At 41.8% G+C, this 60,948-nt stretch overlaps 2 protein-coding genes across 3 annotated transcripts in view; both read left to right on the top strand.

The window, feature by feature from the left end:
- The first annotated feature begins 2,450 nt into the window (after nt 1–2,450).
- On the top strand, nt 2,451–35,859 carry foxp3b (forkhead box P3b). 2 transcript variants are annotated; one of them, XM_072367489.1, is made up of 12 exons: nt 2,451–2,546; nt 2,885–2,948; nt 12,624–12,717; nt 12,985–13,159; nt 20,069–20,158; nt 25,673–25,760; nt 29,223–29,291; nt 29,464–29,617; nt 34,881–34,957; nt 35,101–35,202; nt 35,353–35,474; nt 35,642–35,859. In XM_072367489.1, the coding sequence occupies exons 1-12, from the start codon at nt 2,458–2,460 to the stop codon at nt 35,697–35,699; spliced, it is 1,182 nt and encodes a 393-aa protein (XP_072223590.1). In that variant the 5' UTR covers nt 2,451–2,457; the 3' UTR covers nt 35,700–35,859. The 2 variants fall into 2 exon arrangements, with proteins under 2 accessions (XP_072223590.1, XP_072223589.1); XM_072367488.1 differs by having other exon boundaries at nt 20,066–20,158.
- A 4,822-nt stretch (nt 35,860–40,681) lies between these two features.
- The window catches only part of trappc6b (trafficking protein particle complex subunit 6B), a 21,723-nt gene continuing 1,456 nt past the window's right edge, over nt 40,682–60,948 (top strand). Inside the window, exons 1-5 of the mRNA XM_072366738.1 lie at nt 40,682–40,867; nt 49,191–49,258; nt 54,473–54,590; nt 57,492–57,575; nt 58,090–58,183. Coding sequence (XP_072222839.1) covers nt 40,787–40,867; nt 49,191–49,258; nt 54,473–54,590; nt 57,492–57,575; nt 58,090–58,183 — 445 coding nt within the window. The 5' untranslated portion in view covers nt 40,682–40,786. The remainder of the gene's footprint in view (nt 40,868–49,190; nt 49,259–54,472; nt 54,591–57,491; nt 57,576–58,089; nt 58,184–60,948) is intronic.

Genomic DNA, 60,948 nt, shown 5'->3' with positions numbered 1-60,948 from the left:
CATATTCTGATTCAGTCTCTCCAGCTGCCTGTTCATCTGATTGTTGGAGACACATGACCGGAGAGGGAGGCAGAGGAGGTCCTGGTGTGTCCTGATGTGTGTGTACGTGTTTGTGAGGAGTTTGGTGAGGTGGACTTTATGGAGGTGTGACAGGGAGGATGTGGGGACAGGTAGGGTGTGAGGTCTGTGCTGCTGGAGGTAGGGATGGACCATGCTGAGCTCTAAACTGAGCTGAACCTACTGAAATATATGTTCATGTTTAGGTTTTTAAGTGGCTTTATTGTTTTGGACCTGGCGTTGCAGGTAGAGTGCAATGAGTCTTGTTTTCAACAATTATTTTTGTGCTTTCATAGAAAATGTGTCTTCTGTTCTTTTTTCTCTTTTTTTGTACACTTTATGCAAACTATTCAATTTCATGCATGAATTACTTGGTTTAAGAGGGTTTTTTCTTGGTTCAAGAAAGTTCCTAAACCTAACCATATCTGGACTAAAAGAGGATTTTGTGACTTTGTGACAAAATCTACGAAGAAGCCTTTGCAAACACAAAAGATCAACCATTCAAGCTCCAGGCCAAATTGCTTTAAAGACCTTTGGAACCTTAAGAATAGATTTGGCTTTGAACAAACAGCAGAGGCTGAAGATCAGCATTCACAATGCTGAGGTAAAGGAAAACTGAGAGATTTGTAAAGATCTCATTAATGCAACTTGCTTCCTTGCTCAGGAGGAATTAACATTCCATGGTAACAACGAGGAGGACTTTTACAACAAAGTCACAGAGATTTTTGTCCAGAAAGATATGCGAATAGACTTTTAGACTATGTATTAGTGAGAGCATACATACAGAGCTTGCATACACTGGAGTATTTAGCAAGGAGTATGAATTGTGGTATTGTCAGGGCAAAATAAAAAGACATGGAGGATGAAAAGGAAACGCGCTCTTTCTCTGAGCCACTATGATACGATATACACTATATTGCCAAATGTATTCACTCATACATCCAAATAATCAAATTCAGGTGTCCCAGTCCCTTCCATGGCCACATGTGTATATATCCAAGCACCTCTGCATGCCAACTGCTTCTACAAACATCTGTGAAAGAATGGGTCGCTCTCAGGAGCTCAGTGAATTCCAGTGTGGTACCGTGATAGGATGCCACCTGTGACACAAGTCCAGTCCTGAAATTTACTCACAACTAAATATTCCACAGTCAGCTGTCAGCAGTATTATAACGAAGTGGAAGGGTTAGGGAATGACAGCAGCTCACCCACAGAGTGGTCGGCCAAGTAAATGACAGAGCGGGGTCAGCGGATACTGAGACACATAGTGAGCAGAGGTCGCCAACTTTCTGCTGAGTCAATCGCTACAGACCTCCAAACTTCATGTGGCCTTCAGATTAGCTCAAGAATAGTGCGTAGAGAGCTTCATGAATTGGGTTTCCATGGCAGAGCACCTGCATCCAAGCCATACATCACCAAGTGCAATGCAAAGCGTCGGATGCAGTGGTGTAAAGCACGCCGCCACTGGACTCTAGAGCAGTGGAGATGCTTTCTTTGGAGTGACCCATCACGCTTCTCCATCTGGCAATCTGATGGATGAGTCAGGGTTTGGTGGTTGCCAGGGGAACAGTACTTGTCTGACTGCATTGTGCCAAGTGGTGGACGGGGGATTATGGTGTGGGGTTGTTTCTCAGGGGCTTGGCTTGGCCCCTTAGTTCCAGCGAAAGGAACTCTGAATGCTTCAGCATACCAAGAGATTTTGGACCATTTCATGGTCCCAACTTTGTGGAAACAGTTTGGGGATGGCCCCTTCCTGTTCCAACATGACTGCGCACCAGTGCACAAAGCAAGGTCCATAAAGACATGGATGAGCCAGTTTGGTGTGGAAGAACCTGACTGACCTCAACCCGATAGAACACCTTTGGGATGAATTAGAGCAGAGACTGAGAGCCAGGCCTTCTTGTCCAACATCAGTGTCTGACCTCACAAATGCTACGCTTCTGGAAGAATGGTGAAAAACTCCCATAAACACTCCTAAAACTCCTAAACCTTGTGGAAAGCTTTCCCAGAAGAGTTGAAGCAGTTATAGCTGCAAGGGGGGGGGGGGGGGGGGGGGGCGACATCATTTTAAACCCTATGGATTAAGAATGGGATGAATTTGAGCGAATACTTTTGGCAATATAGTGTACATTATTGTATGTATAGTGTATGTGTGTGTGTGTGTGTGTGTATCTGCATATTTATTTTAAGCTCTTAGCTTCCGAATTGTGTTTGACGTGTTTTTAGAGAACGTTCTTATTACACTTGCTAACCCACAGAATTTACTTGGCATAATTTTGCTTTTGTTAGAAAAGTAATAATTTTTCTTGTTTGAGTGTAAAATACATTCTACTTTTGTTATCAGAGTGGCATGTGGAAAGTGTAAATGTTTTTGTAAGTGTGTTTTGATTTGATAAAGAGATGAGCTTGAACGTTCCTTCATCTCCGGCTGTTGGTATATATACTGGTGTATTTTTCACAGCCGCCTCTTCCTCTGAGGCTCCTGTCAGGTGTGTATCTTTACTACCTTCCTTGTTGTGTCAGCACTAGAACAGCAAAGTACAAGAAATATTTTACAGTTAAGCTGGTAAATTTTGTTGATATTTGGATATGAAAATGTTTTTCTTATAAGCAACTTTGATAAAACTATATTTGAAAATAAACTAGAAATGAATAAATTATATAACGTTAACTTCATAAAATAAAAGCTGCATCAATTATTTGATATTTTCTTGTAATTTCAATCAAATTTTCAGTCTCGTTCAAAGTGAGATTTGTCTGACACACTTGCTAAACTTGCCGAAAACCATATTTCCTGTGGAATAACTCCCCCTCTGAATTATTTCAGAATATCTCTCTCGAAGAATCTCAGAAAAGGAAGACTGAGGCAAACAGGAGGTTCTGCTGCTACGGTTCTGCTTCTACGGTAAGAAAAAATCTTGTTGTCTGACTCCAAAACTTCAGATCATCTAACTGAGCTCAATACAGGGTTATTTGCTTCCAACAGTTGAGAAAAAAATGTGTGTAGAATCATGACTGCATCACAGTCAGTGCGCTGACAGTCAGGACATGTGCAAATAGTTAAAATTATCAGCGTTTCAACAGAACACAAAAGTAGTATCACAAACACACATAAAGAGAAATAAAATGAGAAAATAATAAATGTTCTAAATAGTTTGGTAAAAGGTTCTCAGCTTAATCTCAGATGTGTGACTGAAATATTGTACTTTTACCATTTTTAATAAATTGTAGCTACAGAGATTGAAATAATGTTGTACAGATCCAAAAGAAAAAGAGCTGTTTTTAAATAAACTGACTGAATAATCTGTTATAGAGCAGACCCAAACGCTCAGTACAGTGAAATTAAAGTTCCATGCATTACTTTTGATGTTTGCATATATATTTATAGGGTCTGCTTTAATACATTTCTTGTCTACTGTTAAATACAGATTTCTCAGCGTAGAACAGCTGTTGTAATGTTAGGAGAAGAAATCCTGCTTATCTTTCACAATCTCTAGTTTTCTCAGTACTTACTTGGTCAGATAAACATCAATTTTAAGATTCCAACAAAGAGCTAATTATTGTGCATCAAAGGTAAAATGTCAGATTATGCAGACTTTCCATACAACCACAAACACACGCACACACACACACAAAGCTTCCATTTTAACGATGACACATATCAGCATTTAGAAACATACCTTTTTCAGCCTAAAGCAAAGATTTGCTGCTGTGCCGTGGACTCCAGTCAAATGTGATGAGGACACTTTATTTTATGTGTGTGTCGTGTGGAACTGGGGAGCGTGAACAAACTACTGGAAAGATGGATGGATGGAAATTCCTTGTGTTTATAGAATAGAATAGAATAGAAAAATACTTGTACTTATATCGGCGATTCTTTTCTTTTTAAGCTGTGCAGTGTCACAGAGTAAATAAAATTCACTCAGTAGGTGCTCATGGTTGTAATACCTATATTCCTCTATGTTCAGCTCATTTGTATTGGATGTAAGTATATTTTGTATGAAACAGAAAGACGTATTTGGAGTTAAATTTGTGATGTGACAAAAGCAGATGTGATGTGACAATATTGGCCTTTTACAAAAAAAAATACCCTATGAACAGAAAAAATTAAAGCAAGAGTCTCCTACTCAAAATGTGTCATTATGATTTGGAAGAGGAATTTTAAATATGAAAGTTGTAAACCCACAACTTTTTAGTAGTACCAGTATGTGGTACTGCAACTTTCCAAGCAGTAATGTGGGTGACTGCAACATCACATCAGGAAACACTTCCTCAAACCCATTCATTGTAGGCAGACACAAATTTGAACCAAATATTAACCTCTTTTAGGATGTAAAGTTATGACTAAAGCTCTGCTCCCGAAGACCAAAGAGACACAAACTGACAGGTTTCCTCTGGTTGAGATAAAGCTGAGAAGGAAAACCAGAATTAGAAATGACATAGAAAACATTTGGGGTGCTTTCACTTTCTATTGAATTCCTGATTCTGTGGCTGATTTTGAATGGGACATGTATCTACTGTTTGGTTAATTGTATAGATGCATGCGACATATGGTGTGAACTGAAAGAAAGAGCCTGCCATTTACTGATTCACCTCACTGAGCAGGATGAATGACTGTGGCATGTTTTAAAATGACAAACGGCAAGCCAAGACATGAGACTAGATGTCGGAGGGGATGGTTACATGCTGTATGTGAAAGTACATATTTGGGTGCTCAGTGGTTGAGTGGTTAGAGCACATCGCCTGTTTGAATCCCGACCATGTCGATCTTTCCTGTATGTCAGTCCCCAGACTCTCTCTCTCTCTGCTGTCCTGTCTGTGAAAGGCAAAAATGCTCATTCAAAATGACCGTCCCATATAATTAACATTTATAAATGTATCATATAGATATGAAATAATAAAACAAAGACATCTCCATTTACAGGCTTTGCTGCCTCTCTGAACAGTTCCTTAAATAAACAACATTTCTCGCGTCAGAAGTGAATTTCTTATCTCTCAGGCTTGCTTCATTCCCGTAATGTATCATCCAGTCTTTTCTCTTTGTTGTGTCAGAAAATGCAACAAAAGGTTTTCAGTCAGCCACGGAGGCAGCCAGGTTACCGTGAAGCTGAACATCAGGGGTGCAGTTTCTGAAACAGTCGAAACAATGTGAATGAGCAGTGATGACACAAAGATGTCAGTATTTGAACAGAAATTCTGATAACAGGTAGAGTGGCATCAAACTGCTGACTGTACACTGTCAGTAGTCTTTGATTATCTGTTTCAAAAAGCATAAAAAAAACACTTCAAAGACCATGTAGAAAATGAGCTGGATGTTCTTCAACTAAAAAGTCCTCTTCAAAACAAACTATGCAGAATTATTTTTTGGATTCTTGTTAGGTTTTGAGAAGGAACTGTCTTTGAGGCTTGCTAATATTTAAGATTTGAAAGATTGATTGGTATGTTGGCAGTCGTGCATTCACCAAAAAACACACTTCATTTGTTCATCCTTGATGTGGCTGCACAGCTTTTCGGCACCACAGGACTAAAGTCCCCGCAATAAGCAAAACAGGGACATTTTGCCTTTATGTGAACAACAGCTGGTGTACCAATTTAAAAGTGGTGGCCAGCCACTGTTCCTGGAATCTGTGACTGTTAAATGCAGGCCCATATTTCATCACATACTGTTATACTGCTAACTGCTGTGTACGTACAACCTGAAGCAAATGCTACCTTGAATCTTGGACACTTGCTTTTTTACTATAAAAATTCAATAAAATATGTATCCTGAGGCCATCAACATCCATCAGTACATAAAATGCACAACCAGGTGAGCAAATACACAAGGTCTACACTGAAATCAAGAATGGCTACAGGGCTAACACTTCTTGCTCTAAAATGCACCAGACCACGATTGGCAGCAAGTTGCAGGGACTCTGATCATATCATATGGGAGTGATACTTTTCAGTAAAACTTCTTGAGAGATTTTTTCTGAGCTAGTTTGAAGTTGTGCTAATTGAGAGGATTCTCTTTTCATTTTTAACACTTTTCAATATCTGTCATGATGAGTTACCATGCCATCCGAAGACTCATTCTCAGACAGAAGCAGCTACCTCTCAACTAAAGCCTGAGAAAAGACTCGAAATCCTCCATGATTTGAAGAGAAAAAGCTTTGGACGTTGGGCATGAGCAAGGCCTGGAGTGGTCACAAGGACATAGAAATAATACTGAGAATGCATTATTGTGTCTTTTGCTGAGACATGGCTTTAGGACAATATATCTTGAACTCCAAAGCCCCTCTACCTGGCTTCAAGGTAATATGAGTTGACAAAGACATAAGGAGCAGTGGCAAAAACAAAACTGGAAGTGTTGAAGGAGAGAATCTGTAACTGGGACAAAGAACAACTGCTAGCTGCGAGTTTACGTCCATATTTTCTACCAAAAACATTGACTTGTGTTAATCTGGTAGCTTTGTATATATTGAGGAAGCTATGGTCATTTATTGTCTGCATATCTTTAACAAGTCTGTGGTGGAGAGTACATTCTGCTTAGCAGCATCTGTTGGGGCAGCAGCATCAGAGCCAGAAACTCAAATAAACTGATAAAGAAGGCTGGCTCTGTGCTGGGGACTGCTCTTGGGCCCTTGGAGCTGATTGTTAAAAGACGAATACTGCACAAGTTGATGAACATAAAGGAAAACGCTGACCATCCTCTTCATGACACTGATTTAAAACAACAGTGTAATCAGTGCAAGTCTTCTTCAGATATAAGATGGAGACATACACTATATTGATGAAAGTATTCACTCATCTGCCATTACACACATAGGAACTTAAGTGACATCCCATTCTTAATCCATAGGGTTTAATATGACGTCGGCCCACCCTTTGCAGCTATAACTGCTTCAACTCTTCTGGGAAAGCTTTCCACAAGGTTTAGGAGTGTGTTTATGGGAGTTTTTCACCATTCTTCCAGAAGCACATTTATGAGGTCAGACACTGATGTTGGACAAGAAGGCCTGGCTCTCAGTCTCTGCTCTAATTCATCCCAAAGGTGTTCTATCGGGTTGAGGTCAGGACTCTGTGCAGGCCAGTCAGGTTCTTCCACACCAAACTGGCTCATCCATGTCTTTATGGACCTTGCTTTGTGCACCGGTGCGCAGTCATGTTGGAACAGGAAGGGTCTATCTCCAAACTGTTTCCACAAAGTTGGGAGCATGAAATGGTCCAAAATCTCTTGGTGTGCTGAAGCATTCAGAGTTCCTTTCAGTGGAACTAAGGGGCCAAGCCCAGCTACTGAGAAACAACTCCACACCATAATCCCCCCTCCACCAAACTTTACACTCTGCACAATGAAGTCAGACAATTACCGTTCCCCTGGCAACCGCCAAACCCAGACTCCTCCATCAGATTGCCAGATGGAGAAGCGTGATTCATCACTCCAGAGAATGCGTCTCCACTGCTCTAGAGTGCAGTGGCGGCGTTACACCACTGCATCCAACGCTTTGCATTGCATCTGGTGATGTATGGCTTGGATGCAGTTACCATGGAAACCCATTCCATGAAGCTCTCTACGCACGGTTCTTGAGCTAATCTGAAGGCCACATGAAGTTTGGAGGTCTGTAGCGATTGACTCTGCAGAAAGTTGGTGACCTCTGTCCCCCATGCACCTCAGCCTCTGCTGACCCCGCTCTGTCATTTTACGTGGCCTACCACTTCGTGGCTGAGCTGCTGTCGGTTCCAATCGCTTTCACTTTGTTTTAATACCACTGACAGCTGACTGTGGAATATTTAGTTGTGAGTAAATTTCAGGATTGGACTTGTTGCACAGGTGGCATCCTATCACGGTACCACACTGGAATTCACTGAGCTCCTGAGAGCGAGCCATTCTTTCACAGATGTTTGTAGAAGCAGTCTGCATGCCTATGTGCTTGGATTTATACACATGTGGCCATGGAAGGGACTGGGACACCTGAATTTGATTATTTGGATGTATGAGTGAATACTTTTGGCAATATAGTGTATATCGTATCATAGTGGCTCAGAAAAAGAGCGCGTTTCCTTTTCATCCTCCATTTCTTTTTATTTTGCCCTGACAATACCACAATTCATACTCCTTGCTAAATACTCCAGTGTATGCAAGCTCTGTATGTATGCTCTCACTAATAAATAAAGTCTATTCCATATCTTTCTGGACAAAATTCTCGGTGACTTTGGTGTAAAAGTCCTCCTCATTGTTACCATGGAATGTTAATTCCTCCTGAGCAAGGAAGCAAGTTGCATTAATGAGATCTTTACAAATCTCTCAGTTTTCCTTTACCTCAGCATTGTGAATGCTGATCTTCAGCCTCTGCTGTTTGTTCAAAGCCAAATCTATTCTTAAGGTTCCAAAGGTCTTTAAAGCAATTTGGCCTGGAGCTTGAATGGTTGATCTTTTGTGTTTGCAAAGGCTTCTTCGTAGATTTTGTCACAAAGTCACAAAATCCTCTTTTAGTCCAGATATGGTTAGGTTTAGGAACTTTCTTGAACCAAGAAAAAACCCTCTTAAACCAAGTAATTCATGCATGAAATTGAATAGTTTGCATAAAGTGTACAAAAAAAGAGAAAAAAGAACAGAAGACACATTTTCTATGAAAGCACAAAAATAATTGTTGAAAACAAGACTCATTGCACTCTACCTGCAACGCCAGGTCCAAAACAATAAAGCCACTTAAAAACCTAAACATGAACATATATTTCAGTAGGTTCAGCTCAGTTCAGCGCTCAGCATGGTCCATCCCTACCTCCAGCAGCACAGACCTCACACCCTACCTGTCCCCACATCCTCCCTGTCACACCTCCATAAAGTCCACCTCACCAAACTCCTCACAAACACGTACACACACATCAGGACACACCAGGACCTCTTCTGCCTCCCTGTCCGGTCATGTGTCTCCAACAGTCAGATGAAGAGGCAGCTGGAGAGACTGAATCAGAATATGGCTGCAGGTCCAGATGGTGTCAGCTCCTGAAGACCTCTGTGAAATGGCTACATGGGATTCTACAGCATCTCTTCAACCTTAGCCTGAGTCAAACAAATGTGCCAGTGCTGTGCAAGACATCCTGTCTTCTTCTAATACATAAAATATCTCATGCATCTGCTCGAAGTGACTACAACAATCAATATAAGCTGTCGTTGTGTATAGTTCTTGCCGCTTGCAGGAATGACCTGTATCACTCTGTGTTGCAGCTGAGCTGAAGAAACCTCTTCCTAAACACACTTTTATCACTGTGTTATGCAGAGGCTGGTCAGTGCTGCTCATTAACTTATGCAGCATTCTTTTTCTTACAATCAGAGCTGTACCCAGCACAGAGCCAGCTTTCTTTATCAGTTTGTTTGAGTCTATGCCTCTGATGCTGCGTCCTAACAGATGACTGAAAGCAGACTGCACACTCCACCACAGACTTCTACATGATATGCGACACCTTAGCTTCCTTCAGAAGTACAGCCTGTTTTGTCCCTTCTTGTAGACAGTCTGCTGTACAGGTAAACTCACAGGTATCTGTATTCCTCAACCATCTCCACCTGCAATGACTTCCACAACAAAAAGTTCCATCCATCCATATTTCTGGAGATGACAGGACCCTGTGTTGTACTGGAAGTGTGAGTTGTACAGAAAGAAGAGAAACAGTGAGAGTACAGTCCCCTGTGGTGCTCCTGTGCTGCTGACCACCTTGTCAGACACACTACTCCTTTTTAGAAGCTTTTTCTTCGGCTTTTCTCTGTATCCCTCCCTGAAGGCTTTATTTTTCATGTTCAACAGCCTTTTTAGGTCACTGATCATCCAAGGTTTACTAGCTGTGGGAATAATACTCTCTTCACAGAAGTTAACATAATCTGTCACACAGTCAGTCATGGTATTGATATCATCTCCGTGTGGCTCACAGAATGGATTCTTGTCTGTGGCCTCAAAGCATCCCTCAGATTGTCCTCAGCTTCATGAAACCACTTTTCCAAAGTGTATACGCTTACAGGTTACAGGTCAATGGATGTTTAGTTGGAGGTGAAGAGAACCTGTGCTCATCCAGCCAGTTCCTCTCAGATCATTTGTATTTGTATCTTCCTGTGCCTGTATCTCATTTTCTATTTCTCTTTGGTTTCTGTTTATTTTACTGATATAATCTTTATATTTTATTACATCTCAATAAACTGTTATTGGCTGTCCATTTTACTGACTGACTTCCGCTGTTTATAAATTTGCTAAATGAATAAATTTGACTTTTTTAGATGTATTTTTTGTTAAAACTAAGAATAGTTTAGGACACATTGAGGTTTGTATTTTACTCTATATGTGGATATGTGGACTGGGAGGGGGGTGGAATAGTTGCACTTGCTTCTAATCATAACTGAAGTTTGGTGTTTGAGTGTAGATACTAGTTGAATCTGTTCACAGAAGAAAACAGATGGTGATGCACAGAGAGCAGCGCTCCTTTGTTTTTTGTACTTGGCTGAGCAACATGTACACCGTCTGCCAGGGAAGTGGTGTCACCACACGCCTCAGGAAGTCAGGTGCACAATACGTAACATCACACAATGCAGGAACAAACTTTACCACTTCCTAAATACAAATATGAAATATCATACTGGTTTGGAGTAGTGGAAGAAGTTTGTTGCACAGTCTCTTTAAAAGTGTAATTCTATTGAGTTATACGTATATTAACATCTATTAAATTTATCATGAAACAGATGCCACAAAACAAAACATTTAGTTTCTCTGTTGCTTTTGCAGGAAGTTACACTTCAGTGACTTTTTTTCTCATTTTGGTTCTGTACGTTACCACAGCGAATTTTAAATCAAACAACTCAGATGCAGTTGAAGTGCAGACTTTCAGCTTTACTTCAGTCGGTTGAACAAAAAGCTGCATAAAAATGTGAGGACTGAAGAACTGAAAATGAAATGTTCATTTCTAATACTTGGTTGGAAACCCTTTGCTGGCAGTGACAGCCTGAAGTCTTGAACTCATGGACATCACCAGATGCTGGGTTTCCTCCTTTTTAAGGCTCTGCCAGAACTTCACTGCAGCGGCTTTCAGTTGCTGTTTGTTTGGGGGGGTGCTTTAATAAACTCCTGGGTTGCTTTGACTGTATGTTCTGGGTCGCTGTCCATCTGTATTATGAAACGCCGCCCAGTCAATTTGACTGCATTTAGCTGGATTTGAGCAGACAGTATGTCTCTGAGAAACGCAGAATTCATTGGGCTGCTTCTGTCATGTGTCACATCATCAATAAACACCAGTGTCCCGGTGCCACTGGCAGCCATCACGATGCTCCGCTGGGTTTTACAGATGATGTGGTATGCTTTGGATCATGAGCTGTTGGCAGGTTGTCATGTTGGCATCACACCAACAGTGCTGTTGTCACTCAACTGATTCCACTATGCTGGCTTGATGTTTGTAAGAGTACATTAATACAGGACTGAGTCTCTTCTGTTCGGCGAATTATGAGCAGAATGTACAGAATGTCTGTTTGTCTGGCAGCGAGGTCAGCTGACATAGCAGAGAAAAGAAAATACATCTTACACCAAAACCCTAAGTAAGTAAACTGTCTCAAGTGGTATCAAAGGCAGTGTGAGAAATTTTGATAAAGATGTTTCATAATGGTTTGATCAAGAGAGATAACAGAGAAAACAGAGCTGGACAGATGTGAGGAAATATGGACAACTTTTACTTCAAGAGCTGTAAAAGCATAAAGACGGCAGTGTTAGAGCTGCTCTGAATAATATGCTGGTAGTTCTGGGTCTGAAGGCAAGCTTTTGTCTCTTTGAAGATGACACTGTTCAGATTCTGTGAGCGGTGGAAGAGACTTCAGCAGACAGGAGCTCGTGAATGATGGTAAAACCACTGAAGCAACAGTGTCCCCCTCAACATCTGCTTTTGCTTTTTTTTTCTGTTTATTGTTCCCAGAGTATTGACATTGAATATCTGCCAGGGCTCTTGCAGGTCGTGTGGTAGAGGATATCCCAGTAACATAAACTCTAGAGCAATCATATTTCTATTAGATCATTGATAAAGTCTACAATTTGCTCGACTACATGGGTTTTAATGTTCATTTGTAACCATGATAATCAGTAAAGTACTCTATATGGCATACTGTTTCTGTTATCAGCTTGCAGAGTTTTCAATATTAAATCATATTACAGACTCTGTAATGATGTAGAGCCAATACACTCAATGCTAGATGGGTTCTGACACCATAACCAAAGTGCACAAGGAATTGAAGAGAGGGGTTCATATTTGGTAAAAAAATGTGAAAATACAAATAAAAAATCTTATGTGAGGAAAGTTTTTAGAATGGTTTGACACACAGTAAGATATTGATAACTATATACTGACTGGTGTTGAATCGTGTGAAAATGAGAATTCTCATATTTTTATGACCTGAATATTAGACTCATAAGACCTTGAATAAGGGCAACTGGACTTCTTGGATTTTGAAGACCGTCCAAATTGTGCCAACAGTCTGTGTGAATGTGCATGTGTGCTGCTTCACATACCTTTTTCCACCCAGTACACAGTATGTACGAGCTGACAGTGTATTTCTCTTCCAGTGTTCAAACAGTATGGAAGACACAACAAGGCAAAAGCAGAAGAGACCGTCTGTGCTGCGTCAAGTTTTCCAAACTGCTTCCAGACAACATCACAGTATGCAGATACTTCACTCTCTTCAGCCCTACATCAACAACATTAATACTTTTTCTCTCTGATAAGATAATAATCTGCTGATAAGTATAGATAAGCTCAATTCTATATTTTGACAGGGTTGCTTACCTGAATATCAAGGGTACTTGATATAATTTCAGTTCTAAGGATTTTAAGACTATTCTTGCTGTAGAGCAACAGTAGTATGCAGTCTTTTGTTTCACAATGTCCCGTCAGATCCTAACCTGAATCAACGTTTTCTTCCCCCAGTGCATCCAGAGAGTAGCAGAGCAATCCCTGTTTGCAAGGAAGAGGTGGATACAGGCCATCATTCCCAGTCAACTTCTCCCCACATCGGCTTACCCCCAGGACCAGATGTTGACCTCCTTCCGCTGAAAGGAGATGATTCAAAGCACACTTCATTTGAGACCAGCCTTCATGAAGGGTAACTGTCTTACATTAACACTGAATGACAAATAAATTGAATTACTAATAAATCATGAAATAGCAAAATCATTTGCTGTCTACTTAATGGATTGGCTAAAAATATGCTGCAATCAAGACCTGAATTTTTTCCACTTATGTTTTTTTAAGTTTAAGTTAATGGGATTAAAGGTATATATATGACTGGGTTAAAATAATGCAGATTCCGTAGTGGAACATTAGACTTGTAGGACTGACTCCATCTAGTCAGCTCCCCTTGGTTGGGTTTTGTCACTAATTTAATGATTTCTATGGGTAGACTAAAGATGCAGCACAGATGCCTGTGTGGAAACCACAGGATCATGGTGTCACCACATTTCCTTAGCACTGGTGCAGCAGAGGTAACAGACAGCAGGTGCGCTGTACAGGAGGGTGGTTTCACCTTTTCTCTTGGTGTCATAAGGTCACAATCACAGCTGGTTTACCCCTGGAACTTGCAATTTATTCAAGATTTAAGATCAGATTCATTTGTCATGCATACACACAAAATTTGTCCTCCGCTTTTAACCCATCCAGGTCGGCACCTGTTGACACACACATGCACATGCACAGGGCCACACACTCATGGAGACAGATGCCATACACTGGAGCAGTGGGCTCGGCTCCCGGGGAGTATCTGGTACGGTGCTATGCTCACGGTCCTCAGCCGTGACAATCTTTTGAGCGGTGAGCGTGGGGATCCAACTGCCAACCTTCAGGTTACTGGACGACCCACTCTCACCACGGCCCCCCATTGGCCCCCTCAAGTTGCTATACATCAGATCAAGTAGATATTGGTTAGAATGTTTGCTCCAACAATCTGGTGTCATGTCTCCTGATTGATGAGCATTAACCCGTTTACCTGTTCAGGTTCAGATGGTTCACTGAAAAAAAAAAAACAACTAGACAAATAAAGTACTCCATGAGTGTCATCAGACTTCATACCAACACCAATGGAACATTGTTTCTTTGCATTTTTTCCAATAACAGCAGAAGTAAAAAAATTTGTTTAAATGTCACTTTTTTTTCTTTCAAAAGTGTCAAAATGTAACAATAGTAAGCATATAATATTTTGTTTCCCTTATTGAAGCCAGATAGAAATAAGGAAAACCTATTGGACTTACCTGGCAGCAGCTGGCACCACCCCTGATATCCGTACACACCTCTTATTCCAGAAAATATAGGCATGTGAATGGTAACCTGCTAGTTCTTCACTGCACTGTCAACATTTGGTAACGTTACCTTCCTGTGCACTCAGGGACATGGCTGGTGAAAAAATTGTAAGCTATAATGACATCCCAGCTGCACAGGTTATGGTGAGCCTATGAAAACAAAACAAAACATCAATCCATCCATCCATTTTTTTATACCAACTTAATCTAATTCAGGTTTGTGGGGGAGCTGGAGTCTATCGTAGCTACCACTGGGCAAAAGGCATGGTACACCCGTATAAACTGCCAGTCCATCACCGGACCAGAGAGAGAAAAATGATACTAACATCCATGCACATTCACAGTCACTCTTATGGTCACTTTAGAATCAGGAATTAACACAACATAGATGTTTCTGGATGGTGGGAGGAAGCCGTAGTACTCATAGAGAACCCAAGCATGATCAGGTAGAACATGCAAACTTCACAGAGAGAAAGAACCTAGTTGGGATTAGAACCAGGAACCTCCTGCTGTGAGGCAACAGTGCTAACCACCACACCACCATGCAGCCTGAAACAAATTAACATGAATAAAACAAAAAAATAACAAAGTACAAAAACATGACTCCTTGATGTTAAAAATTCCTGGGTTGTCTTTTTCATCCAGCCAAGGAGCGTGTTTTGGTCTTAGGATCCAAAGTGTGAATGGTTGTGAAACCTTTGAAAAAGAGGAGGTAGTCTCAGGTATCACCTTATATACACAATACAACATTGTCTCTCTTCCTCAGGCAATTTCACAACAATTCACACTTTGGATCCTTGACCAAAACATGTTTGTTCAGACAGGTAAGCAGATATAGGTGAGAATGACTTAAACCACCAACACATTGGTCCGGTTCAGCGACACATACAATCGCAACAATCTGCCATGTGTAAATTGCCCCCTCTACTACTTAAAATCTGATACTTTCTACCAACTAGTTTAGAACTGAAGAAGCCTTTTAGATAAGAGGTGAAATGTCCTCGAGAACCAATAAGAAGTCCAGTTGCTGTTCTTCAAGCTCTTTGAGACAGAATGTCCCTAATTTTGGCAATATTACAAAGGTGAAAGAAGGCAGTCCTGTTTTATATGTGAGTCAAAGGACAGATCCTGGTCAAAACTCCAAGGATCCTCACTTTACAACTAGAAGTCAAGGAAATACCATCTAGAGTAACTATATAACTAGACAGTTAGTGTTAAGGGCGATAGCTTCTCCCTGAAGCGCTCAGGTCCAAAGATAACAACTTGAATTTTGTTTGTAGTCTGACCAACCTATTGGTTTCATCTGGTTTCATAGATAAGTACAGCTGAGTATCATCAGCATAGCAATGGAAATTTATGCCATGCTGTCTAATAATGTTACCTAATGGAAGCATGTATAAAGTAAAAAGAATCGGTCCAAGCACAGAACCCTGAGGAACTCCATGACTTACTCCAATGTGTTAGAAAGATTCTTTATTTACAAGAACAAACTGGAATCTATCAGACAAATATGACTTAAACCAGCCTAATGCAGTTCCTTTAATCCCAATAACACGTTCAAGTCTCTGTAACAGAATGCTGTGATTGATCGTATCAAATGCAGCACTGAGATCCAACAGGACAAGCACAGAAACAAGTCTGCTATCAGAGGCTAAGAGGAGATCATTGGTAACTTACACCAGTGCTGTTTCTGTGCTATGATGCACTCTGAATCCTGACTGAAACTCTTCAAACAGATTATTTCTATGTAAATGATCACAAAGTTCAGCTGGAACTATTTTTTCAAGAACTTCAGACAAAAAAGGGAGATTGGATATAGGTCGATAATTAGCCAACACTTCTGAATCAAGAGTAGGTTTTTTAAGTAAAGGTTTAACATGGAAAAGTTGGTTAAGGGGAAAACCTCCTAGAATAGTCTGATTCGGATTGGGTCTAAAGTACAAGAATATGGTTTAAATGAAACTACTGTATAATTGTTGTTAGCTCAGACAGCTCGATTGGACATAAACAGTCTACATACAAACAGGTTTTAAAGATACTTCTAGAAGCAGCTGTGCCAGGAAAATATCAGGAACTCACAATGTCATGCCCACTGACACAAACACAGAGACTGGGGGGAATCCCCCCTCAGCAGAAGCCTCTAGGCGTCCCACCAGGCCTCCTAGGCGTTGAAAAATCATAGACCGGGGAGGAATCCGTAATTATCAAAGGGTTTTTCTCTGGGCTGCAGCCTTTCCTGTGCACCAGTTAGTGTTAGCCACAGCACCCAGCAGGTGCCATACCCCTACTGCCCAATTCCCTGACATCCAATCAGATTTTGTCCCTACTCTTTCCATGTTTGTCACCTCCATGTTGCAGTTTGTGAAAGTGTAGCATTGATTTCTGAGGAAGTGTACAAACAACACTCCAAACATACACCGGATATGTGACGCTGCCACGATAAACACAAGTATCTATAACAGAAAGAAGTTATATTCCTGGTCTTAATTTTGGCAGTTGTTTGTTACTGACGCTTTCTTTTATTCCCTGTGTATTTAAGGCAGTTACCGTGCCGCAACAAAGACACTGGTGGTGAGGATACCCTACACACCTGCAGTTGTGCACACACAGCGCACACACACCTTGTTTCCGGTGTAAAGCTGGTCCCAATCCAATTGAAATCATGCAAAACTGAGCTGCTCAAACCCAGACTCAAACACGCGGATGATGTTGTGGTGTATTGGGGATGGTCGCTTCAAACAGCCTGTGTGTAGATGATGCAGGAAGAACTCTGCTGACACAGACTTGGTCGAACATACAAATTTTTATTGTCAACCAGATCCGTATAGAGGATCCCTCAAGCCTGAATCAGTGACCTTAAAGATGTTGAATGTTCCCATCAACAGGCACAAAACCGGATATGGTGTGTGCGTATCTATTGAGCCTCTTCTGGACACACTAACTGGGGAGTGTGTTATTCTGAAAATATCCTAATCTAACCCGAAACTCCCCTACACAGCTGGTAGTTATCGGACTACATATTTCTTATCATTTCCCAAAACTTATTTGCACAGTTGGTATCAGACACTTCAATGTGTTAAGGGTTTAACTCACTCCTGAATGTATGAGTTCAACTAGACTCAGATGGGTTTAGGTGCTCTGCATATGCTCCAAAGTTCCATCTTTCAGTAAAAACAGTAAAGTGTTTATTAATCCAGCTGAATTCCCCATAAAGCTGCTCTCATTCCCATATTTTTCTGTTTCCTTTGTCAGAAACTAGGACTAAAAATCAGCTCATTAAGACTACGTATCAACTGGTGGTCACTAAAGCATTTCCAGACTGTCGCTCTGCTCTAATAAAATCCTCATTTTATAACCACAGCCTCATCTGACAGAATCACCGTTAAAGTAGCTTAAAGACAGAGTCTGGTGGTGCTGGTGTGCCAACAGATTTCCCTTCCTAATCTAGCATAAGCATTCAAATGAACTGTCGAAAAATTACTGCAGTTCCACAATAATAATTTAATTTCAGTTTCCAGTTTCACAGAAAGAGTAACAATTTTACAGCTATATTAGACTTTATGCTATCAAATACTATACAATACAAGGGATAAATTCACAACAAGGGAATCATGCCCGTGTTGTGTCTAAGTGTCTAATGTGAGTGTGGGTTGAGAAGAGAGAATGAAACAGAACTTTTCAAAAGCACCACAAAATTCAACACAATCTGTGATCTTAGATAAAACATTAGGGTTTTTATCTATCTCTTCATTGCGCCTTCTTACAGTACTGCGGTGCCCATCATCTAGCACCGATGCTATGCTAATCCCGAACACAGCTAGCTTTATGCAATTTTCCATTTGAACTTTGGATCCATCGTGCTTCTTGATCCAGTCGGAGAGGCGCTTTAAGTCAGTTAGTCTAGTCTTTCTCCAAGTCGAATCACATCTGTAACTTCTAAAGAGGATACAGGGGAAACAGAAAAGTGCACTGCACCGCCACTGCATGATCTCCCACAGAGGACTTTAGAGGCAGCAGGACGTATCGAACATTTTCACACAGTGCACAGTGTCGCAGCATCAAACATATTCAGTCAATAATTTTGCAGGTTGGAATGTTCTCTCCGGGTCGGGAATGAGATCCTTCCCCAAGTGGAGGAGTTCAAGTATCTTGGGGTCTTCTTCACGAGTGAGGGACGAATTTAGCGTGAGATTGACGGGCAGATCGGTGCGGCGTCTGCAGTGTTGCGGGCTCTGCACCGACCCGTTGTTGTGACGTTGTCGTTCGCCTTCTGGCTCAGCTCTCTATTTACTGGTCAATCTACGTTCCCATCCTCACCTATGGTCACGAGCTGTGGGTAGTGACCGAAAGAACGAGATCGCGAATACAAGCGGCCGAAATGGGTTTCCTCCGCATTGTGTCTGGGCTCTCCCTTAGAGATAGGGTGAGAAGCTCAGTCATCCGGGAGGGGCTCGGAGTAGAACCACTGCTCCTCCGCATTGAGAGGAGTCAGATGAGGTGGCTCAGGCATCTAGTTAGGATGCACCATGGTCCTGGTGAGGTGTTCCGGGCACGTCCCACTGGGAGGAGACCCCGAGGCGTTCCCAGGCCAGCAGAGAGACATAGTCTCTCTAGCGTGTCCTGGGTCTCGCCTCCAGAAGAGTTGGAGGAAGTGGCCGGGGACAGGGACATCTCGGTTTCTCTGCTCAAGCTGCTGCCCCCGCGACCCGACCCCCGGAGAAGAGGCAGATACTTGACATTGGATGATAACTTTTTGGAGGTTCTTGTGATTGATGACAGTTTGCGGCAATAGCTCAGATATTTATTTGTTGTTGTGGTAACTGGAATATGTTGTAGTGCCTGCTGACAGGATCATATGTGTCAGCAGGTTGCCCAGTACCATGGACTGGATTAGGTTTATGATTAGACAGATCAGATCACGTATGCCGTCCTTCGCTATGCTGAGCTTTAGGGTTCCGAGCTTTCCTCCTACCAGTCCTAACCACATGAGGGAGTCAGTAGATCTGAATTTCTAGGCTCCATACCTGTGGAGATGTGGATACCTGTGGAGGTAATGTACCTGTGGAGGTAATGTACCTGTGGAGGTAATGTATGTGCACCTGCTGTATTTTTGGCTGACTGGGCTTGTAAGGAGTGAACCCTACATCTACTTGTTGGTCTGACTGTAGAGAGTGAATGTGTCCACTGGACCTGGTATTTTAAACCAGAACACATCAGTCACCTGTTGACATAATTGTAGATTGTGGTCTTTATAAAAAGTGTTCCATTTCCTAGAATCCCATCAAACACACAGGCCCTTGTTCTCAACAACCAGCGTAGCTCAATGTCTAATAGCAGCGTTCGATGGACTTCACCCTCACTCAGAAGTTTTTATAATCCAGTAAATGTTCTATGAGTTTACACAACATGAGCAAATATGAATTTTGACAACCTCACGCCCTTTTCTCACGCAGTCCATAGTTTTAGACATATTTCAGTCAATAATTCAATTCTGCTTCTTTTCATGCATACTAGAACAATATGGTGGTCCAATTAAATTGAACAGTCAAGCTGTGGCTGTAGTTTGTCTCAGTTGTGCATATAACAGTTGTGTTTAAATTATGCCTCGATGTAGCCATGCAGAACACTGACATCAGTGTGACTGACAGTATGTCCTCATGAAAACTTTAACTGACTGATTAAGTTGTTAATGGTGAAGACATTTCCATTTCCTTCAGCAGCTCTGATGGGACCAGTGTTCTGTTTGTAAGTGGATTCTGCCGCTGGCCTGGCTGTGGCGCTGTATCTGAAGATTTCCCCAGTTTCTTGAAGTAAGTATACTGATAGATATACACATTTATTCAATTAGTTACTTTTTTTCCATTTCTTTTTTTTTTTATTTGAAAAATGGATATTTTTTGGGGGGGTGGGGGTTTCAGCCAAATAGTAATGAACTACTCTTAAGGACAATTATTAGTTTTTGTTGCCAAAAACTTTGTAGAATGAAACAGACAGCAGGCAGACATGATATTGCATTCACATTGCATTAGAGCAGTGTTTCTCAATTCCGGTCCTCATGACCCACCGCCCTGCATGTTTTCGATGTTTCCCTCCTCCCCCAGACCTGATTTAAATTAATGGCTCCTTATCAGGCCACTGCAGAGCTTGAGGACGAGCTGATCATTTGAATCAGGTGTGATGGAGGAGAGAAACTTTGAAAGCATGCAAGGCAGTGGGTCATGAGGGCCGTTATTGAGAAACACTGCATTAGGGTGAGTGTTTGTCTGTGGCATAGATCAGTTTCCTGTATGTGTAAGACAGCACATTGGTGAAACAGAGAGGAGGATCAGCGAGAATGAGCTTCATGTTGTGATGCCGTTCACATTAAATATAGAAATACACAAAAGTTGCCTAATGGATGTTTTTAAAGCTGGCTCAGACTGTGCACATTTTAGCAATAGGGTCTTTGCAGTAAAGAGTAACTACAGGGCCAAATAAATTATAGTCTTTGTACATGACTATCACAGTGAAAGCTGGGCTGACTTGCCAATTGGACCCAACAGCAGATGTAGACACTGGGAGATTTGAGTAAAAGAGGTGTGGTGCAGAAGGTACTGAGTCAACGGTGGGGCGAGCAGGTAGGTAGTGAGCAGGCAGGTGTCTCAAAATCCACAGTGGATAGCCAAATCCATTAGCTTGGAAATCCAGGGCGAGGTGAGCAATGAAGGAACAGACACTGGGAACACAGGAGGACAAGGTAACTACACCTAGGATTTTACTTTGAGAGGCGCGTAGACGTCGGCCGTATTACCACTGTAGCAGTGAGAACAATCTGGCAAAGACTGGTTGCTCCTAAGAAGGCGTCTTGACGAGCACAGATGAGAAACAGGTGAGAGGAAAGGAGCTGAACCAGACTTTCGCACCGGGCTTCCTGGAAAAACCTGCTCAACCCCGCCTAAGACCCAGAAACCAAACAAACACCACAGCCAAGCATGATCGTGACAATAGCTCCAAGTAAATTAATAGCCCTGCCATTCATTAAAGCTGCAAAATGAAGAAAACAAAAGATTTATATCCCACTCCAGAAGTGCATAAATAGTGGTCCTGTAAACAAGCATCAGTTGTTTTCCTTGTGCATGAGCAGAGTCCACACTTACAATTCATACAGTCTATGTGATGAAAAACTTGTTGCAGACTGAGATGGGCTTGTGCAGATGCTCTTGGACTTCACAGCACATCACAAAATCTGTGAGGCCAGCATGAACTGGCCTTTAAGCTTACAATAGTTAGGTACTTTATCCATGATATACTGCAAGGTGTTTAGGGTCAGGAAGCAGACAGTTTGGTACTGGTGGGTAAATAGAGGTGAAGGAGCACCCAAACACTTCAACAGCACTTGCACAACTACAGAAATTACTGAGGGTTTTAGTTATAATAATCATTTTTATTTCTGGGTGCCTTTCAGGACACTCAAGATAAAAAAAGAATCAATCAGAGGGTGTAGTTTGCCATCTGAATGATGTCCTGGTTGGGGAGTTCTCACACGAATAACTTGACACTCACCTTCATGAAATCCTCACTAAGGCAGTAAATGCGGTCATAACTGTTACAGAAAAACAAAAAAAATAATGGACAGAACAACGATTTTTTACAAAGAGACGTTACATTTCTGGGCCACATCATCCCTGAAATGAAAGTAAAACCAGAACCTGCCAGCACTGCAGCTGCCAACATGAGAGCAGTATGAAACGCCCTCTTGAAGCGATCAAGAGATGGAAAGTTTATTGCACAGCTAGCAGAGGAAGACAATCCTCTCAAAAACCTAAAAAATGACAATAATAATTGTATTAAAAAATTGTGAATAATAAAGCCTTTTGCAGCTTAAAGTGGGTCATGTGTTAGCCCTGTTTGATCCAAACAAAGACATTAAAGTGTCAGCAGATGCATCTTTCCAAGGGGGAAGATGAATGGAGACCTGCGCCTGGTGCTCCCTCTCTCTCATCAGTTGAAGAGAGATACGAACAGGTGGAAAAAGAGGGGCTGATGAGGTCCTAATAAGGGCCTTAAAACAATTCAGAGACTTTCTCTTTGATTGACATTTTGACCAGGAGACCAGACAAAAGTCACAGCTGGGTCTCTTGTGGCCCAAGCTTTGACACCTTACCTCATCATCAGATCACTGGTGCCCAGCTCACATAAAGGTGACTTGAAGCTGTACTGGGCAGAGCTTATCTTTATTGCTGTGCATGGTTGTCTCCTGCTCTATGGCGTAACTACGCATTCTTTGGGGGGGTCGTGTCCCCCCAATATTGAGAAAATACCAACCTGTCCCCCCCAATATACAGAAGAAAATATGTAAAATGCATGTTCTCCTTTTATGAACCCTGTCAAGAGATCGGTCTCTTGTTATGTCTTATTTATTTTCAATTTATTTCCGTGTGTTACCGGGGACGTAAGGGCTGCGCGCGGTCGCCGTTGTTGATCGCTAACACCCTGAGAGTGACCCAACGGGCGCGCCGCCGTCTCAGCAGCGGCTCTCGTTATCTTTACGTTGGACTTCTACTTTTGACGGAGCCGCTGCTCAACCGCGCCAAGCTCAACAGAGCAGATTGTACCAGAACAGGAAATCCAACACAGAATCAACAAAATAAACTTCCGCCCCCTTTCAAAATAAAAAACTTAAAACAAAAATAGCATTAGACTATTAGACTTTTCATTGTTAATGCATATTTTGAGACATTGACACAATAGGAATTAACCTGGACAATTTTGTTTTTCTTGGACCCCCCCAATGTCTAAACCATGGTTACGCCCTTGCTCCTGCTAAAAAACTTATAATCCCTGCAACCTTCAGAAACTACAATCTTTTTAACTGGACGAACAGAGGCACATCAGGGATACATACTGAAAAGTGAGCTGTGGCCTGGTTTAGGGCAGCAGCTATATGAACTTGTGTTGAAGTTATAAGGTGTGCATTAAAGGAACTAACTAATCATACACACCTGCTGATACCAACAGGTTTTCCTAGACAGATCCTGAGGGACGATACAGGGAAAACATACCTACTGGTAGTGTATTATTACCAAAGATGTATGGAAGTGGCAAACCTCAACCACATAAAGTCCTCTGATATCACCAAATACCTCTAGTTGATATTCACAGATGCCGATTGCTAACTATGGACCACAGTCGTCAGAGAGAAAGTCTGAGTCAGAATCCAAGAATCAGAATCAGAATCAGAAAATACTTTTTCTGATTAATTCCCCTGAGGGGGGAATTATTTTTGCAACAGGCAGCTTGCGGCTAACGCACATGCGCACAATTAAAGAGTTGCAATGGGGGAGGGGGCAGCCTCATCAAGAACAGCAAACATAAGCTCACCATCCAACATAGAACTCAAAACATAAGGAAAAATTTGCTCACTTCATACATAAAAACACAAAAAACAACTTGAAGGTGTGGGATGGGGGTAAACCCAGAGATTTGCTACGTCTGGCTCTCAACCAGTGTCTCAGTTCACAAGATGTTATCATGATACCACAGCATGTTGCCATGGAGAAGTCCTTGATCGGGTCCCAGACGGAGTCAACAATCACCAGGTGTCCGTGAAGGAAGGGAGGAGGGAAAAAGGAGTTCAGAGCATCTCACAGCAGCGATCTCAGGGAGAGTTGTTTCAGCAGCGGTCTTGGCCAAGGCCGGTGCCACAGAAGAGCAGGAATGCAGATTAGATTATGATTGTTGGGTTAGGGCGAGTCGTCGCATTTCAATGGACACGGCTTACCCTGTTTGTCCATTCTGGTCACAGAAACAATCCATTAATTTTGAGAGCAATGCGGAGAGAGACACCAAAGTTTGAGACAGGACAAGACGTGAAGAAAAGCAGGGAAGATATGGGAGAGGGCAGGTAGAGGAGAGAAGAGAAATGCCTTAGTTGAGAGCCGGAAGAAAAAGATGTCATCCTTTACTGCTAAATATGGATCTACATATGTGAACAACAGAGACGCAGAGCAGACAGTTCATACTGTTAAAAAATCTCCTCAGAAAGGCCACAGATCCTTATCTTGCCCTGCTAGCTTATCGTATCAATGCCCCAAGAATGGCTGTGGTTTGGGCGATGGGCTGCTGGCTTTGCTCCACTGCTCTGACCCTTAAATCCTTGTTGAATCCAGTCATCCCTGACACCGAAGTCATTGCTGCAAAAGAGAAGGACAAAAAGTGTGTTCATCAAGAACAATTCATTTCATCAATAGAACACGTTTATCTTTTCACAGATATTGCTGTTTTAATCTGTAATTTGTGAATTTACAACATTTTTCTTATGAAAGTAATATTTTGTAAATTACACCTTTATTTCCCAACTAATTTATCTTTCCTTATGTTCACATTAAGGGCCATTATAGTATATTATATATGACTCCATCAGTTAGTCAAAGTTAGAGGAGCAAAGACTAGTTGGATCAGACAGCAGAGCCGATCCAGTGTAGCAAGAACCCACACAAGTAACAATGATGAGAATGTGTTGAAGAGAGCTGCAAATAATAGCTCATCATATGATGATCAGGCAGGTGGATGCAGATGGCTTCATTAGAAACCCGGAACCAGTGGCCAATGACCACCCAGAGAGCAGAGAGGACCTGGGAAGTGAGGTTACCTGAAGTTGAGTTTTCAGTGTCAGGAAGGAGGCTCTCTTTTAAACAGGCTGGATCACCATGGTAACTTTTGTTACCGTGTGTTGGATGTAGATTGGCTGTAAAGACGCCATTGTTTCAAACAAAATCTTGTCAAGCAGAAGTGTTGAATCAGTGTTGATGCCTGATACTGAAACCAAATTCAAAGTGCTTGACTGATGTGGAACTAATGTCATATTCTGAAACATATCTGACTGTCATTCAATAGTTCAGCAACCATTTAAACAGTTTGGTCACTGTACTGCAGTGTACTGCATTTAGTTTATATTGATGAAATGTTAGCATTTTCATTTAAAAATTTATCCAAAATATTAAATATCTTTTTTAAATATTAAGAGGATGTTCTGATATGAGTTTTAACCTTATATCAACCTTTTTGACCGCAGTGAGTGATGGAAATTGTACAAAAACAGAGGGAAGACTTTAATACCCAAATCTGCTACCACCAAAGAAGCTCTGCAGTTACCGTAGCACATAGGCTCTGCATTGCATTACCATGGTAACCTACAGTGCATCATTTTACAATAGTTTAAATTAATTTGAATCAGGATTTTTCTTCAGCAGACCTCTTTTCTTAACTAATTTGGCATTAATTTTCTTTCTTATTTTTTTTTTTACAATTTAGGCATAATAATTTGATTTTGTTTTATCTTACAGACACCTCCACTCTGAACACAGACATAGTGACAGAAGTATTGCCCAGTGGAGGGTCCAGCAGGATATTGTCCAGTACATGGAGCGTCAGGTGGGAAATATAGAAACCTAGAAGGTTTCCAGTTACACAATAAATACAACTGTACAAAATAACGAAAACATTTGAACATTCGAAAACATGATGCAAGGGCTGCATGGTGGTGTGGTGGTTAGCACCGTCACCTCACAGGTTCAATCCCTGCCTGGGGCCCTTCTGTGTGGAGTTTGCATGTTCTCCCCGTGTATGCGTGGGTTCTCTCCAGGTACTCCGGCTTCCTCCCACCATCCAAAAACATGCATGTCAGGTTAATTGGTGACTCCAAATTGTTCGTAGGAGTGAGTGTGAGTGTGAGCGTGCATGGTTTGTCTCATTTGTCTCTATGTGGCCCTGTGATGGACTGGCGACCTGTCCAGGGTGTACCCCGCCTTTCGCCCAATGACTGCTGGGATAGGCTCCAGCCCATCTGCTACCCGATTAATGGACTGTCAGTATAGAAAATGGATGGATGGATTCTGATGCAAACTCTCTCACCCTCATAGCTGTAAGGATCTCAGTTCATGTATATGTCTTTTTCTAAGACATATTTTAGTCCCAGGTTAAATTCAAGAGATCCCCCATGAAAAACCAAACTCAGTCAACGTCTGCTCCACCAATGTAATGTAATACAGCCCTATGTATAATGTATATAATGTATACAGCTCTTTGCAACCATCCATTTCGGTGTACCAAAGTGCTTTAAAGCAGATAATAAATAAAGAAAAGAATAAGTAAAAAAAGAACATTAAAAAACAATAAAAGAACAGTAAAAGCAATAAAATACAACAAAATCAAATAAGATGAGATAAAAATGTAAATATGTGAAAATATGTGCATATATGTAAATGTAAAAATGTAAAGCCAAAAATGAGTACCAGTAAGTTTTATGATGATAGACACCTGAGAGACATTTTTTACAGTTAACACACCACTGAGAGACACCCCTTTAAAGAAGGGAATGTTTTCAGAGATTTAAAGCTTTTCAACTTCAACCCAACTCTGATTCAACAGGGACAAAAACAGCATAGAAAGGCAGTCCAAACACCATCATATCCTTCAGTGAAAATGACTAAAAGCTTGGAATCATTTTGCTGTCTTACAGAGAAAGCAGTATTATTCTTATATAGTGATTCAACAAGTACAGTATGTATCCCTGTATACAACATAAATGCTCACTTTGTGTTGCTGTTTACCTTGAACATGACTGCCTTTTACCAGCTAGTCTTCTCATTATTATTCTTGTTATTGTGAGAATGTATTTTGTGATATTTCAGTCAAACAAACATTCAAGCAAGCATTCCACTGACTAAAGTTGGACACTTCTGTGTGAACATAAGACAGATCATTTCACTGTTTGACCACCGCCATCTTGGATATTGAAGGCAGGTTAAGTGACGTAGCCCAAATGTTGAGAGTTGCAATTCTTTTTGTTGGAAAAATGGAATACCTCATTACTACATGTGAATGAACTACTGCTGCTGATTTTGTTTGGATCTGTAAACTGCATGCACCATTTGAGTTGTAGCATTGAGCTTTCATTGCATTAAAAAAATACAGTCAGAATTTTGAGATTTCCCTCATGAAGCCTGAGTTTAAAGTTAAAGTTGACAGATTTGAGCCATCTAATCTAAACAAGGCCAGTCTGGCCATGCAGCAGGCTACCAGCACACTAAAGTCTGGCAAAAAAATGTAAACCTTTTGCAGATATGTAAATCAAGGTCCTTTCGGAATATATTCCATCCATACATTTTCATCCACTTATCTGAGGTCGGGTCGTTGAGACAATAGGTCCAGGCGAGAAACCCAGACATCCCTCCCCCAGCAACACTCTCAAGCTCCTCCTGGGGGATCAGAGGCAGAGGCAGTCCCAGGCTAGAAGGGACATATAATCCCTCCAAGTCATCAGTCCTGGGTCTGCCCTGGGGCTTCCTCCCAATAGGACATGCCTGGAAAACCTCCAAAGGGAGGCGACCAGGAGGCATTCTAACCAGATGTCCGAACCAACTCAGCAGACTCCTTTCGATGCAGAGAAGCAGCGGCTCTACTCTGACCTTCTGAGCTTCTCCCCCTATCTCTTAGGTTCAGCCCAGCCACCTTCTGAAGAAAATCCATTTCAGCCACTTGTATCAGTGATCTTATTTCGGTCACTATCCAGATCTGTAACCATAGGTGAGGAAAGATGGATCATCGAATTGAAAGCTTCGCCTTCCGGCTCAGCTCCCTCTTTACCATAACAGACCGGAGCAGCGCCCTCATTACTACTGACAAAGCCTCAATACACCAGTACATCTCTTGCCCCAACCTGCCATCACTCGTGAACAAGAAACCCAGATACTTAAACTCTTCTGCCAGAAGTTCCACAACCTGGGACAAAACCACCCCCTGAATCCAAAGTTCGACAATCGGTTGGAGCCTCCTCTCCAACACCATAAAGTAAACCTTTCTGTGGAGGCTGAGTAGAGTGGTGCCCCTATAGTTGGAACACACTATCTGGTCCCCTTTCTTAAAAATGGGAACCACCACTCTGGTCTGCCACACCACAGGCTTTGGCCCAGACCTTGATGCAACATTGAAGAGGCCTGTCAGCCAAGACAGCCCCACCATATCCAGAGCCTTCAGAATCCCAGGGCGATATCAGCATCCTTCCACCACCCGAAAATATGCTCAGTTCGGGTCATCAGTTTTCAAGGCATTCACCAGTGAGCTGTCCCCTAGGCCTGACTCCAGAGGGGTTCCCCCAGCTTCTGCACTGATTACTGTATTACAGGTATTTACCTTGGGGGTAATCAGAGTCACCCACATGTGCTCCCACCAGAGGGTGTCTGCTTCCTGAAGCCAAACTGGCAGCTGGTTCCACAGAGAGGGGCCTGATAACTGAAGGCTCTGCCTCCCATTCTACTTTTAGAAACTCTGGGAACCACAAGGAAACCTGCAGCCTGAGAGCAAAGTGCTCTGTTGGGGAAATATCCAACTATGAGATCTTTAAGATATGATGGAGCTCGGTCATTAAGAGCTTTATATGTGAGGAGAAGAATCTTAAATTCTATTCTGAATTTAACAGGGAGCCAATGAAGAGAAGCTAAAAATGGAGAAACATGATCTCTCCTGTTAGTTCTAATCAGAACTCTGGCTGCAGGGTTTTGGATCAGCTGGAGGCTTTTCAGAGAATATGTGGGACAGCCCAATAATAAGGAATTACAGTAGTCCAGTCCTGAAGTAACAAATGCATGAACTAGTTTCTCTGCATCACCCTGAGACAGGATGTTCCTGATTTTAGCAATATTACGAAGGTGAAAGAAGGCAAGGAAAGAAAGTTTTATATGTGCATCAAATGATAAATTCTGGTCAAAAATAACTCCAAGTTATACTAGAAGCCAAGGAAATACCATCTAGAGTAACTATTTAGTGAGAGTTCAGACATCAACATATTCACATTAAATAGTGCTTAAATTCAGCCATGCGTGTTGTTTTTTTCAGCTTGCTCTGGAAAAACAGAAACTCGTTGCAATGCAGCTTCATCTCTCTGAACACAAATACTCTGAGCTGGTACGTTGCTTCATTTTGATCTCTCTTCACATGTTTCTTGACTAAGGTGATTAAAATGTGTTTCTTAGAGTAATCTGAAGAATTGAAAAATGAATTGCATGTTTCTTTTTTTCCCCACTTGTAAATAAATCGAAATGAGATTATCTGTTCATGTCCTCCTTCGTTACTTCAGAAAACAGCTTCAGAGTGGCCATACAGCCTTTCTCTGTTGCTGCCCCAGTCTCAACTAACGGACGAGGACAGAATGCAACAATGGGGCATGAAACATCTGGAGGGGTTAGCCCAACATGGTTTCACCTCTACTGGCTCTGCCCATCTTCTGCCAGGTAACATGTTCAATATTCTTATTCATCAAGAAGAAAAACATCCTAGTAAAATTAAAAACCTTTCACAAGGGAGTCCTGACCAAGACAGCAGTAGAGTTAATAGAACACAGCCACCCATCCAGACATGTACCAAGTATATAAAACTTTACAAAAAAAAATCACACACAGGTAGCATATACATAAAAAAGATATAAAATGTCTCAACATCATCATCAGTGATCATAAAGTGGCAGTAAAGTCAAGAACATCTCTTTCACACATGCACTTGAACCCTGTAGTGTTCCAGAGATGATCCAGAGCACTGGCATGTGAGAGCATACATGTTCACATCATTTGCTCTGGACTGAACCGAGATCTTCCACCCAGTCCCCCAATAAAAGCTCTGGATCATCAGCGATCATGCAGAGTTTATCCTGCCTGTGAGCCTGTGAGAAGAATTAGTTTTCACACATTGGTTTAGGCAAATTGGTGGGAAAACGATGTCATGATCAACACACCACGTTCCTCTTTGATAATTCACACATGCCAGGCAGAAGCAGTTCAAAACCACATCAACTGTTAAAAAGTTAGGATGGGGTCAGCAAAAGACTGGAAACACTAAACTGCATGGGCTGTAGCAACTCTATGCCACCGCAGAAGACAATCAATGTGCAAAGTGGCAATCCCTGCTCTATCAGCACACCAGGCCGGATTCACTATTCTCCACATATTTCTCATATATCATTTAAAGTGTAGGCTTTGGCTGCGCTCTGCATGGACAATTCCCACAATCAGTTCTCAACACCGTTCTGTAGAGCTTCACTTCATCACTGGTTTGATCCTGAATAAAGCAGCTGCTGCGGTCAGAGGCTCATCTGCTCTCTGTTCTCTTCAACCAGCAGTCTGTAACCGTGCACAGGAACCCTCTGACATCTGCCTAAATCTAACCCTAACCCTAAATCCCTGAGACTTTTTTTTCTCTTTCACCACTGTAATCACATCAATTCAAAGAAAAGGAACTGTCGCTTGACTGAAAAGTCTCTTGTTGGCAAAGCTTAGAAGGTTCCTCAAAATTAAATGAACACGGACAGCTCGTTCAACACTGTTTCCACCTCATAAAGGTGTGTGTGTAACCCCTAACCCACAGAGGAGGACAGCCTCCTGGTGAGCACCGACTTAGCATCAGGATACTGTTCCTATTGTGTGCACGTGGCTGTTTCACAGATTTTTAGACCAGTTGAAGCCCACATTTCAGCCTCCTCTTTTGGGACTGTTTGCCCCATGTTAGGCTGACACCTGGGGAAAGGTGGTCTGTCGCTCTGCTCCTGCACTGCCTTGTCCAGCTTTCATGGGTTTATAATTCATGCGTCTGTAAAAATGAGAAGAAAATATTGCAGACTGAAACCTGAATGAGTTTCTTATGGTGACAAACACCAGGTCTTCACTTTTCTTAAATAGTTTCTTAAACAAATTCAAGGTGAGTTGGTGCTGACTGTGCACAGTGCCCAAACTGTGCCTGGAAATAAAAAAGCATGTTGCTTAAAGAACTGAATGAATGTGTTGGAGTCAGGTGGCATTTTACTCAAATGACCCATCCCAACATGGCAGCACATCTCTGTTTAAATTGAATGTTATCTGTAGTTTTAAGGACATCACCTTCTACTTTTCTCTGAGTTGTTTGAAGACACCGACTCACCAATCTGGAGTTGAAATGGACTTAAGTAGGGACTGACCTCTTCAGTACACAGCTGCATCCGGATAAACGTGCTATCTTCAAATCATTTGACTTCTGAATGATGGATTCGCCTCTCACGCTGTCTGTGGGATCCTACTTTGCTGCCGGTCCTGGAGGATCTGACCCACACTGTGTCTGGGCTCTGCCTGCATAGGAGCAGGATGGAGGACACGTCGCCTTCTCTTTTCTAATGGATCTCCTCCTTCTTCCTGGTTCATTCTGTTGTTTTTAGTTCATGTCCCCATGTTTTAGAACGGCTGGTCGTGTTTTTAACTCGTTTAACTTTAGCTCCACCGCTTCTCGCTGGAGTTCCTGTTTTCCTGGATATCACCGCTCAGTCTGTGTCTCTCCTTGCTTTCACCATCACTGGGTGAAACTGTCACCAGCTTTCTCAGTCACGGGTACATCTCACACGGGAACGTGCGCATCTGGCAGTGCGCCAAACGTCACTTCACTCCCTCAGCCGCTATTCTTCCCTTCTGATACTGCAGACTTTATGAGTGTGATGACTTTATATGACCATTTCTGCCTCACTCCTGCTGCTCGTGGTTCTAATGTAGGATGGAGCAGCTGTAATGATCCAATCCAAGCTCAATCCAGGTCCAAACACTCCCACATGTTTTAACACCACTGCAGACTTTAAAGAAAGAGCTTGTCTGGTTTTTTTTACATCTGAATGTGCCCAGTCTTGTCTCTTAAATGCACATGTTGTGAATCTGGGCACACTCGACTGATGCAGATGTTTTATTGTTTTATCTGAATCTTGGCTGAGTAAATCTGTCCCAGACAGCGACGTAAACATTGATGGCTATGATGTGTTTAGGACTGACTGGTAACTGTGCCCTGCTTAACTTAATGCAGCTCCTCTCAGAGTTCAACTCAAAGGAACTTATAGCCTTGAGTGATTTTAACCTGAACTGGTTCCAACCAGTTTCTGATGAGCTCCTATCTCCCCGTAGCTCACTGAACGTCTTCCAGTTGGCTGGCAGTGCAGCTCGACCAAACCTTAAAAATCCTCTATAATAAATCTTATCCTGACAAATGCCCCTCATAAATACATGCCTGTGTATTTGCAAACGATGGCCTGTGGGCTGTTGCAACAGGAAGAAATACAAAAACCCCTCAAAGCAGGCCTCGCATCATTCAGAAACATGACATGAGCAAGGTTTTCTTGCTTGGAAGTGTTTTTATGATGATTTTGGCAACATCGTTAACAAGCATGCTCCATCTAGGAGGGATAGAGTCAAAGGCATAAACAGTGCATGGTCCACTCCAGACCTTTCTGATCTCCTCCAGCAGCACAACCTGGCCTGGGCTGAAGCCAGAAAAACAGATCCAAACTCTGACTGGTTAGTCTCTGGGCAATTATGTAATACATACATTTTAGAACATTTAAGTCTCTTAATCCCACAAATGTAAGTTCTACATTTAATTATTTTCCTGCTTCTTCTGATTATCAGACAGTCCTTTATTTTAATCACAAAGCCTTCAGGCTCTTGGACTCAGCAAAAGCTGCAGGCCCTGGTAAACTCCAGCCTTACTTTTTAAAGTTAGCATCTGATTTTATCGCCCCTCTCTTGACTCACATTTTTTACTTGTCCTTGATCAGTAACACCATAGCTCTTATCTGGAAGTCTGCCCATGTCACTCCTCTGCTCAAAAGGGCAACCCCTTGATTTTAAACAACTACAGGCGTATCTCCAAGCTGTCTGTCCTGGCAAAGGTTCTTGAGTCCCTGCTCAGTGATCAGCTGAAGGACTTTTTAAATGAGAACAATATTTTATTTGACTCTCAATCCGGTTTTAGAAAAAGACACAGCACAGTTACAGCAGCACTTAATGTTTTAATGGTTTTATAGATTTTATTGATAACAAACAGCACTGTGCAACCCTTTTTGTCGATAAAGCTTGTGATACTCTCCATCCTTGCACATTATATAAAGCAGGACTGTCAGACAATGCAGTTGCCTGGTTTAAAAACTACCTGACGGACAGAACTCAGTGTGTGCAGGTAGACGGCCGCACTTCCAGCTCACTCACTTTGTCAAAAGGTGTGCCACAAGGCTCAGTCCTGGGGCCACTTTGTTCATACTTTACATCAATAACATCAATCACAATATATCAAATGCAAAACTTTATTTTTCTGCTGATGACACAGTCATGTACACTTCTGCTTCCACACCTGTCCAAGCCCTTACACAGTTACAACATGCTTTTAACACCATCCAACAAAGGTTTTATGATTCAAAACTGGTTTTAAACGCAGATAAAACAAAAGTCATGATGTTTTCTAATTCAAGGTCCATAACTTTCAAACCTGCCTTCAGTTATCACTGCTTAGGGAACTCAGGTAGAATTTGTCTCTACATACAAGTGTCATGGCATTTTATTTGACGTCTCCATTTCTTTTAGAATAGAATAGAGAAATACAAAAAAAATGTACTGCTCAGATTCATCAGCTTGTTAAAACAAACTAAAACTGAAACTAGGTTTTTTCGAAAATCATGTCTCTTTTAAATTGAGAAGGAGACTGCTTTCTGCCACATTCATGTCTGTGCTGGACTACGGTGATGTCTTGTAAATGCACGCCTCCTCTCAAAGCCTACAGTCCCTGGATACCGTGTATCTTGGAGCTCTGAGGTTCATCACTGATTTGAAATCTCTTACACATCATTGTTGGCTGTATGCTCGTGTTGGATGGTCTTCTTTGTCTGCTCGTGGACTCAATCACTGGCATATTTTGATTTATAAGTCTGTTCTAGGCCTGCTCCCATCCCACCTTCTGACCTACATCAGTCAGAGGAGCACAGAAGCCTATAACCTTCATTCTCAGGATCTTTTTTTACTTTTTAAAGTCTGTTCCGAAAGTCAGAATTGAACAGGGAAAAAAGGTGTTTGCGGCTCCATTTACTTGGAATGACCTTCAGAAAGACCTGAAACCTGATCTGGTTTCACTGGACTCTTTTCAAAGGATATTGAGCGACTTTCAGGCGGAGACATCTGGCTGCAGATGTTTTGATTGATGTGACGTGTTTGTCTGAAACTGTTTATTGTGCTGCTGCCCATCTTGGCCAGGACACTCTTGAAAAGAGATTTTTAATCTCAATGAGGTTTTCCTAGTTAAAAAAAGGCTAAAGTAAAGGAATGTAATAATAAATGCAGTCTTTTTACAAAACATTAAGACCTGCAGTCTGCAAGTTATGAACAAATTGTATCCATTTAGAGTCATGTATTCAACACCCAAGGTTAAAATCCATAAAAAGCCATCAAGTTATTGGGAATTTTTCACATTCTGAACTAAAACAAAGACCTCATTTGATCAGATTCAAGCATTGTGTAAAATATTAACACTTTTTGATAATACTTTTGCAGTGAAATAATGCTGTGATTTGTCTATAATTACATGTCTATACAAACTGTCACCTTTAAGCTACACCGTGCTGTCTGTTATCTGCTGGATTATGTGTCCCACCAACCTTGTTTCTGTATGTACAGATGGGAGCCTCAGAAGATCAAATCATATTAAAAAGATCAACCTGTTGTTTTTCAGATTTGGTGCCAAGTATGGAATGCTACAAATACAACAACATCAGGCCCCCGTACACCTACGCTTATCTGATAAGATGGGTAACTATTTGAAAGTGAATTTAAATTAGCAGGAATAAACACTATTGAACTGTGTGAAAATGAGAAATTGATGTGCTGAGAATAACAGCAGCTCCTGTTGTGACAGTTTTGTCTTCTTTGCTCCTGTTCTTGTGTCTCTTCAGTCTATCCTGGAGTCTCCAGACAAACAGCGCACTCTGAATGAGATTTATAATTGGTTCACGACCATGTTCTTCTACTTCAGACACAACACTGCAACATGGAAGGTTTCAACTACTCATATTACACACTTTCTCTGATGTCTGCTCATCTATGTACACTTTGCTAATGTGATTAATAGGATAATATTACACTTTGACTTTTCAAAAACAACAACCAGAAGAAGGAATTTTCCTGTAACTGCATCTTCTTTCCAGAATGCAGTACGTCACAACCTCAGCCTTCATAAGTGTTTTGTGCGAGTGGAAGGAGGAAAGGGAGCTGTGTGGACAGTGGATGAAAGGGAGTACCAAAGGAGGAAGGGACAAAAATATCACAGGTACAAACATCCCCAACTCTGAACTATATTGACGGGTGTTTCTTTGGTCCACGTCCAGCAGCAGCCAGAGCATGTGTGGGGGACGAGAAGGACACAGAAACTGGCCTCCAAGTTGCAGCAAAACGGAGGGTGTGGTTAATAGTGTTTGTGAATTTCTGTGTTTTCAGGGACTGCCCCATGAAGTGGTTCTCTTCTGTCTCCCATTACTGTCCAGAGGACCCTTGACCGCCAGCAAACAGCAGCACTGGGTCGCTCTTTCACTCTCCCTGCCAAAGTCTTCCACAACAGGGGCCCCTCCACACAGACACATGGTATCAATCTCAGTTTATTTCTCACAGCCGTGTTGCTACATATTGTTCAGACAAACTCACAGCAAACTGCAACAGGAAGTGATGACTGCAGAAAAAACTCATGACTCTGAGGCTAGTATTGTTTTATCATTACAGAGCACATTTATGTAATGGGAACTAATGGAGGCCCAAATATTACAAATCAGGTTACAAATGATTTTCATTATGGATTAATCTGATGATTCTTTTCTAAATGTGCTGATTCATTGGTGAAAAGCCTGCCCTGTCCGAACCTGAAAGGAAAAGCAACTAATTATCATTAAAAAAGGTGGCATCACATGACATTTTTCTACTTTTACAGTAAAAATGACTTGGACTAATGTTGAAGACAAGAAAGTTTCGTATTCAGTCTGCCAAACATTAAAAAAGCCATTCATACATTTGTGTGTTGAAGTCTTTATTTGTAAAATGATGTGCAACTGTCAGAAATTAAAGTAGAGCAAAATATAGAAATAGAAATTACTGGAAAAACAGCACCTGCTGGACCAGGATGTTTGTTTAGCCACACTTTTAACATAAAACTGATATTCAACAGCTGAACCTTCTGGCATTATGGAATCTAGTTGAAAAATGTCCATGACTGCTTCTCTTCAGCCCACTGGAACCTGGTTTTCTTCTCTTTAGGTGTTACTGATGGTTCATGTTTGGCTTTTCTGGATGGAAATCCTGGTTTCTTACGTTTTCCTCACAAACGTTGATTCCTGTTTCTGTCCATTAGTTTTTCATTTATTTTGTTGTGCATTTTATTTTCAGACGTTTTGCTTTGAGCTTTCTGTCCTGACCCTTTGACCCATATATTTCCCTTTTTGTTTGGACCCAGCTGACTGGGAACGTTCAACATCTTTTGTCACACCCTGAGTTGAATGACCTTCTTGAGGGAGTTTTCGAATCCTCATTGTTTCCACTGACAGCTCTTTCATTGGGACCATGTTTCCTGTCACTCAGCAGGTGTAACAGCTCCTTAAACTCAGAAAGGACTCTATTAAAGGGATATTTGGTATATTTTTATATATCCATTTCTATTTCAGTACAGTTGTGTGAAGCCCTTATGAGCAGTCAATATGAACAGCTGTGTGATGCTAGAAAAAAACTAATAATTAAGGTTAAGATTAAGATCAGATTTATTTGTCATGTACAGGAAATACACAAAATGACTCCTCCGCTTTTAACCCATCCAGGTCGGCACCTGTTGAACACACACATGCACAGGGTCACACACTCATGGAGACAGATGCCATGCACTGGAGCGGTGGGCAGCCAATCACAGGGCCCGGGGAGCATGGGGGTATGATGCCTTGCTTAAGGGCACCTCGGCCATGGCAAGGTGGTGGACTGACACCCCTCCAGCTGTTAGTCAGCTGGAGTTAATGTGGATGTGCGTTTATCCACTCAGCTGCTCTCAAACTGGCCCAGGCGCTCTGGACTCGCTCCACAGTTCCTGTGCAGCACACAGAAGAAGAAGCCGGTAACAGCAAAGAATATCCATAAGATGGGGTTTGTGACACAGACTTTTTAAAGTTGAAAAAGTGTAGAAACAGAGTAAACAACTGTCTGATCCAGAAGAGTTCATCTGTGTCACCCCAGATGTTGAACTGCTGGCTGTGAGTTTCTGTCCATGTTGTCTGATGAGAGTTCACCTGAGTTACCTGCTGACGCTGTGTGTGACATCATCAGCTGAGTTGTTGCTAAGCTACAGAAACAGCAGCCCAACCATCTGAAGGTTTCTACCTCTCATTAATAAAGTGTTATTGAGCTAAACTGGATTTTGAAAACACTTACTGGGTATTTATTTTAAAATGATGAGGTAAAAGCATAGTTTTTTTCTCTTCCAGATCCCAGATAGAAGTTACACTAATTACAATGAATTTATTGAATTTTTCAGGCATGTTTTGCAAAGCCAGAAGGTTCAGCTACTAGGTGAAATAGTTTGTCATATTTTCTCCTACAAAATGAAGATTCTGAGTGAACATCTTTGAAGAGTGATTGTTTTTCAGGGGTTGTTCTCAGTATCTCACTCTTGTGAGTGCCCTTGTTTCTGATGTCTTGCATAAAGACATTTTGTAACTATGCATGTCATGACTCACGTCAAAAGAAATGTAAAATAAGTAAAGCTATAATTTAAGCGTGTCCTTCTTAGAATAGGCAGAGTCTGCCATCACCTCGGCTGAGGTTGCTACAGAGCTTCCTGGCAGTGAGGTGCCAGGGAGCATCCCCCAGATGCTGAAGGCTCTGGACATGGTGGGGCTGTCTGACACGCCTCTTCAGTGTCCCGTGGAGTCTGTGATAACACCTGGGGTGGTGGCGGTTCCCATTCTTAAGAAAGGAGAGTGTGTTCCAACTACAGGGTGAATCCCTTTAATCAGCCTCCAGGATGTTGGAGAGGAGGCTCCAACTGATTGTCGAACCTCAGATTCAGGAGGAGCAGAGCGGTTTTCACCGAGGTTTCCCCCTTGCAGAGGGCGTCATGGGAGTTTGACCATCCATCCATTGTGTGTTTAGTAGACTTAGAGAAGGCAAACGACAGTGTTCCCTGATGGATTCTGTGGAGGTTGCAGCAGGAATGAAGGGTTAGCTGAGTCACTACATTATTCAGTCTCCGTACAACCAAAGTAAGAGCTGTGTCTGCATCCTTGGCATAAAGCTGAGCTCACGTGTTGGACTCTGCCAAGGCTGCCCCCCGTTCCCCATCCTGTTTGTGTTTTTCATGGACAGGATTCTTAGGCGTAGTCTGAAAGAGAAGGGTCTCTGGTGTGGGAAGCTCTGGGTGACCATGCACAACCGTTGACCCATCTCTTCTTTTCCTGATACAAAGCAGGTTTTACTGTGTGTGATTTCACCTCAGGTTTGATCAGGCCAGAAACTTTTCTTGTCTGCAACAGGATGGTAATCTTGCTAACTATGTTCCTTTTTTGTTAACCCCCCCGACATGTGCATGTTTTATTTTTGTATTGGAATGGATGTTTGAGTAAGACACTGTAAGTGATCCAAGTGTATATAACTACCTATTAAGGTCATGTTCAGATGATAGTATTGTTGATGGACCTAGTTGTATTTTGGGACTGCAAAATATTGATTGTTTGATGTCGTATAAAGTTCATGTCCTTGATTTGCATTTGAATATATTGTAAGACATTTGAAATAAGCAGGCTAAACTGCTGTGTTCTAACTACTATTCAGAGTTATGATGCTTGGAGCTGGTAATCTCTGCACACTATGGCTGCTTTCTGTTTTCAAAAAGAAGCTGTAGAGATTGTGGATTTTTTGATTTATCAAAAGATTCACTCTTATTTATCTGGGAGAGGGGTAACACCTGTCTGATGGCTGGAGGGAACAGGAATTTGACATGTTGATTTAAAACCTGGGGATCAAACTACCTACCGTCTCATGGTAGATGATCTTTCTAACTGTTGAGCCAAAGCCACTGTAGAACTCACAATAGTTTGTAAGCTCTGTCATTTTACTCTTCCCTGGGTGGAGAATCCTCTCTCTGTCCACGTGGTGTCTGTTAATGCAGGAAAATAAAATCAACAATTATGTTCAAAGAATACGTGATTTCTGTGAGAGCAACTCTGTGTGAAGGGTGAAAATGGTGCGGCCATATTGTTAAAAAGAAAAGGTTTTTCACCCTGCTTTCTAACCCCACCACAGTACTTTTCATTTGTTATTCTAACCAAGCTATGCTATGTTCCAAATCTAACCAGGAACAGGTTTCAGTAAAGAGCTGTCTTGTTATTGATGGAAAAGACACTGGTTTCAGTCTTGTGTCAGACAAAAGCCCCCGGTGGACAGTGCAGTATTACTGAGCCGCTCCACTGGACGACACCCACTTCCATATGTTGGTAAAGCAGGGAAACAACTCACAGGCCCTAAAAAAATCCTTTAAATGGGCCGATGGCTCAGTGACGCACATGCTTAGCAACCTGAAGCTCCCCCAGTGGTTAGACAGAACTGATGATAACCCTGGAATTCATGTATTTTTACATAATCTAATCAGATGGGTAAATTAACAAAAAACTAATTGATTGAAATCCAATGTCTAAGTGCATGTGTAGGAAGCCATAATCCCTTCCTAATTAGTGAGGCTTGCCCTTTTTTGTGTTGGGTGAAAAACATTCAAATTCATTGGCTCAGGCTGGAGATCATTATTAGATGCCACCAGGGGGGGGGTAAATGGATGTTTTGGAAAGTTGTTTAAGTATCCTGAAATACTTTTCTCGGGTTTCCAAAGGAAAGGAAGAGTGCACTACTCTAAAACCAAAGAACATGTTCAGGAAGTCTCAATTCTGGAGACACCAGACCATCCTTTATGAGAGAAAGGAGTTCATTCTGTCCCACAATTCCTTGCAGCTGCAGCTTTTCATATGTATAAATGTGTGGGTAAGAGGGTAAGTGTGAGCAATTTGTGCCAAAACTATATTTCACCTAAAAAAAGGTAAGTTTTCAGTTATGCTCTTTAATAATACAGTAATATTCTAGACTAATGCTAATATGAAATACAATCTTCTCGTTACAATGTGGTGAGGTTGCAATAGACAAAGTATCTGAAGCACTTTTAAAAGAATATTCATTGAACATTTGTAGTTTCAGAGCTGCAGACTCACAGCTGAGTTTCTCATTAATTAATTCACAATAAGAATTTTCCTACAATCTTTCCTTAACCCCATGACGTTTTACATCGAGGTCAAGGAAAAGAGCTTTGGAAAATACGCTATTGGGTCATTCCTTTGACCACGGGACGGGACCCTGCTGGAGTTGGGTCGCATCAGGGCCTGTTTTGATTCACCACAGTTAAACTCCGAGCCAGCAGGTGGCAGTAACGAGGCGATACAAGAAACTACTGCTGTGTGTCGTATTCTGCCCAAAGCCTGTGTTTTTCCTGAAGATGTCGGTCTGTGCGTGAAAAGGATGCGTGTCCCGGTGGAAGTGACACAGTGACACAGACAGAGTATCACAGGAAGAAGAATGGCAGACGAAGCCCCTTTCCAGTTCCTACACAGCGAAGTCATACAGTACATCTACAAGTCAGCCGACACCGGAGAAACGGTAAGGAAATGTCAGGGTGTCAGCCTGCAGCTCAGATGCATCTCAGGGAGTGGGTTCGGTGTTTTCATCGGTGTAACTCGGGCCCGGTTCTTAGAGAACTTAAAGCCGGAACCTTAACTGCTCAGTGGCCGGAGCTGTGTAACAAATACCGAGTCAGCCCAGCTTTCCTCCAGCACCAGAAGGCGTCTTGTTAGAAAAATTCTCTCAAAATTAGGCTCAGAGTCGCTGGATACGATTAACACAAAACATTTATTTCTTGCAAGAAAGAGACAAGTCCGCACAACCTGTCAGGAAGCTGGCTCAGAGTTGTCTCCCAACAAAATGGTGCTCTTCCTATTTATATTGTTTATGTTTGCTGGCCACACAATGTTATGGGAAAGGGACATTCAATGTTATGTGAAAAGGCAGTACTAGCCATTTAATGTTATGGGAAGACGAGTTCAGACAGTCAAAACACTTTTGCTTGCTACATAGTATAATGAGAACCAAAAGACAGGAGGAGGCCTCCCCACATCACAGAAACTCTTATTCTTGCAGCTTTTCTCATAGTATAACTATATAATTTTTCTAACACGTCTCAATGCAAAGCCTTGTCCCATTTCCCTCTGTGGACTTCCTCATTCCTCGTCTTACAGCTGCTCTGCTCTGTTTGGTGCCTGTTCCCTGCATGTGACCCGGAAGTTGATCCCAACACAACAAAACTAAGTGTGCGGTTGGTGTAGAACGATCGAGGTTCGGCTTGATCCGTTTAGGTTTACTTTTAGTGACAGCTCAAACATCAACACATACCGGTGTTGTGCAAGATTCTGTTCCCCAGAAGTAATCTGTTTCCCTGGAGTCGGGAGCGCGCACAACAGGCGTTCTACTGTTTATTTCCTCTTCCTGCTGATATAAAAGGCTGGAAGCTCGGTCTGCTGAGCGTGAAAAATAAAACTTACAGGAAGTTTTCCACCTTATTCCTGTAAACCATGTGAAATGCAACACATTACTGGATCAATTAAAGAGATTTCTTGTAGCTACCATGACTTTTAATAATTAATTTCAAGTAATGTGCTTTGTGTCTGGAAAAAAAAGCGTTTAAAAATATTAAAGGATTAACAGAATATTTCAGCCAGCCTGTTTTTCTCCCTCTGAAATATTCTGTTCCCCCTATATCTACGACAAAGAGTAACCACCCATCTCTAGCTTTTGGTCATTTATTCCACTCATGACTCTCAACTATTCCTGGGAATTTGCTCTTTTCTTACCAAAGTTACTTGGGGAACAGAATATTTCAGCCAGCCTGTTTTTCTCCCTCTGAAATATTCTGTTCCCCCTTTAATGCTTTTTTTTAAACACTCATTTGCTTTTTATTTTCAGACAGTCATGGTAGCTACTAGAAATCTATTTCATTTATCCAGTAATTATTATTCAAAGAATAACAACCGTGATACGATAAATGATTACGTTTTGTCGACGACTTGATCAGAAATGACGCACAGACTGTAGAATCTGCCTCTCCCGACACCAGAGGAACAGATTATTTCAGGGGAACAGAATTTTGCACAAGACCTGCTTAAGAAAACGTCCCGTAACACCGGCAAGAACACATTCTCTTCCACTCCAACATTCTGCGTTACAAAGTGTTACTGTGGCAACATTCGTTCCACTACAGAACTATATATGACAGTTGTCACGCCTCCCTTTGGGTCCAGTCCAGCGGTCAAGCAGTGACCTGCTGCCGAGGCTGTTTCCCTCTGCCTTTACGGAACACCTCACAACATGACGGGAGGTGATAGGAAAATTTTTTAGGACTCAGGACTTCAGTTCAGGAGGTTCCAAAGTCAAACCAACTGTTTGACAGGAGGAGAACCGATGTTCCACATTTTCAACCTGACAAAGCTGTCTTTGTTAATGTTGAAGCTACTCTGTATACTTTATTACACGCATAAATGTCATTCACAATCCTCCAATAAGCAGGAAGGGTGAGTGCCTCGTACAGCAGGAATAAAGCTGAGATTTATGTGGAGCGGCCTGCTGGTGAAACTGTCAGAACTTTAGGCAAAGAAAACTCTACCAGCACATTTCTCAGAAACTGTAGAAGGAATGTTAAACCAGAGGCCGTTATCATTTTTGTAACTTTTGAAACACTTGTTTCTTTCGCAGCTTCTTAGTTGAGATAACAACAGTAGTCAAGGCAAATTTATTTAATCCAACAACAATCCAACAACAAGGTGATTGAGAGGTCTTTACATGGAAAATAAAAGGCTAAAACATTGCAGTGGATCATTAATCAAAGTCCCTAAAGTTGATTGAAAGGAGTAGTAAACAGGAAAGTCTTCAGGTTGAAGTCGATGCAGACCTGCAGGGACTGTGTTCCACATCTACGCTCCATAAAAACTGAAAGCAGCTTTTCCATGTTTAGTTCTAACTCTGAGGACAGAAGGCAAACTTCTGAAGGTCTGAAGGTTCACAACGTAGCAGAAGGTCTGAGATGTGCTTTAACCCCAAACATTAACCAGCAGCAAGAAGCCGATGCAGAGACCTCAGGATACAGGGTCTGATCCCTCTTCAGGTGTCAGTGAGGACTCGAACGGCAGCGCTCTGAGTCATCTGTCTGATCTTCTTGTAGGCACACTGGGAAATACTCTGTTCCAGTCATCGGGTCGACGGAAGATAAATGCATGGAGCAGCTTTTCCAAATCACTCGGACACATCAGTCCTTTAATCCTGCAGGTGACAGTCAGCTGACTTCACACCTGACCGCATACAGCTGTTGGAGTTCAGGTCTGAGCTCATAATAAGTCCCAGGTTTCTGGTCTGGTTTGTGCTTTTTAACATTATAGTCTGAGGTTAATCTTAGATTTTCAACTGTTCCTCTTTTATATGGGATTATAATCCCTAGGCAATATGGTGATCAGGTTAGTGCTGTGGCAGAAAGTTTGACCCAGTTTTCCCGTCTGTTGAGCGATGTGTTGTGGTCAGCTGCATCACACCAAGCACTGTGGTCCACTAAGACAGAACTGTTGCTTTTTACTTTAACAGGACCACTCTCTGCCCTGTGGCGTAGATGGTACCCTAACTGGAAGATGTCAAAACAGCTGTTCTGTTCTCCAGAATAATCTGTTCAGCCTTTTCTGTGATTTTACCTAAAGTATCAGGAAGTTAAGGTACCAGAAATATTTTTGAAAAAGGTTGTTGGTAAAATGTCCAGACAGTGGGTTGTGGGTCCCACTATCCCAATTCAGCTTGTGCAAAGAGTGGGACTTTGTCATTTTTCAGACTCCAGCTCGTGCCCCCGGCACTCCGAGTGGGACATCACATTTCCAGGAACTGTAACAGAAGCATTAATTGCTTGTCTAATATTGAAGACTTTGTCTGAGAAAAAGGCAGCAAAGTTATTGCAGGCTTCTGTAGACAAACGTTCTGAATTCTACATGAATGTGAAAGCTGCTAGATCGCCATGGGGACTGACGCTGCTGCAGGGCAGGTTCTGTTCAGAGTTTCACATGAAATGGTCCGAGGACAGCGTTATAACATAAAAATGACATTTAAATGTTATCATGTCTAAATCTCAAGTAATTATAGGGAGTCTAGATGCTGAGAAAGCTTTTGGCTCTGTCAGATGGGCATTTCTTTACAAGGTGCTGGAGAAGTTTGGATTTCAGGATAGGTTTATCAGAGTACCCTCAGCCCGCATCAAGGTCAGTGGTGATCTATCAGAGGCCTTTATTCTAAAACGAGGATGTAGACAGGGCTGTGAAATCTCGCCCGTCCTTTTCAATTTATTTAGAGAAGCACTAGGACAATTAATTAGACAAAATCAAAACTTTTAAGGGTATCATACTATCAGGAGTTGAACATAAGGTAGCAATGTTCGCTGATGACGTGCTGGTCTGCCTGGGGGAACCAGAGAGGTCATTTAGTGAATTTATGTCTACTTTGTCTGATTCTGGTAAGCTATCTGGTTACAAAGTCATTTTAAACATTTTAAAAGCCCAGCTGATGACTCTTAACTATACAGCCCCTGTGACTCTACTTAAGAAATTCAAGGTAAATTGGGAAAATGAAAATACTTAGGGATAAATGTGACTAAAGACCACGTGGGCCCTGCTGAGCAAACTATGAGCCAATATCTTCAAGTATAAAAGCAGATCTACATAGAAGGAACCTGGTCCCTTCCTGAGTCTTAGTGCAAGGGTAAGTGCAGTGAAGATGAATGTGTTAACAACTCTACTTTACATTAGCCTCGCGCTAGGCTAATGATAACAAAAGCACATTACATAAACTTACCATTTAGAAATGCCCTTTTCTGTCCTCGGTTCTCTTTTTTCTTCTGGGGCCTCTTCATTCTCAGGGTCTGACTCTGGCTCAAACATTTATGGTTGCAACGGTGTGTGGGTAACCATGACCAGTGCTCGTGCTCAATTGTTGTCATAGCAGCCTGACACTGAACCAAGGTCGGGCGGACGAGGGGGGCGGAGTGAGCATCAGCTGCAGAAACTCATTTTCAGGCACGAAACCCGAGCGCCTGAGCGCAGAGTGCTACAGACAGGGTACAGCGAGGGCTGCTGTGCTTGATCTGTGAGGAATTTGACCACAAATGAATATGACCAAATTTCACAGACATGCCATTAAGTTGCCTGGAACCTGTGTGAGCTGGTGGAAAAGGGGTATAATTGTTCTCCTTTAACTCAGAGAGCCGGTCGAGGAGACTGGTGCGGGAGACTGTGTCAAAAGCTGCTGAGAGGTCCAGGAGCATGAGAATGGTTATGAAGCCATTGTGAGTCATCAGGGGCCAGTTCGGGCTTTTCAAGGGTAGAGGTGAATGCTTCTGTTTTAAAGTTGGTACGCACTGTGCCAGATTCCAGGGAGGTGTTAACGATGGTGGCCATTGAGGGGCATGGGATAGGGAGACAAGTCTTCACCAAGGTGGTGGGCATTGGATCTGGCTTGCTGGATGTGGCCTTGGCTTTTGACACCAGATTATTGACTTGGTCAACATCCAGCAGGGTGAAGGAGGAGAGGTCACACTGTGGAGAAAAGGCTGAAGGTGTGAGGATATCAGCAGGAGGGTCGGCATCCCGTTGTTGTATAGAGCGCAGTTGCTGGACAGCAGTAGTTGATGGTGTTCACATTGTGTTTGAAAAAGTCCAGGAACCTGTGCACAAGTTGATTAAATTAACTTTTTCAGTTTTATTTATATTGCGCCAAATCGCAACAAATGTCATCTCGTGGCACTTATTGATACAGTCCAGTTCGAGCCAATTAGAGTCTAATTCATTGTTCATTGTCAGAATAGAACAAGTATGCGATAGAGTTAACTATGCAAAAAGAAGTGAGCTGTACTATATCAAACTATCACTCTGTGTAATGGAAAAGAAAGATTAGTTCTTTCAGTGTTTGCAGTAACATGTTCTGCTAAACATGTATTATATTCTCTATAAACATGTTCCCAAGTCTTACTATTGGCACACACAAACTGGAATCTATATGTTACAGAAATGTTGCTGATGTAAGTGTGATTCTTTAATCCCAATGACATTTTCCAGTCTATACAATAGAATGTTGTGAGCAATTGTATTGAATGGAGTACTGAGATCGAAGTAAAACAAAAAGACACAAGTCTATTATGTGAGACTGTGAGAAAATTCTGGCTACAGACTCAGCTACCAGAAAGAAAAATCACTCCTTTCTTTTCACAGCTTCAGCAACTCTATGTGAGAGGTGATCACACCAGTGCACTCATGTCTGTTAATATAGATATGTAAATTCATATTGCCATCCATTGTACTATCCCTTGTACATACCTGCTCCTTTGCACTACTGTTTGCATAGTCAAGTTTGTGTTACTGATTCCTGTTGTTACTCTGCACAGCTGCTTTTATAAGACTTAATCTTATGTACTGATGCAGGTATAGCTCTGTTTGTATTTTCTCTTCTTAATTATCTACTTTTATGTGGTACATATTTTTTTCTTACATTTATGTATTTATACTTATATATATCTCATCTCTCTGCGCTGCAGGACTGAGAGGTTCAGGAGGTCCTTTGTCCCCACAGCCATAAGGCTTTTTAACAGTGACTGCTGACATGTTCTTCTCAAATTTTCAAATATTCATTTATTTATTATTCATTTTGATATTCTAATATAAATTCATTGGAAATGTTTTAATTTAACTTTATTTTCTTTTTTTATAGAAAAATACTTTTTTCGAAATTCAAATTAGTCAAGAAGCTCATCATTTTTATATTTACGATTGTATATTAGACCAATAACAACAAAAATAATAATTATGAATGAATACATAAATAATAAAGTCAACAATCACTATATATATCATTTGTTTTCTTGTTGGCTGCTGTGGCTACATTTTTTTCACCATTGCTGTTTTTGTGCTGTTACATACTCTGAATCCTGACTGTTACATACTCTGTATCCTGACTGTTACATGCTCTGGATCCTGACTGTTACATGCTCTGTATCCTGACTGTTACATGCTCTGAATCCTGACTGTTACATGCTCTGTATCCTGACTGTTACATACTCTGAATCCTGACTGTTACATGCTCTGGATCCTGACTGTTACATGCTCTGAATCCTGACTGTTACATGCTCTGAATCCTGACTGTTACATGCTCTGAATCCTGACTGTTACATGCTCTGAATCCTGACTGTTACATGCTCTGAATCCTGACTGTCACATGCTCTGAATCCTGACTGTCACATGCTCTGAATCCTGACTGTCACATGCTCTGAATCCTGACTGTCACATGCTCTGAATCCTGACTGTTACATGCTCTGAATCCTGACTGTTACATGCTCTGAATCCTGACTTTTACATGCTCTGAATCCTGACTTTTACATGCTCTGAATCCTGACTGTTACATGCTCTGAATCCTGACTGTTACATGCTCTGAATCCTGACTGTTACATGATCTGAATCCTGACTGTTACATACTCTGAATCCTGACTGTTACATGCTCTGAATCCTGACTGTTACATGCTCTGAATCCTGACTGTTACATGCTCTGAATCCTGACTGTTACATGCTCTGAATCCTGACTGTTACATGCTCTGGATCCTGACTGTTACATGCTCTGAATCCTGACTGTCACATGCTCTGAATCCTGACTGTTACATGCTCTGAATCCTGACTGTTACATGCTCTGAATCCTGACTTTTACATGCTCTGAATCCTGACTTTTACATACTCTGAATCCTGACTGTTACATACTCTGTATCCTGACTGTTACATGCTCTGTATCCTGACTGTTACATGCTCTGTATCCTGACTGTTACATGCTCTGAATCCTGACTGTTACATGCTCTGAATCCTGACTGTTACATGCTCTGAATCCTGACTGTTACATGCTCTGAATCCTGACTGTTACATGCTCTGAATCCTGACTGTTACATGCTCTGGATCCTGACTGTTACATGCTCTGAATCCTGACTGTTACATGCTCTGAATCCTGACTGTTACATGCTCTGAATCCTGACTGTTACATGCTCTGAATCCTGACTGTTACATGCTCTGAATCCTGACTGTTACATGCTCTGGATCCTGACTGTTACATGCTCTGAATCCTGACTGTTACATGCTCTGAATCCTGACTGTTACATGCTCTGAATCCTGACTGTTACATGCTCTGAATCCTGACTGTTACATGCTCTGAATCCTGACTGTCACATGCTCTGAATCCTGACTGTCACATGCTCTGAATCCTGACTGTCACATGCTCTGAATCCTGACTGTCACATGCTCTGAATCCTGACTGTTACATGCTCTGAATCCTGACTGTTACATGCTCTGAATCCTGACTTTTACATGCTCTGAATCCTGACTTTTACATGCTCTGAATCCTGACTGTTACATGCTCTGAATCCTGACTGTTACATGCTCTGAATCCTGACTGTTACATGATCTGAATCCTGACTGTTACATACTCTGAATCCTGACTGTTACATGATCTGAATCCTGACTGTTACATACTCTGAATCCTGACTGAAGCTTAATCACGTCCATGCTGTAAATAAGCTACTGACAGGTATCGGAGACTGGAATTCTGCCTCTTTCTCTCAACCCATCCCGATTGATGTGTTTTTGGATGACTTGTCCACATTTCCCACTATAAGAGCTGCCCCGTCAAAAACTTTAAAGTCTGATTACGATTATTGATTGGTCGGTTAGATGGGGGCAAGTGTTTGTGTGTGTGTCAAGCTCCATTACATTCATTGTTCATTGGCTCAGATTTAGTTAAACCTGTTCTGGGATAGAATTATGAACAATACTTGTTGATTTATTTATTAATTTCTTTTCTTCACTTTCCCGGCCTTCAGGACAATGGACGAAACATCACCAAACTGGAGAATATGGGCTTCAGGGTTGGCCAAGGGCTGATAGAGAGGTAACAGGCTAACTACTGGGTTTGTACCCCCCGTGTGTGTGTGTGTGCGAGTGAGTGAGTGAGTGCGTGCGTGTATATGTCAGGTACACAGATTTTATTCTGCTGTTTTTCTAAAAGTGTGACATGTTGTGTACATAATTTGAAACTGAACAATAAAACAAACAGTAATGTATTTTTCTGTCTTTTGTTAATTCAGAATAAGACACAAGCAAACAAAAGAAAAGCACAGTAAGAGAGGGATGGAAAAGAATGAAGAACACATTATTATTGTGTAGTAACAGTAGTAACAGTTAAGAGTAAGCAGGTGAGAAACCCAGCCGGTAATTGTGGTCATTTTTGTCATTTGGCTAAATTTAGTTTTGCCAAAACAGAACATTGTTTATGAGTCAGTGGAAGCATCAGGATGACTGATGATGAGTTTCTCTGTTAGTGAGCAGAGCATGCTTTGTGTGAGAAGGGAATGGAGCCTCTAAACGTCTGCTGTTTTTTGTAAAACTCAGCTTCAAAGCATCTAGCGTTCACCTTGTTGGACTTTGTCAAGCTGGATATGACCATATTTGGTTGTAGATTGAACACTTGGTTTGTATTTTTTATGCCTAATATCTATTTAATTATGGGCTGAATTTGAAAAGGACCACCAGCGCTGAGCTCAAAAAAGAGTGAATAAGCTCAGTATTTCATTAAAAAAAGGAGGTTTTTTAAATGTGAGTCTGTTGGAGCCAGAGAGGTTTTAAAGCCATTACCCAGAGGTCATCAGGCCCAGTTAAACAGCAACATCACTTAAAAGCAGACAACATTACTAAGAAGACACGTTTATTAAGCTTGTTAGGAAGTTATTAAGTTATAGTAAGATTAAGTTATGAGGTTATATTAAAAAATATTCAGTCGAACTGTTTTTGAAAAGAGAGGCCATAAAAATAAATCCCTTAATATTAATCCCGTCCTCTAAAGTGAAAAGTCAAGAGTTGCAAATGTTCATTATCAAAACATTTATCAGTTTTGACGTGAAAGTAACACCAGAGAATCTGGCAAAGGATTTGCTCATTTTCAGTTTGAGCCCTCATGAAGTTGTTGCCATGGCCACAAAGACGCCATCTTGGGCCCACAAAAATGTCAAGCAGCAGTATGGTGCAGGAAGTCAAAGGCGTAAACGGTGGTATCTAGTGTTACTTTAAGATGGAGTAGATATTAATGCGTGGAGCCTCATGTTGACTGAAGTTATCTGGTTGACACATCAATCACTTCCAGTGATCTGCACACATACTGTGTCATTTGTGAGAATCTGATAGGGACTTTAACCTCGTTAGGAAGAGAAGAAGAGTTCTGATTACAGTAGTTGTTACTTTGCACTGTGTTTGGTGTTTTATTATAATTTCAGTTTCTTCTGCAGACTGATTAGTTCATTCCCTAACATGCTGCCTACAGACCTGCCGCAGTTCAGTACAACAGCTTATCGCTTCAGGACCATGTCAATGCAGCTTTCTGCTGAATTTATGTTGGCAACTTGTCTCATTTATTTTTTTCGCCTTTGATTAAATAAAGTGTAACCAATGAATTGGACTCATTTTGAATTTAATAAATTGGATTTGATTGGATTATGATTACAATGAATTGAACTCCAATTGGCTTGAATTGGACTGCATCATTGAAGTGCCTTGAGGTGACATTTGTTATAATTTGGCGCTATATAAATAAAACTGAATTGAACTGTGTGGGGAAAAAAATGTTGCACCCAGTCCACTTTCACTTAGTGGGTTTACATGATGAGATTAACTGGATTATAGCTATAGTTGGGTTATGCTCCTTATCTGAGGGTAATTATCCTTGGATATATGGCGGTGAATGAATGGAATTACTGGCACAAAGCATGTCATATCCCGGTACGATAGGTGGCGCTGTACCCATTTCAGCTATCGCTAATAGAGCCACTTCCTGTTGACGTCTTCAGCACCAACAACAACAAACTCAGGCATTCCAGAAAGATGGCGAACGCAGAGCGAGATGAAGCTGCGTCCCTCTACATCTGTGATGAGCTGGTTATGGCACAGACGATGCACAACGGCGCATTCTCCATCGCGTTGTTTGTTTCTTTCTGACGGCGGCGACAACAACAGTAATATTGTCTCCTTCGACTTCCGGGTGACGATCCCGGGAAAAAATCTGGAGCATGCGTAAAACGCTCGATCCGATCCGCTGTCGTCTACGTGCACGTTCAGTGGGCATTTGGATCGAGTTATATCTTTTTTATTAAGATTAAGGTGTCTACATGAACTGAATAACTCAGTCTTGTTGTAATTTAGCCATTAATCCGATCCGATGGCACTCATGTAACCCCACTGACTGTGGTGCTTTAATGTCCTCTAAGAAGATAAAACCTTTGGCTTTATATGGTCACAGATTAGAAGAAGAAAATGAATAAGTTGACCACTGCTTTGCATGTCATGCACTGAGCTTTCCATGCATCACGACCAAGACGAAAATAAGGGTATTTTTTCTGTAGTTCGTCCTGATTCCGGCGCCCTTGTGCTGTTGTAAACAGGGAAACTGATGCTGAGGACAGTCATTGGTGCCTTTCCAGCTGAATATGTGAAGAGAGAAGGCGATCGACCAATGATGAAAACTCTCTATAGAGACTGTGGACACAAAGAGAGAGACCCTGTCCAAGACTTGTACTTTGTCTTCACCCATCCCCTATTCACTTCCACTCCACATATGCTGTAGGGCTATGAGGAGAATGGGTGGCCTGAACACGTGGTTGTCAAATGCATGCATTGCCCATGGGATTAAGTTCATTGATAACTTTAATATCTTTTGGAACTGTAAGGAGCGTTTCAGACCTGATGGTGTGCATCCAAATTGAACTGGATGCAGATTACTTGGTGCACACTTACATCATGCTGTTGGGACGGCAAACCCAAACATGACTGTACAGAAAAGGGTGAAGGACACAGCAGCGAGGCAAACAACCGCCAGCCCTCCCCCCCACACCAGAACCCTTACTCCACATCACCCAAGGTCTCCAAATGATCTCTCTATCCCAGCCAGGACTCCAGCAACAACCATCTACCAGGAAATAAAGGGCAGCCCCTCCTCTTACATTATCTGCCCTGGCAGAGCAGGGAACCCCCTCCTCTTACATAATCTGTCCTGGCAGAGCAGGGCACAGGGGGATGTGCAGGATGTTGAAGGAGCAGCAGCAGAGTTCAAAACAAAGATTACATGCCATGATGCGTTCAGGGTCCCTGCTATAGTAGTCTTACTACTGACAGCTGTTCTGAGAACAGGCTGGGACCCAGTAACTAACAGTACCACGTACAACTCAGAATACAACAGAGACCAGAGTAAACTCCACAAAGCTCGCTCTACTTAATATTAGATCTCTGTCCAATAAGTCACTGTCAGTTAATGACTTCATCATTTCACACAATTTAGATTTTCTTTTCCTGACAGAAGTTCAGTTCTGCCTTTCTTGCACATTGGACGTTCGACCACACTGCTTTCTTTGGTGAGATCTCACTTCTTCTCCACACTCTTTGCTAATTTGTGTACCGTTTTGGATTTTTGTTTTATCTCCTTCTTGAATTCTTCAATTACATGTTTAAGACCTTCAGTGCTGGAGGTTTGGAGGGTGGTGTTAGCATGTTTTTCCATTGTTTCCAAGCTTCAGGTCTAGCTCCAGCTTTAGCCATGTGGTATTTGCCGTCGTCATCACAAGATTGATGGACTTAGAGGGGTTTTTGTATGTCTTCAGGTGGTCAGGTGCAGCTTCTTCTGAGCTGACTTTTTATTCCGGAGGTTGCTGTGTGGAAACGGTCGTAGCATTTCTGCTCCCTTTGGCATCTTGTCTTTAAATAAATTTCCTTTGAAATATCTTCTTGTTCCCCTTCTTCCTCTCCTACTTCTTCTTCTTCTATACAAAATAGTTTCCGATTTTTTAATAAAACTTCTTGTTTATCATCTTCAATACAAAATTGGTGGTGTCTGTATCTGCATTCCAACCTGTGACTTAACCTTTGAGTGAATGCAGAAAAACAGAAAATGAAAAGGTGTTTTTTTTTTTTTTTTGTGAGCAGCTCAGAATCTCCAACAGTAGATTAGAATGGGTTACCGCTGCTTATCCGGTCGTCAGAAACTCTGGACATTTTTAACTCGGCTCTTAAAACTCACCTTTTCTCCCAGGCCTGGGTGAAACGAATGTTGTCTTTGTGTGTCGATCGCATGTCTTTGTTAAATTCATCTTTTGGATTTTATTGTTATTTATTTATGTGAAGCACTTTGGTCAACTTAGGTTGTTATAAGGTGCTCTAGAAATAAACGTGACCTTGACCTTAACAGTACATCAAACATGTCACCACAGCTATGATGGAGCTCAGGACTGTGCTGACGGAGAGCAGCTGCTGCATGTCTGAGGTGGAAAAAACTGTAGGTCACACAGATTCTGTCCTTAAGCAGAGAATTATTGATAACTATGAAAAACTGTTCAGTAACTGTGTTACTATTGTTAGCTCATGTGTAAATCTGTTTTACTCTCTCTTTGGAGACTCATGAAGCTGCTTAAAATAACTCACAAGAGCCTCAAGTTCAGCTCCTGTTATCAATCCTCCGTTACATTCAGTCGTAGTATATTTACCAGTGTACTCTAACATTTTAGAAGACACTTCCCATAACTCCACTTATCCACTCTGCTCCAGATTCAGAAAAGGGAGGCAGGAGCTCTTTTTTTTTATGGTGGCTCAGTGGAAAAGGTACACATTTATTTTTTTAATCCCAGACGGGAACTCATTTCTACTCTTTTGTGTTTTGTCATAAGCAAGAGATGGTCAGCTCGGTTTGTACTTTTGTTTTTTATCCTCATTCTTTTTCTGGATTTAATCCAATCAGCACCCCTCTGATCTCTGGTTTGTGCCACTTATGGTTGGCTGGTATGAAGAGGAGACCTACAAAAATACACATTTCTTTCCTTTTGGTTGAATAGGCTGTCAACAGTACATGGGCAGCGTAATGCACCATAAGAATATCACCTGTGATGTGAATAGCTACTGAAAATGAAAATGTAGAGCAACACTGTACTAACTCTTTTTAAGTGTTAAACCTATGAAATTGGGTCTTTAACATTTAATGTAGATATTTGTCCTTACTGTGGCAGTGCCTTTGATTGAGGGAAACGGTTTTGTTATGCTGGCCTTTATTCTAAAAGCTTCTGCTCTTGTCTAGATTAACAAAAGACACGGCTCGGTTCAAAGATGAGCTGGACATCATGAAGTTCATATGCAAAGACTTCTGGACCTGTGTGTTCAAAAAGCAAATCGACAACCTCCGAACTAATCACCAGGTACTACTCTGTTTCTTTGATCCATGTTAAAGCTGAAGTAGACCTTCAACTCTGAAGTTCCTTTAAACATTTTTTCATCTGTGTTGATCAGGTCTACACTTATCACTGGCATTAATAACACAGCAATATTTGTCTTTTTTTCTTCTGGAATAGAATGATTGCACAACATACATGTTGGATAAAAAAATATTTAGTGTAAAGTGGATTTTCTAGAATCAGAATAATGAAAAGTGTCAATTATACAAACCTTGTCTCTAGAAAAGTTGAGAAATGTTCTGAAATGCTATAAAAACAGAAATGACCCTGAGCTGGATAAGGTAGTTATTTTAACTCATAATTTACCTGAACCTTTATTTAACAGACACAAGAACAGAGAAATGATTTCCAGTGACTTCACTGAGCTGCTTCATTTAAAAAAAACTCATAGACCACTTTCCTAATTCAAGTCTGCAAAGAACTTGGGTCACTTTGCATTGATACTATGCCTCAAAGTTCACATCCAGTGCACAGAAGAAGATGAAAAGCTGGTAACAACTAAGAATGAACACTAGAGATGATGTCCATCTTTCAGTAAAAACAGTAAAGTGTTGAATTCCCCATAAAGCTGCTCTCATTGCCATATTTTTCTGTTTCTTTTGTCAGAAACTGGGACTGAAAATCAGCCCATTAAGACTACGTATCAACTGGTGGTCACTAAAGCATTTCCAGGCTGTCGCTCTGCTCTAATAAAATCCTGATTTTATAACCACAGCCTCATCTGACAGAATCACCATTAAAGTAGCTTAAAGACAGCGTCTGTGCAGTGAATTCAGATGGATTACAGGTACCATGATCTCCCACAGAGGAGGTTAGTGGCAGCAGGACATCTTGAAACTTCTCACACTGTCCACAGTATGACATTGTCATACATACGTATTTCAGTCAATAAGTGGATTCCTCTGCCATGCATGTATACCTCAAAAAAAGGAGAGTAGTCCAAAATCACTGGAGTAGTGGAGCTCATTGCTTGAATTTTCTTTGCATGTAATGGAACTAACAGTCCATGGCTGCATCCGAACTGTATCTGTTCTCTGGACACCAGCTCATCTCAGATGGACAGAAAGACAGTGGACACGTGTTCTGTGATCAGATGAGTCCACTTTTCAGCTGCTTCTGGGAAAAACCGACGTCTGCTTCTACAGAGATGAGAAAGAGCATCCAGGCTGTTATCAGAGAAAGGTTTAAAGCCAGCGTCTGTGATGGTATGGTGGTTATCATCATCACCTCACAGCAGAGGGATCCTGGTTGGATCCTTTCTGTGTGGAGTTTGCATGTTCTTCCTGTGTTTGCAGGGCTTCTCTTCCTCCCACCACCCAAAAACATGCATGTCAGGTTAATTGGTGGAAACTAAAATGGTGACCTTTACGACAGCTTCTACCGCCAGACCTCCTGAGTCCAGCTGCACCTCCACATCTGCAGCAGCTTCCACCACCAGGCCTCCTGAACCCAGCTGCACCCCCACTCTCATCTCTATGATTGATAGCAACATCACTCCTGTCGCCATCCCTCCACTACAACCTGGGCAGCTCCCTCTGTGTCTAACTATAGAGGAGGTTGGAGCTGAGCTCAGGAGACTTCAGTCAGGGAGGGCAGCAGGCCCAGATGGAGTCTGTCCAAGGCTTCTGGGGGACTGTGCTGGTCAACTAGCAGTCCTCCCCGGTGCTGTGGAAAACTTCTTGTCACATACCGGTGCCCAAATTAGGGCAACCGGTGGAGCTGAATGACTACAGACTGGTGGCTTTGACATCTCATATCATGAAGACCTTGGAGAGACTCCTTGTTCGTCGCATGAGATTGCAGGTTGCTGAGGATCTTGACCCCTCCAGTTTGCCTACCAGACACACAGGAGTGGAAGACGTGATTCTGTACATGCTGCACCGGGCATATGCTTATCTGGATATGCCTGGTTCATATGTGAGAATCGTGTTCTTTGACTTCTCCAGTGCCTTCAACACCATACAGCCTCCCATACTAAAAGACAAGCTTCTAGGTATGGGTGTGGCCCCCTCCCTGACATCATGGATTATAGACTATTTGACTGCCAGACCACAGTATGTCAGGATGGGGAGATGTGTTTCTGGAACACTAGAATGCAGTACTGGGGCTCCACATGGTACTGTTTTAGCTCCTTTTCTTTTCACCCTGTACACATCAGACTTCAGGTACAACTCAGAGTCCTGCCACATTCAGAAGTATTCTGATGATACAGCTGTTGTGGCATGTGTGTGTGGTGGACAGGAGAAGGAGTACAGGGACCTTGTGGAGTCCTTCTATGACTGGACCAAAAATAACCATTTGCTCCTGAACGCTACTAAAACCAAAGAGCTGGTGGTGGACTTCAGGAGATCTAAAACTCCATACCAGTCAGTCTGCATTGATGGAGGGGAGATAGAGACTGTTCAGACCTGCAAATACCTGGAGGTGGTGCTGGATTATAAACTGGAGTCCCCCCTGCAACCCTGAGTTGGATTAAGGATGGACGGACTACACCAAGGTTTAAGCATGGAGGTGGTAGTGTCATGCTCTGGGATTGTTTGGTTACAAGTGGATCCAGTATATTGCACAAAGTGGATGGAATACCTGAGATTTCCTCAGCATAACCTCAAACCATCAACTCGACAGGAGTACAGAAACTTAGACACAGGGGAAGATTAGCCTCCTTCAGTTATGGGATGAACAAAGCGCTGACTTCCCAAAGTCCTGTTCTAATTTATGGATCCATGCTTTACAGTCATTCCTATTCAAGAAAAGCTGAGCCTGACGTTCCGTCAGTGCCAGTGATGATTACATGTAAACTTGTGAATGGTGACTTACTATTTGTGTCTTGTCTGTTAACACTGATGGTGTTGTGATGTGTTTCAGGGCATATATGTTCTGCAGGACAACAAGTTCCGTTTACTGAGTCATCTATCAGCTGGAAAACAGTATATGGAACTCGCCCCAAAGGTGCTGTGGTTGACTTTTTAACCCTGCTTAAAAAATGTTTGATGCTTTATAAAATGTCACAACACAAATAAGAATTTGTTTGACTGTTTGTTTGATTTATTTATTTTTGTAATGATGGTGGTGATGATGATGCCAAAAGTCACAAAGCACAAATGAATCAGCATGCACCAGTATCACTCACCACAGCACTTTCAGTGTAAGCTAAGAAGAGTTCAGAATATTAGTTTCCAAGCATTTTACAGTGGTTAGGCATTAAGGCACAAATTAACAAATAGAAAAATGTGTAACATTAGATTCTGGTTTAGTAAAGCTGGAGCAGACTTCCTGGTTTCATTGTAGCTTTGCAGGCCTGACACTTCAGCGGGCACTGACAGGGTCGAACGGCGCTCTTTAGCAGACTTAATTTGCCTGATCTGTCCTGAATCTATCTTATTTTATATGGAACTGGGACTGATAGCAGTCTGGAAACTTCCTGTGTGGACGCTGACCCTGTTGAATGTTTTTCTGTCTGCAGTACGTGGCCTTCACCTGCGGTCTGGTGAGAGGAGCTCTGTCCAGCCTGGGAGTGAAGAGCATTGTGACTGTGGAGGTGTCTGTTATGCCGGCTTGTAAGACGCACATCCTTTGAACATCGTTCAGTCAGTAGCTCAGAATGTTTAGTCTTGATCTTGGGAAACATTATTTGGTTAAAAAAAATCTGATCTGAACAATGCGTGTATCATTTGCTCATTCCATCTTCAAACCACCACAAAAAATAAGAGCTGAGGACAATCATGTATCTGTTCTGTCTCACCCTGAACTGTATTAAGGTGTCCTAAAGTGTCATCATGGCTTCTCTCTTTCTTTAGAGAAGAATCATCCACAAATATCCTCATGAACAAGATCTCTTCTCTTCTCTTTGCAGTCATCCTTCCTCCCATGTGAACTATCATGTGCCCACAAAAGCAGATGACTCATGTGAAGTGCTGGTGTAGCTACAGAGCATTAGATGATGAGCCAACAACAACCCAGCTGAAGTCTGGGATTTCATGGATCCAGTCTGCACTAACCAGAGGGCCGTTTAGTTTCAGTTTAAATGCAGCCGTGTTGGACTTAAACAGCAACACTGAGCCTAAACAGGCTTTTAGCATTTAGCATTGTCACCAAGAAAACAGGCAGAGAAAAGTTTGATTTTTGTCTTTTCTGACTGCAAAATGAAAAATCAAACCTAACACAAAGTAATATTAAACCAGAATTTTACGATGGCACAAATAAAACCACCCAAAACTTTGTCACCCAACATCCTCGTTGCCCTGGTTACGGTGAGAGACATGCTTGGTCCAGAGGGGTAACCTACGAACACAGCCAGACTTTCTTTGTGTTCGCTGCTCGACAAAACCTGAACCATTATTCAAAATGATAACCACGGGTGGTTCTGATCTGGGTTTGAAAACTGGACTTTTCTCTTTACATAAAGAAGTATGTTTCATAGTCATTTCATGCTTGTTCATACCGATCAACTGACACTTCATCCATGAGAGCAGCAGGTTGTGTGAACAGGGAGGTAGAGTTAATATCTGCCAGGTGTTTGTGTGGCGCTGCTCAAAGCTGAGAATCATCCGGATCAAAGCGAAACTAACATCATTGTTCAATAGATTTTTTTTATGGCTTTACATTTACATTTTTCAGATGTGTGTTGGGCCCAATATCAGTTGTATAGAACAGAACTGTCAGAAAATCAGGATAAATTCTGGAGCGACTTCTATGAGCCACTTTGATGGGCGTGGTTTCCATGATAATATAATGCCCAGCCTGCCGTTAGTTAGCTTTACTGTAACTTGAAGCTTCTTTGGTGTCATAACGTACAGCTCAGCAGGTTTTATACAGAACCTGTTCCCTCACTTTTTAGTCCAACACTGAGTTCTGCTCCAAAGAGTTGAGTTTTAGTTCTGGTTACCAACCAGTTTCCAGATTGAGTGATTGTTAAGATGTCCCTGTGTTAAGGTTCTTTGGATCAGCCTGACATGTATTCAGTGTAAAGACTTTCAGTGTGGTTATAATGCCAGACACTGAACTGATAATTTTCTTCAGACTGAATTTGCTGTCTGACAGATCATCAGGGACACAATCAGTGGAAGGATGGAGCTTTTAACTGACAGTTTCATCTGAAACTGAACAAACACTGCTCTAGGGCAGGTCATGAATCCAGCATCACTTTCCACAGAAAACTCAACAAAGCTCACTGAGCAGCTGATCTTACTTCCACCCCTCTGCTCGTGTGATAAATCACACTTAAAGGTTATTTAATGTAATATACCAGAGTTAAGAGGAAGACCCAACTCATGTTAAAGAGCAGAGAGCACAGATGGTGTAAATTGTTGGTCAGCCATATCAGTTCAGCTGCAGTTCCATGAGCTACTGTTCCACATAAAATCATTTCTCAATCATCAGAGATAACTTCTGGGTCCAATGGAAACCTAAATAGGATCTGAGCAGTTGGTACCTTTTTTGTTAGTTTTGTAAAGAAAAAATTTTCATTTAGAAAATGGAATGAATGAATGATACACAGTGTTCATATGGTTTATTCACCTTCTTGGCTTTCCCAAACCTTTCAGTCACATTTCTTAAATGTAGTTTAAGAAAGTCACTGTTTTTTAAGTCCAGTGTCAGAACTGTTTGTGCTTTTCTTGTAAACTGCAGCCTTTAAGTCTGTTCAATTCAACAATACTTTATTAATCCCTGAAGGGAAATTATATCCTTGCAGTATTCATTATTATTAAAGCTCAGCTGTTACAGATGGATAACAAAAAATATAAGTCAGCTAACTTGAAGTGTAGCAGAGAGGCAGAAACCTTCAGAGCTCTCCATCAGTGGGTTGGGCTGTTGTTTCTGTAGCTTAGCAACAACTTAGCTGATGATGTCACACACAGTGTCAGCAGGTAACTCAGGTGAACTCTCACAGCCAGCAGTTCAACATCTGGGCTGCAGAGACGCTCCTTCTCAGTGACACGTCCAGGATTCCACCATCTGTTGTTAACCAGCTCTGTAATCCTCCTCCTTTACTGTTAGCGCTCTGTCTGCAGTCTCTGTCTGCCCGGATAGTCTTAAAGCTGAGCAGAGAGCTGTTAGAGTTGTTCCTGCAGCCAGGTCCAGGATTCCACCATCTGTTGTTAACCAGCTCTATGATCCTCCTCCTTTACTGTTAGCGCTCTGTCTGCAGTCTCTGTCGGCCCGGATAGTCTTAAAGCTGAGCAGAGAGCTGTTAGAGTTGTTCCTGCAGCCAGGTCCAGGATTCCACCATCTGTTGTTAACCAGCTCTGTGATCCTCCTCCTTTACTGTTAGCGCTCTGTCTGCAGTCTCTGTCTGCCCGGATAGTCTTAAAGCTGAGCAGAG

Source organism: Leuresthes tenuis, unplaced genomic scaffold (genome assembly GCF_036924035.1).
Source record: "Leuresthes tenuis unplaced genomic scaffold, fLeuTen1.0.hap1 SCAF_16, whole genome shotgun sequence".
NCBI classification, from domain to species: Eukaryota; Metazoa; Chordata; class Actinopteri; order Atheriniformes; family Atherinopsidae; genus Leuresthes; species Leuresthes tenuis.
The sequence above is the reverse complement of the archived record's forward strand: the minus strand, read 5'-3'. Positions and strand labels throughout refer to the sequence as shown.

Bases quoted from the DNA above. Each gene is read 5' to 3' on its own strand.
- foxp3b (XM_072367488.1), top strand. From the start codon at position 2,458: ATGAGCTTGAACGTTCCTTCATCTCCGGCTGTTGGTATATATACTGGT. The intron at 25,761-29,222 runs GTGGGAAATATA...TGTTTTTTTCAG, and splicing joins TCCAGTACATGGAGCGTCAG to CTTGCTCTGGAAAAACAGAA. The intron at 34,958-35,100 runs GTAACTATTTGA...GTGTCTCTTCAG, and splicing joins ACGCTTATCTGATAAGATGG to TCTATCCTGGAGTCTCCAGA.